Source organism: Dendronephthya gigantea, unplaced genomic scaffold (genome assembly GCF_004324835.1).
Source record: "Dendronephthya gigantea isolate DGI-Jeju-01 unplaced genomic scaffold, DenGig_1.0 000006F, whole genome shotgun sequence".
NCBI lineage: Eukaryota > Metazoa > Cnidaria > Anthozoa > Malacalcyonacea > Nephtheidae > Dendronephthya > Dendronephthya gigantea.
In genome coordinates, this window is record NW_021163016.1 from 699,386 (window position 1) to 771,474 (window position 72,089).

Below are 72,089 nucleotides of genomic sequence, written 5' to 3' on the forward strand. Positions count from 1 at the left end.
GATTAAATGTTACGAGAAATGCTTGGAGAACGACGAAAACCTGGAATCTCAGCAGGACTTGGTCGGAACTTTAGCAGAAGTTTATCAAACAAAAGCTCTGCTGGCCAAGGAGGACCAACCTGTGTACACATATTGGATGAAATTGGCTTCTGATCTGTATGCGAGATGTTTTGAAAAGATAGCAAAACCTGTTCCATTTGTTCAGTTATGTTATGGCTTGTTTCTCTGCAAGGGCGATCGCCACAGCGAAGCCATTGAATGCTTACTGAATGTTATCGAAACTCCCGAGGATACATCAATATCATTTGACGAGGAAGACAAGCCGTTATTAGATGCACATCTTGCTCGTGAAATCGAAGTTCGTAGCTCGATCAGTTTGCAACTAAAAGTATTCGCTTACTATCAATTATGTACGGCATACGTGGTGACAAACCAGATGGAGAAGGCACAGGAATCTGCTCTCGAACTGGAGAACTATGTTTCTCGCTTACAATCGTCTTCGGAGTATTCTCTTATTCTTTCTATCGTGGGGTATGCGTACAAACTGGTTGAAAACCAAGAAAAGGCTGTTAATGTGTTGGTTTCTGCCTTGGAGAAAATGCCAAGTCATCCACCATTAACTGAGGCACTTGAATACTTTTTTCTTGATCTTGATTAAAATTCCTTTTATTGCAAGACGAATCGGTTGTGGAATTTTTTCGAGTTTATATGGATCTATTGAAATACCAGGGCAAAAATTACTGTATAGTGGCCAGTCAAAAATTGGAGTGAAGAATGAAGATAATACAATAAATACGCAATTTCAACAAAGTTAAAATAATTTTTTTCGCGCTTTACGTTACCGCTACAAAACTAGTCTATAAAGAGAGACATAGTTTGGCACTTCACGTGAACTCTAATATGAAGTGCGATGTCGAACAGTGAAAGTCAAAGTCAAAAGTTGTAAGATCTGTTTGGATAGGTCTAAAAAGATGTGATCGATGACCCTTCCAGTAATGGGGTGAATTTGACATTATTTTTTCTACCACCTTATTATGAATGTAACACCTGCAGGGAAGGCAGGAAAATACCTGATAATTGAGTCGATTCCTCCATCTATTTTTATTAAACTTTTACTGCAACCATGTTATAAGTTAACTTTATTGATCGATATATATCAAATACTGCAATATCTTACAGTATACACGGAATACTTTGTGTAACATGCATATTACGTAACATTTAAACTGAAAAATTAAATGAAAATGTCTAAGTTAAAATTCCAATATGGACTTAAGGCAAAGTTACTATAATTATACATATATTAATATTTAAGAATTTTAACAATAATTTCCAAAAATAATTTTTTTGTTTGAGAATTTCCATACATTTTTGCAGCGTAATTAGACGATTATTGAACTCTGAACTGAATTATGATGAGCATATAAATAATGTGGTAAAATGTTGCAATTATTCACTATGTCAGATCTCTAGGGTCAGGCATTTATTCAACAAAGAATACATTGAAGCTATTCTAAATTCGTTAGTCTTCGGTAAGTTATATTTTAGTTCCACTGTTTGGTCAAACACAACCAAGTGAAATGTTCTAAAGTTACAACAAGTACAGAATTTTGCTGCTAGAATTGTGGGCAATAAGAAGAAATTCGAACATATAACTCCAACTTTGAAAGGTCTGAAATGCCTCCCAGTATCTGAGAAGTTGGTACTAAATGATGCGATTATGACTTACAAATGTATGAACAGTCAAGCACCGGCCTATTTGTGCTCCAAGATTGTAAACATGAGTGAGCAAACACATGCACGGATACAATACCAGATTTCAGTCGTCTGGCAAGATAAAACAACAACTCTGCAGGACAAGCACAGGCCAACGATCCTTTTTAGTTAGAGCAATAATCCATGGAATTATAGTGTTCAAAATAACATTCAAAGGGAAAATCTTTCAATTTTTAAAAAACAATTTAAGATAATTTTATTCAACAAATTTATAGACTCCTGATCTTAAATTTGGTAGAACTTATTAATATTTGTATTTTAATATGACCCATATTATTATTAATTGTTATAATCTTGTAAAATAGTAACTATAATGTTTAAGTTAGCTATCAACTTGTAATAGTTCACTGAATAGCCGCTTATGGGGAGTGGCTAATAAATACTAATAGCCTACTACTACTGCTATTGCAAAGTATCGTTATTTACGGTAATGGTGAAACGCAACTCAATTATTTGTCTCTGTTTTCGATATAAACAGCTGTATACATCCAACCTCGTCCAATCATTCTGTAATATTTTACGAGTTTTTCACTTTTTAAAGCCACTAAGTTCGATTATTTCACGTTTTTCTGGATAACTATAGAAATCTTTTGACTTGTTTGGTGCCTATAGCTCAAAAATGTTCTTAATTAAGGGTGTCCGTACAGGGTGTCTCTAAGAAAAGGAAATGAAATAAACAGACTTTTATGAAAGAGCAGTTATGTATGTAGCTTCCCAATGATACCTTTTTGCCATTAATAACGGCAAGAGATCAATTGTTTCAGACGAAAATTAGTGATTGAAATCAAACTTGCCTGATTGAAGGCAAAACGAAGCAAATGTGAATTCATTCTGACCTGTGAGCTTTAGTGCTTGTATGCGCCAATAAGATTGTCTATTCAATCCAAGTGAGAAAATGTGGTTTTCAAACAGGAATTTTTAACACACGATTATTTGGTTATTTCTACCTATTATGACCGCGTAGTAGTGTATTAGCGCGTTTACCTCGTGGTGTATCAGCTTAATACTTGCGAATGGCGTCGCGAATTTTTTTTCGTAGATAGTCGGGCACATCTTTGATGGTTGGGCAAATCTTTGACATTCATCCACCAAACGCTCATACTCTTATTAACGACAAGTACACAGAGAGAATAAACCGAAAGATAATCGAAAAATAAAAAAAGTGAATAAACTTGGAAACAAATCCTGGCAGTATTCGACACTGGCATCCTGCACAAGAACAAACCCCTTGGCCACTGAATTGCTATGCATCGATGGAAAGCCCACTAGTTTAACGTGATATTTTTTATATGGCAAGCGTCACTTCCGGTGAAATAGATCTCATTGATTAGCTGAGAAGAATTTCGAGCGGTCCATTACTTTCCCGTTATGGACCGGCACTTTTCCGTAATGAACCGGCATTACCGGCGATACATTACGAGATGAAAACAGAGAAATTCTGAATGAAGAAGGCTCAATTAAATAAATGTTCATGAGAAAATTTAATTGCTTTTGAAATTAATAAGACGTCTCCAGACAGTTTAGGTAAACTAAATAATTCAATATTTTGTTTTTGTTTTTATCAAATGCGTACAAGGCTACTAATACGAATTCATGCATTTCTTGTTTGTTTCAAGTGCAAATACATGCCTTATGCCATATAATAAACTTTTTATTAACCTCGTTTGCTCGGTCTTTACCGAGAGATATCGGACTTCGATCTTTTTGTACAAACCTCGCTCTTCGAACGAGCTCGTCAAGGCTTTTGTGTATCGCATTGCAATTCAGCAATGTAGATAATAAATTACGTTCATTGTAGATAACTTAATTAATTGATTCTTTAGGAAAGACGATTAGGTTTTAGCAAAAAAGATTTGCAAATGCTAAACGTTTGTCTAATATAATATAATATAATATAATACAAACATCTCACTGGGCAATTCATTTTAATTTAAGTGTCAACTCTCTCAACTCAAACAGTAAAATATGACATTTAAATACAAAGTCATGCTGATAAGCAACTTCCTGAACTGATATCGATAATATCGAAATTGACGTTAATTTTTTCATCATGCACCCAACTGATTTTTTCCGGTAATAACAGTGTACCTAGTGTTAAAAAATCTAAACTATTTCAAAGCTTTCATAACCACTCCACAGTAGGTATACATCATACTACGTAGTCTGTGGGAAACAATGTTCTATACAAATTCTTTTCTTCACTTTAGATGAACTATTGTACATTCAAAAGAATGAATTAATATTGAAAATTACGTTTTGTATGTTCCCATAAAATTTCCATTTCCAATTTATAAGCCTCTAAAGTACATCGGACATCGGAGTAGTGCATATATGTGTATAGTAATTATTCGCATGTTTAGATCTGCAAAAACAATTCTTTAAATCGTATATAAACGGGCAATTTTTTGTTGTTAGGTAATTTGAATATAGCACAGCTGGAAATAAATGTTATAAACTAGATGTTCAAAAGGCCAAGTTTATTTTTTATGCTATATATACGGTAGTCATTACTTTTACTTAGAGGACCAGTTCCTGCTCAATCCAACGAAGGGAAGAATTTCTGGGACCCCGTACTTAAAAAGGAGAAAGAGCGGAGAACTCTATACTGCATAATTATGGAACCTAACAAAGTCAATGGTAAGCCCTTATGAGTTTTAGTGCAGCGCTATCACTTGAAAATCGGAAAGATGACGAAGAAAAGCAGTCACTATTTAATCCATGTGTGTGCACGGATCATATATGTTCCACCAAGTAATGAAACATAGAAAAGTGAGCAGAAGAGATTTACTATCTGAAAAAGGTTAAACATGGCTAGATCGACTGTGTTTGTTTAGAGGTTGACATACACAAACACAGACAAATAGTATATTGCATGGGTAGATTTCATCCTTTTCTCTTATTCGGCTTATTTGAATATTGTAACCGTTCCTATAAGTATTTGTGTGTACAAAACCCCTTCTTGTAAATAAGATTAATTCCTCTGAAAATGTTGTGAGTATACAACGAAACGTTAACCAATATTGTTTTACATCTTGTTATCATCTGCTGTCTGAGCTAAAGTCTAGTCATGTCAAGTCTTGTCATTAGGTTTTAGCAAAAACCATCGAGTTTCGAAGTTTTGATCGTGTGAATTTTTAGCTGAGAAAATCTAATGTTATTTGCAAAAAATATTTGAAAATGCTAAACGTTTGTCTAATATCTACAAACATCTCGCTGGGCGATTCATTTCGATTAAATTGCAAGTGTCAACTCACTCAACTTAGACAGTAAATATGACATTTCAAATACAAAGTCATGCTGATAAGCAATTTCTTGAACTGATGAGATCGAAATTGACGTTAATCTTCATCGTGCACCAAATTGATTTTTCTTGTATATATATCCTAATAATAACAGTGTACATAATGTTTAAAAATTTAAATTATTTCAAAGCATTCATAACCTCTCCACAGTAGGTATGCATCATACTACGTAGTCTGTGGGAAAGAATGTTCTACACAAGTTCATATTCCTCCACTTAGGATGAACTATAACTCTGAATACAAAAGAATCAATGTTGAAAACTAGCAACCGCAGTGTTAGGTTATTTCTGGACAGTACTGTAATTTGATATCGAAAAGAACTTTGTGGAGTTTAATATTAGTACAATCTAATATGACATTTCACTACTTAATTCGAAAATCACTCGCGGGTTAATACAGCGGAAATCTTTGAATCACGAGACAACCATTTCTAGAGACACGCAGCATGTAGTCGGATTTTGTGTCGCAACAAATTTGGGAATGAACACGGCCAACCATGCAGGGGAAATAGCGGTTCACACAATAAACTAAATAAATACAGTCAGTATGGCGCAGCAAAAAGGAACTGCGGAGAACGTTAAATCTAATTTAGGTTCAAAGTGTGTGTGCAAACTGTATCATCGTTGATAGAACCGGTTTTGGTATCGTTACAAGTTACGAGGTTGAGTCTACAAATAACAAATGAAATTTACAACTTTTGAAACGACAAAAAAATCATCTTTAACTCTAGCGCCCAAGTTACGATTATAATTATGTCGCTGATCTATGACTATGTCTTTAGATTATAAGATGATTGCAGATCATATGAATTCCACTAGTTGTTTATAATCTTAACATAGCCTAAATGCATTCAAAACAGCATTCTCCGACTAAAAAAAAGTAAAATTGTTAAAGTGGAAGTCATGTTTAAAGTGAAACCTCACATGTTATTTTATCTCTGATTGCAGTCGAGGGCTAAAAGTTTTATAGTGTGTAGTGATATTTGTCATATCAAAATTCAAATTATTTCTTTTACACCGCTTTGTCTTGAACTATATCCATGATGTTCTTAGTTATCCGTCATTATTTAATTGTCTTATTGATCGCGTCGCGTAGCGACAGCGATCTATAGTTTCGGCTTGGTTTTTTTTTTATTTTCCTCTCGGGTCGACCCCCAGCGTCGCTAGCTGCGGGCGATATCACCCTAATCGGGAACCTGCGCACAGGTAAGTTGCTAGTTATATCACGTGTTGTATTCACTTTGGGCATATTTCGTTTCACCTTCGAACTCCGAAGCAGTAAAGTAGAATCAATAAAGCGATCAAAATGCTAGCAAGTGTTATCTTTATCTTTACACTCATTACACATACAACTAACTGCACACGCCGAGCAGAGTAAGCCTGCACTAAAGGATTTCAAGCAGTTTCGAAATGGGCTGTTTTGTGTTTCTTCTGCTTTCAACATGCGACTATAGTTCGGTATATTGTTCATTTTTATTATTAAGAACATTTACGACACAAAATTTGCATAGCTGGGCTGGCTACGCCGCTGTGAACGACGCGATCATATAACGCCTAGTAGGCGTCTGGTTTCTTCTTGTTTTATTTTGCACAAAGTTTATGAAATAATTTTCTGAATCAGCAGAAACGCTTTTACAGAAGAGTTTACGAAATGACACTTAAATTGCTGAAAGTCTCATTGAAATACAAACTTTCTGTCTTTGCGAATCAGAACGTTGTTGATTACCAGTGGTTATTCGCACATGCGCATAACTGACAAAATGGTTGAACGTCGATCGTCCAACGTTCACACCAGTGAACTATCTGTAATCTAAACAAACTATGAATAAACAAACTGTGAAGTATGTTATCTGACATCGCCCTGAAACTGGTGATGATTATGCCAACCAGTCTTCTCCAGAAACCCAGATTTAAATTGCGATCTAAGGAACATCCAATGTGTTTGAAACGACGTCTGGAACTGTGGGAACGTGGCGATTTTGATAATCTTATGTGTGAATGCCGAAACATTCAATCGACATTAACGTCCGGCAGGAAGACAACAGTGAAACAATTATCTAAGACATTTTCTAGTCTCATGTTACGTGGAAAGGTAAACGCGGCCTTGCGCTTACTTGACGAACAATCATATGGCGGTATCCTACCATTGTTAGACGAAGTGCTCCAAGATTTGCAAAAGAAACATTCGATCTGTTGGCAAAGAAAGTGATTCCTCCGTGATGCTAGAAGGTGATGTACCATATGTTGATCCAGTGTTACTTCAGAATATCGACGAATTTGTGATCGCCAAAGCCGCCATAAACACTAATGGTTCCGCTGGTCCGTCAGGATTGAATGCTTTGTGCTGGAGGCACGTCTTCGTTTCTCCCAACTATGGTGTTGTCGTAAAAGACCTGCGAACGTCAATTGCAACCATGGCAAAACTACTTCCGACTAAGAAGATGGAAGTTGGGTGTCTTAAGCAACAAGCCTAGAAGCGTACCTTCCGTGCGGCCTAATTCTCTCTTGATAAGAATCCTGGTGTGCGCCAAATTGGAATCGGTGAAGTTTTCCGTCGAATCATCGTAAATCCATAATATACACGATGAAGCCCCAAATTATACAAAGCGCTGGACATCTGGAACTATGTGCTGGTCAGCAAGCTGGTCGTGAGTCGGCCGTTCATGCAATCTCGGATATTTTCGTTGAAGAAGAGACGGACGCCGTTTTGCTTGTTGATGCCACCAACTCCGTTAATCGTAACGTGATTGCCATTGCGACATACGCGTTCAACTGTTTTGTGAAACCATCTTGTCTCTTCATCCAAGGCGGTAAGAAAATCTCATCATCAGAAGGGACTACTCGCCATCTCTCATCTTCTTCAAATGATCAAAGATTCGAGAACTAGTTTTGTGCGACATGTTGCCTTTGCTGATGATCTCAGTGGTGCTCTACCATGGTCCGCTGTTGGGGTACTATCCACGAGGTGATAAATATCGGCTGATAGCTAAACCACATCAACTCGAAGTAGCAAAAGAAATTTTTGCGGGAACGAAGGTTCAAGTGACAGTTGATGGTCACAATTTGGTGGATATGTTGGCTCTGAGGAGGGCAAACGCGATTATGCATGTTCGATCACTCGTGCGTGGTTGGTGTAATCAGCTTGGTATCCTGTGTTAAATTGCTAAACATGAACCTCAGGCTGCCTATGCAGCTTTTGTGTCTGGTTTTCGCCATCGGTTCACCTATCACATCAGAACAATCCCGGGCATTAAAACCGAGTTGCAAGAGGTTGACAACATCATCGGCACCAAATTCCTTCCTGCAATCACCGACGGTCGATGTTTATCCAGGGATGATCGGAAGCTTTTGACGTTACCTGTACGTTTGGGGGGTCTTGGAATGCCAGTCCTTCGTGATTTATGTGCAACTAAACACGAATACTCAGAGCGAGCATGTCAGAGCCTTATGACGAAAATTATCCGCCGTAGTGATGGAGAACGATGACAGACATCGTTGACAGACATCACATCGTTTAGGATCCAGTTTGGAACGCACGACGTCGTATATCAAGAGAGCGTGTAGCGGGATACCAGACCCAACTTGCACTCTTGCTCATAGTTAATGAATATCACCTTAGTCTACACAAGTAGCCAATCACAATTCAGAATATTTCAGACAGCGAAATTTCGACAACGAAATTTCACACATTTCTTTGCATGCAAGTTGAAATGGTCCCGTGGTAAATAACTGCAACTTTAATAAAAGTTGAATATCTCCAGCCTAATTATTTCCAGTGACTCAAGAAATGATGCCTTACACGGTGCAATTTTTCTTGCAACCTGCAATACAATTTGAGAGATGTAAATTTGGCAACTGCCGAGTTTTTTTTCTTTATTACACTCCATGGCCTTTCTTACACTTACATTTTAAAGACCTTTTACTAATTTACATCTCTTAAAAGGAGAATTTGTCAATCGGTATCGGTTCCTAAATTGCTCCTCGTCACTTGGAAAATAAATAGGACACACAGATGCGTAAACTTGGTTATTTTTGGTCTCAACTCACAGCTTACGCGACCTTTTATTGCTTGTATGATTTCATGCATGAATGATTGCTTGGGTGACTGGTCCTTCGCGCAAACTGTGAGTTGAGACAAAAAGTCACCAAGTTTACGCGTCTGCGTGGCGAGCTTATTAATTTTTTGATAAAATTTTCTGAAGTTCCCGTATTTTGTGAAAAAAAATTAAACCTTCATTCCATAAAACTAAAATTCACAAGACATTGAAAATGAGGTTTTTACAAACCCCTCTCCCGTTTTTCCAGGTTAAATTTCCTTGTGTTTAGTCTTACATTGAGCTGACGATGCTAAAGTACCCGTATTTGCACAATTCTATGCGATGTTTATAGTTGACTAAATATTTTAAAATTGTCTACTTTTTTCTGATACAACCTGTACAGGCGGTTTTAGAATTTTTACGCACATAATTTTTAGAAATATTCGAAGAGAAAAAAAATACAGGTATTTAAACATGTGTATCAGTGCATTGCTTCTTCACTAAATTACATTGCAAGTTGCAAGAAAAATTGCGCCATGGCCTTTAGTCAATCGGTATCGGTTCCTAAATTGCTATTTACTCCTCGTCATATTTTACACGCATTGGCCATGTTGGTATGATTAAGTGAAGTGGGATTTCCACTTCACTATTCTGATACGCGTATCCACACGTATAACGGAGCATTTTTCTTTGGGTCGAAGTAGTTCCACCCTACTGCTCAGGAAACAAAGAAAATGCTGCGGTACCTAATGCAACCTAATGCTGCGGTACCGCTTAAAGTTGGATGCAGCTCAAGGCAGGTATACCTCTTAGCGGGGATTTCAACTTACAGAGAAATAGTTCGGAGAGAACAGCCATGTTGAATTAATTATTTAAGTATAAGTAGAAATCCAGGTTTACACACACTTTACTCAAAATCTGAGTGTGATCTGGAAACTTTTAAGCAGAAAGTTTTGTGTCCGTTTTCTAGTTCTCACTTGGACGGCTTTAATGAGTATTCATTGATAAATCTCTACCTTGGTATATGGTTCAGATCAGATAATCAGATTAGGTTCAGATTTGAATCGGATTAGGTACCATTCCTGCCGGAGGACCGATAGTTGACAAATTTTTCTAAACTGTCCTTAGCTTGAATTTCAGATGTGTATGATTTCAATTCGAAGTGAAAATGCAAATGTGAAAATAAATATAATATAAATATATTACGAAAATCTCTACGCTATTGAACGACGTTTTGCTTATTGGGTACCATAGCTATATTGATAATAAATGTTTTTAGGCAATAGACCAAAAACGGGCTTAGCTTGTATAGTACAGAATTTAAGTTTCAAACATCTATCAATACGCGTTTTTAGAATTTTTACACATATAATTTTTAGAAATCTTTGAAGACAGAAGAAGCGTTCGAGAAGTTTCACCCAGGAGTCATACAGCTCGTTATCACATTCTCAAAAATACAGGTATTTAAACATGGACGGCTTTAATGATTATTCATTAAATTTCTATTCTACAATCAAGCGCGACTTTTCAGATTTTCCATAAATTTGAAGTGCATCGCGGCCCCCTGCACCCCCATTGTCAATGTTGAAAAAATTATGCCAATTTTTCCCTACCGTACATCCTCGCAACATTGATTTTAGGGGGAGCGCGTCATCTATGTGGTTGTCGCGTTAATTTTTGCACCTGATTGTAGGTATATAAGGTTCAGATCAGATTATCAAATTAGGTTCAGATTTGAATCAGATTAGGTACGATTCCTGCCGGAGGAGCGATAGTTGACACATTTTTCTAAAATGTTGTTCCAGGCTTGAATTTTAGATGTGTATATGATTTCAACTTGAAGTGAAAATGCAAATGTGAAAATGCAGCCCCCAGTTAGCAGCTCTGTATATTGCTATAAAAGAGAAATTTTCGCGAGATTTGAGGTGTAGCTATCAAAATATCACTTCCCTATTCCCTTTATTTGTAATCTGTCAAGTTTTTTTTTACGTCAATGACATAATTGGTGTTATCCTAATCAAGCCGCATCCCGTAATTAATAAATATATTACGAAGATCTCTAGGCTATTGAACGTGGTTTTGCCTATTCGGAACCACAGCTATATTGATAATAAATGTTTTTAAACAGTAGACCAAAAACGGGTTAAGCTTAGTACAGAATTCAAGAGTAAGCTAGATATCTAGCCCAAGTTACGATTATAATTATGTCGCCGATCTATGACTATGTCTTTAGATTATAAGATGATTGCAGATCATATGCATTCCACTAGTTGTTTATAATCTTGACATATATGCATTCAAAAAAGTATTCTCCGACTAAAAAAGTAAAATTGTTAAAGTGGAAGTCATGTCTAAAGTGAAACTTAAATGTTATTTTATCTGTGATTGCAGTCGAGGGCGAAAAGTTTTATAGTGTGCAGTGATGTTTGTCATATCAAAATTCAAATTGTACTTTCAAAAGCATTTTTTGAAGTTAAAAGCGAAGTTGTAATAGCCTTTCACAGTTGGCTATGCCTTTGCAAAACGACATACAAACATGAAAATTATATGAATAAACTGCATCCTTACGCGGAGCAAATACGATATAAACAAAGTAAACAGGTACCCTTTTAAAACACTTATAAGCTTAATTGCAGATTATGAATTATTTCTTTTCCACCGCTTTGTCTTGAACTATATCCATGATGTTCTTAGTTATCCGTCATTATTTATCTTATTTCTTCTTGTTTTATTTTGCACAAAGTTTATGAAATAATTTTCTGAATCAGCAGAAACGCTTTTACAGAAGAGTTTACGAAATGACACTTAAATTGCTGACGTTCTCATTGAAATACAAACTTTCTGTCTTAGTGAATCAGAACGTTGTTGATTACCAGTGGTTATTCGCGCATGCGCATAACTGACAAAATGGTTGAACGTCGACCGTCCAACGTTCACGCCAGTGAACTATCTGTAATCTAAACAAACTATGAATAAACAAACTGTGAAGTATGTTATCTGACATCGCCCTGAAACTGGTGATGATTATGCCAACCAGTCTTCTCCAGAAACCCGGATTTAAATCGCGATCTAAGGAACATCCAATGTGTTTGAAACGACGTCTGGAACTGTGGGAACGTGGCGATTTTGATAATCTTATGTGTGAATGCCGAAACATTCAATCGACATTAACGTCCGGCAGGAAGACAACAGTGAAACAATTATCTAAGACAGTTTCTGGTCTCATGTTACGTGGAAAGGTAAACGCGGCCTTGCGCTTACTTGACGAACAATCATATGGCGGTATCCTACCATTGTTAGACGAAGTGCTCCAAGATTTGCAAAAGAAACATTCGATCTGTTGGCAAAGAAAGTGATTCCTCCGTGATGCTAGAAGGTGATGTACCATATGTTGATCCAGTGTTACTTCAGAATATCGACGAATCTGTGATCGCCAAAGCCGCCATAAACACTAATGGTTCCGCTGGTCCGTCAGGATTGAATGCTTTGGGCTGGAGGCACGTCTTCGTTTCTCCCAACTATGGTGATGTCGTAAAAGACCTGCGAAGGTCAATTGCAACCATGGCAAAACTACTTCCGACTAAGAAGATGGAAGTTGGGTGTCTTAAGCAACAAGCCTAGAAGCGTACATTCCGTGCCGCCTAATTCTCTCTTGAATAGAATCCTGGTGTGCGCCCAATTAGAATCGGTGAAGTTTTCCGTCGAATCATCGTAAAACCATAATATACACGATGAAGCCCCAAATTATACAAAGCGCTGGACATCTGGAACTATGTGCTGGTCAGCAAGCTGGTCGTGAGTCGGCCGTTCATGCAATGTCGGATATTTTCGTTGAAGAAGAGACGGACGCCGTTTTGCTTGTTGATGCCACCAACTCCGTTAATCGTAACGTGATTGCCATTGCGACATACGCGTTCAACTGTTTTGTGAAACCATCTCGTCTCTTCATCCAAGGCGGTAAGGAAATCTCATCATCAGAAGGGACTACTCGTCATCACTCATCTTCTTCAAATGATCAAAGAATCGAGGACTAGTTTTGTGCGACATGTTGCCTTTGCTGATGATCTCAGTGGTGCTCTACCATGGTCCTCTATTGGGGTACTATCGACGAGGTGATAAATATCGGCTGATAGCTAAAGCACATCAACTCAAAGTAGCAAAATAAATTTTTGCGGGAACGAATGTTCAAGTGACAATTGATGGTCACAATTTGGTGGATATGTTGGCTCTGAGGAGGGCAAACGCGATTATGCATGTTCCATCACTCGTGCGTGGTTGGTGTAATGAGCTTGGTATCGTGTGTTAAATTGCTAAACATGAACCTCAGGCTGCCTATGCAGCTTTTGTGTCTAGTTTTCGCCATCGGTTCATCTATCACATCAGAACAATCCCGGGCATTGAAACCGAGTTGCAAGAGGTTGACAACATTATCGACACCAAATTCCTTCCTGCAATCGCCGACGGTCGATGTTTATCCAGGGATGATCGGAAGCTTTTGACGTTACCTGTACGTTTGGGGGGTCTTGGAATGCCAGTCCTTCGTGATTTATGTGCAACTAAACACGAATACTCAGAGCGAGTATGTCAGAGCCTTATGACGAAAATTATCCGCCGTAGTGATGGAGAACGATGACAGACATCGTTGACAGACATCACATCGTTTAGGATCTAGTTTGGAACGCACGACGTCGTATATCAAGAGAGCGTGTAGCGGGATACCAGACCCAACTTGCACTCTTGCTCATAGTTAATGAATATCACCTTAGTCTACACAAGTAGCCAATCACAATTCAGAATATTTCAGACAGCGAAATTTCGACAACGAAATTTCACACATTTCTTTGCATGCAAGTTGAAATGGTCCCGTGGTAAATAACTGCAACTTTAATAAAAGTTAATATCTCCAGCCTAATTATTTCCAGTGACTCAAGAAATGATGCCTTACACGGTGCAATTTTTCTTGCAACCTGCAATACAATTTGAGAGATGTAAATTTGGCAACTGCCGAGTTTTTTTTCTTTATTACACTCCATGGCCTTTCTTACACTTACATTTTAAAGACCTTTTACTAATTTACATCTCTTAAAAGGAGAATTTGTCAATCGGTATCGGTTCCTAAATTGCTCCTCGTCACTTGGAAAATAAATAGGACACACAGATGCGTAAACTTGGTTATTTTTGGTCTCAACTCACAGCTTACGCGACCTTTTATTGCTTGTATGATTTCATGCATGAATGATTGCTTGGGTGACTGGTCCTTCGCGCAAACTGTGAGTTGAGACAAAAAGTCACCAAGTTTACGCGTCTGCGTGGCGAGCTTATTAATTTTTTGATAAAATTTTCTGAAGTTCCCGTATTTTGTGAAAAAAAATTAAACCTTCATTCATAAAACTAAAATTCACAAGACATTGAAAATGAGGTTTTTACAAACCCCTCTCCCGTTTTTCCAGGTTAAATTTCCTTGTGTTTAGTCTTACATTGAGCTGACGATGCTAAAGTACCCGTATTTGCACGATTCTATGCGATGTTTATAGTTGACTAAATATTTTAAAATTGTCTACTTTTTTCTGATACAAACCTGTACAGGCGGTTTTAGAATTTTTACGCACATAATTTTTAGAAATATTCGAAGAGAAAAAAAATACAGGTATTTAAACATGTGTATCAGTGCATTGCTTCTTCACTAAATTACATTGCAAGTTGCAAGAAAAATTGCGCCATGGCCTTTAGTCAATCGGTATCGGTTCCTAAATTGCTATTTACTCCTCGTCATATTTTACACGCATTGGCCATGTTGGTATGATTAAGTGAAGTGGGATTTCCACTTCACTATTCTGATACGCGTATCCACACGTATAACGGAGCATTTTTCTTTGGGTCGAAGTAGTTCCACCCTACTGCTCAGGAAACAAAGAAAATGCTGCGGTACCTAATGCAACCTAATGCTGCGGTACCGCTTAAAGTTGGATGCAGCTCAAGGCAGGTATACCTCTTAGCGGGGATTTCAACTTACAGAGAAATAGTTCGGAGAGAACAGCCATGTTGAATTAATTATTTAAGTATAAGTAGAAATCCAGGTTTACACACACTTTACTCAAAATCTGAGTGTGATCTGGAAACTTTTAAGCAGAAAGTTTTGTGTCCGTTTTCTAGTTCTCACTTGGACGGCTTTAATGAGTATTCATTGATAAATCTCTACCTTGGTATATGGTTCAGATCAGATAATCAGATTAGGTTCAGATTTGAATCGGATTAGGTACCATTCCTGCCGGAGGACCGATAGTTGACAAATTTTTCTAAACTGTCCTTAGCTTGAATTTCAGATGTGTATGATTTCAATTCGAAGTGAAAATGCAAATGTGAAAATAAATATAATATAAATATATTACGAAAATCTCTACGCTATTGAACGACGTTTTGCTTATTGGGTACCATAGCTATATTGATAATAAATGTTTTTAGGCAATAGACCAAAAACGGGCTTAGCTTGTATAGTACAGAATTTAAGTTTCAAACATCTATCAATACGCCGTTTTTAGAATTTTTACACATATAATTTTTAGAAATCTTTGAAGACAGAAGAAGCGTTCGAGAAGTTTCACCCAGGAGTCATACAGCTCGTTATCACATTCTCAAAAATACAGGTATTTAAACATGGACGGCTTTAATGATTATTCATTAAATTTCTATTCTACAATCAAGCGCGACTTTTCAGATTTTCCATAAATTTGAAGTGCATCGCGGCCCCCTGCACCCCCATTGTCAATGTTGAAAAAATTATGCCAATTTTTCCCTACCGTACATCCTCGCAACATTGATTTTAGGGGGAGCGCGTCATCTATGTGGTTGTCGCGTTAATTTTTGCACCTGATTGTAGGTATATAAGGTTCAGATCAGATTATCAAATTAGGTTCAGATTTGAATCAGATTAGGTACGATTCCTGCCGGAGGAGCGATAGTTGACACATTTTTCTAAAATGTTGTTCCAGGCTTGAATTTTAGATGTGTATATGATTTCAACTTGAAGTGAAAATGCAAATGTGAAAATGCAGCCCCCAGTTAGCAGCTCTGTATATTGCTATAAAAGAGAAATTTTCGCGAGATTTGAGGTGTAGCTATCAAAATATCACTTCCCTATTCCCTTTATTTGTAATCTGTCAAGTTTTTTTTTACGTCAATGACATAATTGGTGTTATCCTAATCAAGCCGCATCCCGTAATTAATAAATATATTACGAAGATCTCTAGGCTATTGAACGTGGTTTTGCCTATTCGGAACCACAGCTATATTGATAATAAATGTTTTTAAACAGTAGACCAAAAACGGGTTAAGCTTAGTACAGAATTCAAGAGTAAGCTAGATATCTAGCCCAAGTTACGATTATAATTATGTCGCCGATCTATGACTATGTCTTTAGATTATAAGATGATTGCAGATCATATGCATTCCACTAGTTGTTTATAATCTTGACATATATGCATTCAAAAAAGTATTCTCCGACTAAAAAAGTAAAATTGTTAAAGTGGAAGTCATGTCTAAAGTGAAACTTAAATGTTATTTTATCTGTGATTGCAGTCGAGGGCGAAAAGTTTTATAGTGTGCAGTGATGTTTGTCATATCAAAATTCAAATTGTACTTTCAAAAGCATTTTTTGAAGTTAAAAGCGAAGTTGTAATAGCCTTTCACAGTTGGCTATGCCTTTGCAAAACGACATACAAACATGAAAATTATATGAATAAACTGCATCCTTACGCGGAGCAAATACGATATAAACAAAGTAAACAGGTACCCTTTTAAAACACTTATAAGCTTAATTGCAGATTATGAATTATTTCTTTTCCACCGCTTTGTCTTGAACTATATCCATGATGTTCTTAGTTATCCGTCATTATTTATCTTATTTCTTCTTGTTTTATTTTGCACAAAGTTTATGAAATAATTTTCTGAATCAGCAGAAACGCTTTTACAGAAGAGTTTACGAAATGACACTTAAATTGCTGACGTTCTCATTGAAATACAAACTTTCTGTCTTAGCCAATCAGAACGTTGTTGATTACCAGTGGTTATTCCCGCATGCGCATAACTGACAAAATGGTTGAACGTCGACCGTCCAACGTTCACGCCAGTGAACTATCTGTAATCTAAACAAACTATGAATAAACAAACTGTGAAGTATGTTATCTGACATCGCCCTGAAACTGGTGATGATTATGCCAACCAGTCTTCTCCAGAAACCCGGATTTAAATCGCGATCTAAGGAACATCCAATGTGTTTGAAACGACGTCTGGAACTGTGGGAACGTGGCGATTTTGATAATCTTATGTGTGAATGCCGAAACATTCAATCGACATTAACGTCCGGCAGGAAGACAACAGTGAAACAATTATCTAAGACAGTTTCTGGTCTCATGTTACGTGGAAAGGTAAACGCGGCCTTGCGCTTACTTGACGAACAATCATATGGCGGTATCCTACCATTGTTAGACGAAGTGCTCCAAGATTTGCAAAAGAAACATTCGATCTGTTGGCAAAGAAAGTGATTCCTCCGTGATGCTAGAAGGTGATGTACCATATGTTGATCCAGTGTTACTTCAGAATATCGACGAATCTGTGATCGCCAAAGCCGCCATAAACACTAATGGTTCCGCTGGTCCGTCAGGATTGAATGCTTTGGGCTGGAGGCACGTCTTCGTTTCTCCCAACTATGGTGATGTCGTAAAAGACCTGCGAAGGTCAATTGCAACCATGGCAAAACTACTTCCGACTAAGAAGATGGAAGTTGGGTGTCTTAAGCAACAAGCCTAGAAGCGTACATTCCGTGCCGCCTAATTCTCTCTTGAATAGAATCCTGGTGTGCGCCCAATTAGAATCGGTGAAGTTTTCCGTCGAATCATCGTAAAACCATAATATACACGATGAAGCCCCAAATTATACAAAGCGCTGGACATCTGGAACTATGTGCTGGTCAGCAAGCTGGTCGTGAGTCGGCCGTTCATGCAATGTCGGATATTTTCGTTGAAGAAGAGACGGACGCCGTTTTGCTTGTTGATGCCACCAACTCCGTTAATCGTAACGTGATTGCCATTGCGACATACGCGTTCAACTGTTTTGTGAAACCATCTCGTCTCTTCATCCAAGGCGGTAAGGAAATCTCATCATCAGAAGGGACTACTCGTCATCACTCATCTTCTTCAAATGATCAAAGAATCGAGGACTAGTTTTGTGCGACATGTTGCCTTTGCTGATGATCTCAGTGGTGCTCTACCATGGTCCTCTATTGGGGTACTATCGACGAGGTGATAAATATCGGCTGATAGCTAAAGCACATCAACTCAAAGTAGCAAAATAAATTTTTGCGGGAACGAATGTTCAAGTGACAATTGATGGTCACAATTTGGTGGATATGTTGGCTCTGAGGAGGGCAAACGCGATTATGCATGTTCCATCACTCGTGCGTGGTTGGTGTAATGAGCTTGGTATCGTGTGTTAAATTGCTAAACATGAACCTCAGGCTGCCTATGCAGCTTTTGTGTCTAGTTTTCGCCATCGGTTCATCTATCACATCAGAACAATCCCGGGCATTGAAACCGAGTTGCAAGAGGTTGACAACATTATCGACACCAAATTCCTTCCTGCAATCGCCGACGGTCGATGTTTATCCAGGGATGATCGGAAGCTTTTGACGTTACCTGTACGTTTGGGGGGTCTTGGAATGCCAGTCCTTCGTGATTTATGTGCAACTAAACACGAATACTCAGAGCGAGTATGTCAGAGCCTTATGACGAAAATTATCCGCCGTAGTGATGGAGAACGATGACAGACATCGTTGACAGACATCACATCGTTTAGGATCAGTTTGGAACGCACGACGTCGTATATCAAGAGAGCGTGTAGCGGGATACCAGACCCAACTTGCACTCTTGCTCATAGTTAATGAATATCACCTTAGTCTACACAAGTAGCCAATCACAATTCAGAATATTTCAGACAGCGAAATTTCGACAACGAAATTTCACACATTTCTTTGCATGCAAGTTGAAATGGTCCCGTGGTAAATAACTGCAACTTTAATAAAAGTTGAATATCTCCAGCCTAATTATTTCCAGTGACTCAAGAAATGATGCCTTACACGGTGCAATTTTTCTTGCAACCTGCAATACAATTTGAGAGATGTAAATTTGGCAACTGCCGAGTTTTTTTTCTTTATTACACTCCATGGCCTTTCTTACACTTACATTTTAAAGACCTTTTACTAATTTACATCTCTTAAAAGGAGAATTTGTCAATCGGTATCGGTTCCTAAATTGCTCCTCGTCACTTGGAAAATAAATAGGACACACAGATGCGTAAACTTGGTTATTTTTGGTCTCAACTCACAGCTTACGCGACCTTTTATTGCTTGTATGATTTCATGCATGAATGATTGCTTGGGTGACTGGTCCTTCGCGCAAACTGTGAGTTGAGACAAAAAGTCACCAAGTTTACGCGTCTGCGTGGCGAGCTTATTAATTTTTTGATAAAATTTTCTGAAGTTCCCGTATTTTGTGAAAAAAAATTAAACCTTCATTCCATAAAACTAAAATTCACAAGACATTGAAAATGAGGTTTTTACAAACCCCTCTCCCGTTTTTCCAGGTTAAATTTCCTTGTGTTTAGTCTTACATTGAGCTGACGATGCTAAAGTACCCGTATTTGCACGATTCTATGCGATGTTTATAGTTGACTAAATATTTTAAAATTGTCTACTTTTTTCTGATACAACCTGTACAGGCGGTTTTAGAATTTTTACGCACATAATTTTTAGAAATATTCGAAGAGAAAAAAAATACAGGTATTTAAACATGTGTATCAGTGCATTGCTTCTTCACTAAATTACATTGCAGTTGCAAGAAAAATTGCGCCATGGCCTTTAGTCAATAGTATCGGTTCCTAAATTGCTATTTACTCCTCGTCATATTTTACACGCATTGGCCATGTTGGTATGATTAAGTGAAGTGGGATTTCCACTTCACTATTCTGATACGCGTATCCACACGTATAACGGAGCATTTTTCTTTGGGTCGAAGTAGTTCCACCCTACTGCTCAGGAAACAAAGAAAATGCTGCGGTACCTAATGCAACCTAATGCTGCGGTACCGCTTAAAGTTGGATGCAGCTCAAGGCAGGTATACCTCTTAGCGGGGATTTCAACTTACAGAGAAATAGTTCGGAGAGAACAGCCATGTTGAATTAATTATTTAAGTATAAGTAGAAATCCAGGTTTACACACACTTTACTCAAAATCTGAGTGTGATCTGGAAACTTTTAAGCAGAAAGTTTTGTGTCCGTTTTCTAGTTCTCACTTGGACGGCTTTAATGAGTATTCATTGATAAATCTCTACCTTGGTATATGGTTCAGATCAGATAATCAGATTAGGTTCAGATTTGAATCGGATTAGGTACCATTCCTGCCGGAGGACCGATAGTTGACAAATTTTTCTAAACTGTCCTTAGCTTGAATTTCAGATGTGTATGATTTCAATTCGAAGTGAAAATGCAAATGTGAAAATAAATATAATATAAATATATTACGGAAATCTCTACGCTATTGAACGACGTTTTGCTTATTGGGTACCATAGCTATATTGATAATAAATGTTTTTAGGCAATAGACCAAAAACGGGCTTAGCTTGTATAGTACAGAATTTAAGTTTCAAACATCTATCAATACGCGTTTTTAGAATTTTTACACATATAATTTTTAGAAATCTTTGAAGACAGAAGAAGCGTTCGAGAAGTTTCACCCAGGAGTCATACAGCTCGTTATCACATTCTCAAAATACAGGTATTTAAACATGGACGGCTTTAATGATTATTCATTAAATTTCTATTCTACAATCAAGCGCGACTTTTCAGATTTTCCATAAATTTGAAGTGCATCGCGGCCCCCTGCACCCCCATTGTCAATGTTGAAAAAATTATGCCAATTTTTCCCTACCGTACATCCTCGCAACATTGATTTTAGGGGGAGCGCGTCATCTATGTGGTTGTCGCGTTAATTTTTGCACCTGATTGTAGGTATATAAGGTTCAGATCAGATTATCAATTAGGTTCAGATTTGAATCAGATTAGGTACGATTCCTGCCGGAGGAGCGATAGTTGACACATTTTTCTAAAATGTTGTTCCAGGCTTGAATTTTAAATGTGTATATGATTTCAACTTGAAGTGAAAATGCAAATGTGAAAATGCAGCCCCCAGTTAGCGGCTCTGTATATTGCTATAAAAGAGAAATTTTCGCGAGATTTGAGGTGTAGCTATCAAAATATCACTTCCCTATTCCCTTTATTTGTAATCTGTCAAGTTTTTTTTTACGTCAATGACATAATTGGTGTTATCCTAATCAAGCCGCATCCCGTAATTAATAAATATATTACGAAGATCTCTAGGCTATTGAACGTGGTTTTGCCTATTCGGAACCACAGCTATATTGATAATAAATTTTTAAACAGTAGACCAAAAACGGGTTAAGCTTAGTACAGAATTCAAGAGTAAGCTAGATATCTAGCCCAAGTTACGATTATAATTATGTCGCCGATCTATGACTATGTCTTTAGATTATAAGATGATTGCAGATCATATGCATTCCACTAGTTGTTTATAATCTTGACATATATGCATTCAAAAAAGTATTCTCCGACTAAAAAAGTAAAATTGTTAAAGTGGAAGTCATGTCTAAAGTGAAACTTAAATGTTATTTTATCTGTGATTGCAGTCGAGGGCGAAAAGTTTTATAGTGTGCAGTGATGTTTGTCATATCAAAATTCAAATTGTACTTTCAAAAGCATTTTTTGAAGTTAAAAGCGAAGTTGTAATAGCCTTTCACAGTTGGCTATGCCTTTGCAAAACGACATACAAACATGAAAATTATATGAATAAACTGCATCCTTACGCGGAGCAAATACGATATAAACAAAGTAAACAGGTACCCTTTTAAAACACTTAAAGCTTAATTGCAGATTATGAATTATTTCTTTTCCACCGCTTTGTCTTGAACTATATCCATGATGTTCTTAGTTATCCGTCATTATTTATCTTATTTCTTCTTGTTTTATTTTGCACAAAGTTTATGAAATAATTTTCTGAATCAGCAGAAACGCTTTTACAGAAGAGTTTACGAAATGACACTTAAATTGCTGACGTTCTCATTGAAATACAAACTTTCTGTCTTAGCCAATCAGAACGTTGTTGATTACCAGTGGTTATTCGCGCATGCGCATAACTGACAAAATGGTTGAACGTCGACCGTCCAACGTTCACGCCAGTGAACTATCTGTAATCTAAACAAACTATGAATAAACAAACTGTGAAGTATGTTATCTGACATCGCCCTGAAACTGGTGATGATTATGCCAACCAGTCTTCTCCAGAAACCCGGATTTAAATCGCGATCTAAGGAACATCCAATGTGTTTGAAACGACGTCTGGAACTGTGGGAACGTGGCGATTTTGATAATCTTATGTGTGAATGCCGAAACATTCAATCGACATTAACGTCCGGCAGGAAGACAACAGTGAAACAATTATCTAAGACATTTTCTGGTCTCATGTTACGTGGAAAGGTAAACGCGGCCTTGCGCTTACTTGACGAACAATCATATGGCGGTATCCTACCATTGTTAGACGAAGTGCTCAGGGATTTGCAAAAGAAACATTCGATCTGTTGGCAAAGAAAGTGATTGCTTCGTGATGCTAGAAGGTGATGTACCATATGTTGATCCAGTGTTACTTCAGAATATCGACGAATCTGTGATCGCCAAAGCCGCCATAAACACTAATGGTTCCGCTGGTCCGTCAGGATTGAATGCTTTGGGCTGGAGGCACGTCTTCGTTTCTCCCAACTATGGTGTTGTCGTAAAAGACCTGCGAAGGTCAATTGCAACCATGGCAAAACTACTTCCGACTAAGAAGATGGAAGTTGGGTGTCTTAAGGAACAAGCCTAGAAGCGTACATTCCGTGCCGCCTAATTCTCTCTTGAATAGAATCCTGGTGTGCGCCCAATTAGAATCGGTGAAGTTTTCCGTCGAATCATCGTAAATCCATAATATACACGATGAAGCCCCAAATTATACAAAGCGCTGGACATCTGGAACTATGTGCTGGTCAGCAAGCTGGTCGTGAGTCGGCCGTTCATGGAATGCTGGATATTTTCGTTGAAAAAGAGACGGAGGCCGTTTTGCTTGTTGATGCCACGAACTCCGTTAATCGTAACGTGATTGCCATTGCGACATACGCGTTCAACTGTTTTGTGAAACCATCTCGTCTCTTCATCCAAGGCGGTAAGGAAATCTCATCATCAGAAGGGACTACTCGTCATCACTCATCTTCTTCAAATGATCAAAGAATCGAGGACTAGTTTTGTGCGACATGTTGCCTTTGCTGATGATCTCAGTGGTGCTCTACCATGGTCCTCTATTGGGGTACTATCGACGAGGTGATAAATATCGGCTGATAGCTAAAGCACATCAACTCAAAGTAGCAAAATAAATTTTTGCGGGAACGAATGTTCAAGTGACAATTGATGGTCACAATTTGGTGGATATGTTGGCTCTGAGGAGGGTAAACGCGATTATGCATGTTCGATCACTCGTGCGTGGTTGGTGTAATGAGCTTGGTATCCTGTGTTAAATTGCTAAGCATGAACCTCAGGCTGCCTATGCAGCTTTTGTGTCTAGTTTTCGCCATCGATTTACCTATTACATCAGAACAATCCCGGGTATTGAAACCGAGTTGGAAGAGGTTGACAACATTATCGACACCAAATTCCTTCCTGCAATCACCGACGTTCGATGTTTATCCAGGGATGATCGGAAGCTTTTGACGTTGCCTGTACGTTTGGGGGGTCTTGGAATGCCAGTCCTTCGTGATTTATGTGCAACTAAACACGAATAATCAGAGCGAGTATGTCAGAGCCTTATGACGAAAATTATCCGCTGTAGTGATGGAGAACGATGACAGACATCGTTGACAGACATCATATCGTTTAGGATCCAGTTTGGAACGCACCACGTCGTATATCAAGAGAGCGTGTAGCGGGATACCAGACCGAACTGGAAGATCTGCGATCTAGGATGACGGAGGTTCTTCCAAATGACATCGCTTGGTTGAAAGGCTCGTCGATCTGGTTGACTGCTGTACCGCTTGACGATGTAGGGTATGTGTTAAGTAAGCGTGAGTTCTTCGATGCCATCCACCTCCGTAATCGTTGGCAATTGAAGCGGTTACCGTCACATTGCGCCAGCGGGGAATATATTTACGCGCTGTCATGTTTGAAAGGTGGATTCATGCATCGTCGTCATGATGAGATACGTGATCTCCTGGCAGCCACCGTTGACGAGGTTGCTTATGATGTATCCATTGAACCAGCGCTCGTTCCAACGACTTGTAACCCATTTTGTGGGTTACAAATTGTAACCCATTTTGCCTTCAAAATCTACCCAAAGTGGTCTCACATTCCTCTTTAGCATACGCATGTGTGTCTAATTTCGCACGCCCCTCATTTACATCCACAACGTGCTCTCTCCATACATATCATTTTGCAAGCGCCTAATTTACATCCCCAAAGTAGCCTCCAAGTCCCGATTTGCATGGTCACGACATCAAAATTAATCATGTCAACGGGAGTTCCACCTCCAAACGTTTGGTAGCATGGTTACTTTAGCATGATCTGACAAATGAAAAAAGCTTTTGGGGACAGATATACGGTAAGACAACTTAAATTGATGTCGTGACCATGCAAATCGGGTACAGTGTAAACAGGATCTGACTTGTTGTGCTCAACCGTGCGAAATCCCTTCATTCAAATTTCTTAAGCACCAATTTACTGATGCTAAAATGACTCATTCATTTAAACTAATATACGGTGCTGATTTAAAAAAGGGAAAACTTTAGCCAGATATGAGATTATGGCTAACATTATAATAAAGTTCATACAGAAGAAATTAAATTTGAAAAAATCAGCAGAAGAAACCCAGATCGCTTAGTTGGTGGATCTGCGTAAATGTGGCAAAAGAAGAGGGAAAACAAAATTAAGCTTTGGCAAGCAGTTGGCGAAGCATATGATGTGCTAAAGTACCGCAAACCCACAAAACAGAATTTGATCAAATATTGGCGATGCCATACTTGCAATTGATGACCGTATATTCTATGCAGAAAGGAACTAATTTAGCAAAATGTTTAGAGTATTTCTTAGACTATATTTTTTGTATTTGTGAAATGAAATATTCCCTGTAGGAATAGTCGGTTTTTAAAAAAAAAATTTATACCATATTAAAATTATAAAATACTTGTTGGCTGGTAGATCTCAATGAACGACGCAAGAGCAGAAGAAATTTGTGAATTAATAATATTAAATGTAAGAATGAAAAATTGTCGTATCTTTTAAATTTTATGACATATTAAAATACTTGTAAATGCATCCTACTGTACACATGTTCAATGATCCTTATGCACGTGATGGAAAATCTCCATCCCACATGATCTATGATCCCTGTTCACATGGTCGTTGTTCATTGGTCATGAACATTCACATGGGCATTGTCATTGTTCACATGGTCATTGTCCACGTGAATCATGACTTCTTTGTTCACATGATAAATGACCCATGCCCACGTGCAACCTCATGGTCTTTGTCCACGTGAATCGTAATTTTTATTCACGTGAACCTTTTGTGTGGGCACCCTTTCATGTCTATACGGGGGGGGGGGTGGGTTATCTACTATTGGGTAACATAGCTATTTGATAATAAATGTTTTTAGGCGGCAATACATCAAAAACGGGCTTAGCTTATATAGTACAGAAATAAGTTTCATACATCTGTCTAAACGTCTTTTTAGAATTTTTACACACATAATTTTAGAAATGCCGAAAGAGAAAAGAATCGGTATCGTTCGAAAAGATTGGAAATCGCGATCGTTGGAAATCGTTAATCGCCCGGCTCCTTGTGTCAGTGAAGTAGCTCGTTGTCACAGTTTGGAACGTATCACAAATACAGGTAATTAAACATGGACGGCTTTAATGATTATTCATTGAATATCTGTGCAAAAATGATAAGAATTTTCAGATTTTTCATCAAATTTGAAGTTCATCGCGGCCCCCCTGCCCCCCCCCCATTGTCAATGTTGAAAAAATTATGCCAATTTTTCCCTACCGTACATCCTCGCAACATTGATTCGGAAGGTTTAGATAGATCAGATTATCAAATTAGGTTCAGATTTGAATTAGATTAGTATGATTCCTGCCGGAGGAGCGATAGTTGACACATTTTTCTAAACTGTTGTTCCTGGCTTGAATTCCAGGTGTGTATGATTTCAACTTGAAGTGAAAATGCAAATGTGAAAATGCAGCCTCCAGTTAGCGGCTCTGTATATTGCTATAAAAAAGAAATTTTCGCGAGATTTGAGGTGTAGCTATCAAAATATCACTTCCCTATTCCCTTTATTTGTAATCTGTCAAGTTGTTTTTTTTACGTCAATGACATAATTGGTGTTATCCTAATCAAGGCGCATCCCGTAATTAATAAATTATTACAAAGAACTCTAGGCTATTGAACGTGGTTTTGCCTATTCGGAACCATACTATATTGATAATAAATGTACACACATAATTTTTAGAAATGGTCAGAAAGAGAGGAGTCATTCGAGAACGTCCAGTCTCTAATCAAAGTTATCCAGTTTGTTATGATACTTTCGAATATTTCGCGAGTGCAGGTATCTAAACATGTGCATCAGTGCATTGCTTCTTCACTAAATTGCATTGCATGTTACAAGAAAAATTGCACCATGGCCTTTAGTCAATCGGTATCGGTCCTAAGTTGCTCCTCGTGATATTTTCCACGTATTGGCCATGTTGGTATGATTAAGTAAAGCGAGATTTCCACTTTACAATTCTGACACGCGCATCGACACGTAGCGGAGCATTTTTCTTTGTGTCGAAGTAGTACCACACTACTGCCCAGGAAACAAAGAAAATGCTGCGGTATCTGCCGATACGAGTATCAAAATAGTGAAGTGGAGATCCAACTTAAAGTTGAATGCAGCTCAAGGGAGGTATTTCTACTTACAGAGAAATAGTTCGGAGAGAACTGTCATGTTGAATTAATTTAAGTGTAAGAAGACTCTTTACTCAAAATCTGAGTGTGATCTGTAAACTGTCAAGCAGAAAGTTTTGTCCGTTTTCTAGTTCTAACTTGGACGGCTTTAATGATTATTCATTAAATCTCTACTCTAGGTATAAGGTTCCCATCAGATTACCAAATTAGGTTCAGATTTGAATCAGATTAGGTTCGATACCTTCCAGAGGACTGATACTTGACACATTTTTCTAAACTGTTTCTAGCTTGAATTTCATGCAGATGTGTATGATTTCAACTCGAAGTGAAAATGCAAATGTGAAAATGCAGCCCTCAAATAGCACCTTACATATTGCTATAAAAAAGCAATTTTCACGAGATCGAAGGTGTAGCTATCACACTATCAGTTCCCTATCCCCTTTATTTATAATCGGCCAAGTTCTTTATTTTTCATTCAATGACATAATTGGTGTTATCCAAATCAAGCCCCATCCTAATTAATAAATATATTACGAAAATCTCTAGGCTATTGAACGAGGTATTGCCTATTGGGAACCATAGCTATATTGATAATAAATTATAATGAGTTCAGAGTCGGGGCAAAAACACATTTATGCCCGCAAACATAAACTATATTTCTATTATATTAACTTTAAAGGGCAATTTTTGTGTAAAAAATTATGCAATAGTAAACACTTCAATTATTCTTCTGATTGGCTTAGATCATCGGGCTGAAATATAATATATTTGAGCCGCAAATTTATCATTTTAGCCCGCAAAATGTACCGCAATGCCCGCCAAAGTTAATATAACAAATGTTTTTAGGCAATAAGACAAATCTGCCACAAATACAGGTATTTAAACATGTGCATCAGTGCATTGCTTCTTCACAAAATGTAAATATTTTAAATCGCGTATATATTCGAGGATTGGTTGGCTGTAAAACAAAGTCCGCTAAAACATTTGGTATATATGATTGGCTGACTTTGGTTATCAGCAATACTGATTTTTTCATATTTATAAATAAATGTATGTTCTTACTGCATCTGTCTCTTATAAACACTAGCTATCGTGTAAATTTATTGGTTTTGCAGCTGTCAAAAGTAAACCCTTTGAACCCAAGGTAGTACGATCCTCAGATTGCCATCAACTTGAACGTTTCAAGAAAGCCGGTAAGCAATAATATCAAATTTTGAACTCAAATGCATGAAAAATTGCTATATCTTTTTCTCTTTCGTACCTGCTTAGAAAAATGTCGATTGCATTCCTTCAAAGAGGAAGTTGATCGAGAAACGGAGGAAAGATACATTGACATTACCCAAGCAATATATTTAGACGATGATGCAGCTTTAAATGAACTTGTGGGTAGGTAGAAGTCACTAACCTATACAATAATCCCCAGGGGTGGATCCAACACTAGTGCACTAATTTGCATTACAAAACAAAATGGCTATTTTCAGCAGTTTCTTGTGTCATGCAAATTAGTGCACTAGTGCTGGATCCACCCCTGATAATCCCTGAATGAAGTGCTTCATGCATGGAAATTGCAGCATGCATACCGCGATCCCAAGTATGTCAATTGTGTTATTCTCCCTCCTACTAGTACTTGTGATGAAAATAATTCCAATATTTTTTCATATTTCATTAAAAAGATATATTTTTTTCTTTTTTACCGTTTAAAAAATTGATGACAAACGTTGCGAATGGCCTAATAACTGACCACATCCAAAAACGGCACATTCACTATAGTACTATCTGCCAAACCAATTTGATTAACCTGAGCTAGAAACATAATTCGCACATTTTAAGTATATTATCACCGTTTGGTTTAAAAAAGTTAATATTTTGTGACTGAAATATTAATTTGAAATTTTCTTACTACCTGCAAATGGACGCATTTCGCCGATTCCCAAGTTCACTCCTCGTTTATCATGCAGCGAATATCGTTTGAATCCTTTCAAATATGGAAGTCCGTCGAGGCATAATAATATCATTTACATTTTTAACAAGTCTCCCGAAGTCTTTAAGTCGATTTTAACTGTTTAACCATCGACTGTACGTAAACCCCCAACTTTGTCCAAATACGCGGCGCCATTGTGTCATCCGGTGTCGGTTAATTGTTAACAATTCCGCATTGTTATTTTTACATTCAAGGCCTATTAATGTCAGCATTAACAAATATGACCTTTATAAAGGACTTGAAATTAAAAACAAGAATAAAATACAAGAAACACAGCATTTTACCACTCTGTAAAATTTGCACACGTACGAGTCTTTCAAACTAATCCGTAGATTTCGCACGAGGAATGTTGTCTGCCATTATATGTCCACACTATGCAATTTTCCTTGCAACTTGCAATGCAATTATAATTTTGAGGGATGTTAATAATTTATATGTAAAGAGTATTCGAAATGGTAAGAAAACGTTAACAGATCGTAGGAAATTCTCGTGTTTGACAAATTAATTTAGATGCTTCTGCAGTAGAATTGCATTGCAAGTTGCAAGGAAAGTTGCATATATAACAGCGCCTTATAGCTGTTTAAATTATAAAACTGTTTTTGAAATGATATTTTTCATTTGGATGGTCTTGAAAATATACGAAAAATTGACTTGTAAAATTGATTAAAAGAGAATGTAAAAGATGACTTCGAATAGAAAAACTTTGATTCAAATGGATGGAGTGTTTTTGAACAGGCCGGTAAATGGGTATATATATATATATATATAATTATATATATATATATATATATATATATATATATATATAAATGTGTAGGTTGATAACACAAGTAGCTGTATATAAAAAAAGTTTGTCTTGGAAGCAATGAAGATCAGACAAAGGATATCAAACAACACTAAATCTAATCATTTTGCACAAACGTTTTCGCTTTATTGAAAGCTCCTCAGGTGCTGAATACTTTGTATTATCTATCGAGCTCTTTCTTCACAAGCGGGCGGACTTACTCAGCCGGCGGACGGTCATGCAACCTGTGCCTGGAGGAAAAATGGCAATTCCTGAATCCTCGAAGGAGAACACATTAAACAAAAGAAGTGAACTTTTCGCAAAATGTAGACATAAAAACAGATTCAGCGCAAAAAACTTCAAACGCGCGCGCAATTTTTGAATTGTATCAGCGCAAGCACGTCAAAAACGTCATCACACAAACTTTAAGTGCTGTAGAGTAATCATTCGCCTGATGATCGTTTCAGAAGAAACGTGAAACACTGAGTGTAGCGAACAATATATTCAAAATTTTGTAATATTTCATTGATTTTATTTTAATCGCTCTATTAAAGTGCCTATGAAATGAAATTTTTTATTTCATATTCGTGAAGTGTTTAGTGTACAAACGACTACGTTGAAGTCGCAAGCTCTACAAATGATTTAAAGAAAAGTTATTGGGGTTTAAACTTGCAGATTTGGCCAAAAAATGTGGTTCACTTTCTGCGCGGTCAAATGGCGTCAAATTACTTCCGATGACGTAAAGAACAGGGCACACACAATAACATAAGCTCTTACGTTTATTCAAAATACACGAAATCTCGACTTTTCGAACAGTCTTATCGCATATTATAGAACTTTAAATAACGAAGAGTCTCGCTCGAAACGTCAAATTGAACCTTCGTACAACTTCAATATGACGAAGCGGTTTAGTTTAACTTTTATATAGGCTTGCGTGAATCGCAACATATGACAAGATTACACTACGCGTTAAGCGCATTTTATGATAAACAACTAAGGGAAAGGTTTTTATACATTAGAATATAAGCCGTAGATATGGAGGAAACATCTCCTTTATGTGCAAATGAAAAAGGAGAAATTCTTGTTGTGTTGCTGGAAGGCCAAATAAGAAATCGTGCACAAATAGTGGCGACACACGAGGTATTAGCATGCATTGTTTTTTTAAAGATCCGTCTGTACGAAAACAGCGGGTCCAATTTGTTCGAATACATCGGTCTGACTTCGACCCGGAAAAATATTCGTCAAGAATATGGTTGTGCTCGGCGCATTTTGACGAGAGTTGCTTCTCCAAACGTTTTGCGAGCAATTTACAAGGCTTCGATAGCAGTAACACCAAGCGCTTTTTGACTCGAGGTTCAAACATGGACCGATGTAGCCAAATATCCATCTTGCCAACCACCTATAACCAACAGCACGGATATACCTATATAAAGTCCATTGCTTTTGTGAAGTTTCTCACTTTAAATTACAGAAGTTCAAACTCTTAAGTATTTTATTTACCACCAAACTGAAAAAAGCCTACATGCAAGGAATCTACTTTATCCTCTTGGTCATATCTAGCCTCTATAGAATAACCGGTGTAAAGTCATCGATCGATATCAACTTCTTCGGATTTTCCCTTTGTTAATATCAACCATTATATCGTTTCCCTGAGGAGCTAATGGTTCGCCTTCATATGGCATGTATTGAGAATCGCATACATACTCACTTCAATCGTTTGCATCCGAATTAGCAACAGAATTATTACTGCTATTCGACTACATCGTCCTATATTGTTTGTTTATAATTTGCGTTATTTGCGTTGTGTCAATTTTATGTGCCCTGCGCTTTACGTCACATCCGTCTGATTTGTTCCCAGTCTCCGAACCATATTTTTATTGCGAAATCGATACAAAAACGTACAAAAACTCATGTTTGTATTTCGATATATATATATATATATATATATATATATATATATATATATATATATATATATATATATATATATATTTATTCAATTACATAATTCTTAAAAAATTGGCATCGCTACTCTGTTACTCGATTTTCTAAGAATTATGTAAATGAATAAATATATATTGCTCTATTTGCTTGCAGTATTGAGCACTCTCTTATCTCATACGAAGAATTTCTTAATAATTGTTTATATATTGTTTATATATATATATATATATATATATATATATATATATATATAAGCGATTATTAAGAAATTCTTTGTATGAAATAAATGAGTGCTCAATACTGCAAGCTAGTAGAGCGAAATTTATTTATCCTTTACATAGTTCTTAAAATTGGCATCGCTATACTCTGAGTTTCATGCGAAAGTTTGAATCTTCACGCGACTAATATTTAGTTCGTTACAACTGTCCATAAACGTGGTTTGTTTATTATGCATGCATTTTTATACAAGGATTCGAATGGTGGTATTTCTGTGTCCATAGTCAATTCTCGCAAAGATATAGCCATGCATATATATACAAAGTCGCAGGGATGTTAATTGTTGCGATCAACATCCGGTATGATATTTTGAAAATGCCTATTACCTTGTTTCAAAAGACAACAACTCAATATAACTCAAATGTAAACAAACGAAATTTGGCATTCATTATTTTAACATTTCCTATATAGCATAACTATACTGAGCATAACAGACATGTTTTTGTCCACATAACGCTATCACGGACATATAATGGCCAGTTAAACTCGTAGACAGTTTTCAGTCTATGCGCTCGCACAAAAGGTCATGGAAAGATCCGTTGGAAATACAAACGAAAACACTCTTAAAAGATATCCTTAGATAAGTAAGATTTATTCTACTTTAATGTTTAGGCTATAATTTAAAAAAATATTCGCTTTTATAGTGGTCTTCCGCGGCTTATTTACTTTGTCGTCTTTGTGTGTATTTTTGTCACTCATAATTTAGTCCATATAATAAACAGAACATTACACGTCTCGTGTCAAAAATATTATCTCACTCGTTCGCTGCACTCACTCGTGAGATATTGTTTTTGCCACTCGAACATACAATCCATATCTACTCGCCACCGTGTAATATCCTATAATAATTATATATTTTAGTTTTTCGCATATTTTAGTATGTCATTCAGCCTTAAAAGGGTTGCTTTCTACTTTCGCGCGGAAAATTGTAAATACTTCAAAATTTTTACTATTTAACACATAGGTCAACAAATGCACACTAAATTTCACTTTTTCATTTAGACCCAGCGTTAAGTAGCAAAGAGATTCAACTTCGTATCCTTGAAGCGATCGAGTTAAACAGTTTGATGTGCTTGAAGGTACTTTGTGAAGCATACAAAAAAAATCAAGATACCTCCAGTAAAAAAAAGGGAGAACTGTTCCATCGCCGGTGCGGTCTTTTTTTCTGGCCAACAGACGAGCGTCCTAAAGTGACAGCATTACACGTCCTTGCTAGCAGGGTTAAGTCAGCGAAGGCGTTGGATGTTTTAGTTAAGCGACCAGAATTTTTCCAAGATTTCTCAGACATGCAAGACAGTCATGGATCAACGCCGCTTCTGCTGGCAATCAAATGCAACAATATGAACGTCGTAAAACGACTGCTTACAACAAAACCTGACGTAAACAAAAAAAATCGAGATGATGAGACGCCCATTCTTATTGCAGCTTTAGAAGATAACGCTGATGCAATTCGAGAATTTATAAATACGTGTATGTGTTTACGACTTTTTACGGTTGATAAGTTAACAAGACCAAATTTTTCACCGAATTCAGCCGGCACAGCTTTAAAATGTGATTCTTTTGTTGTAAACACAACTTTAAAATTCTCAAATATATTTCACTAGAAATCTGAATGTGTCATTTGCAAACTCCGTTTTAATAATGAAAAAGAGAAAATCAAATCAAAATGTTCGCGTGCCAAAAACCAGCCGGCGCTTTTAATACATAAAACTTCGGAAGTTGTACGACACGTCTGATGATATATTTCACGGTTATTGAATAATTAAAATTATTATTTATTTAAAGGAATTCACTGTCTGTGATTGGCAAATAGCCATGTGTGAAATCGTCATATCCAACGTGTGACGTCATAACGTGTGATACGACTTTTTTTAGTGTGATAAATAGTCGTATCCCACGTTTGACGTGACATGAATGGCGAAGACATAAACACAATGGCTTCCTCAAGTGAAAGGTTCCGCAACTTTGAAGAATACATGTTCGTTCTTTTAAATAAATAATAAAACATTTATTGAATTCGGTTTTCACATGATATGAAGAATTATCATGTCTCAGTTTGTCATTATCAACCTCAGCCTTCGGCTTCGGTTGATAATGACAAACTTCGGCTTGATAATTTTTCATATCATGTTCAACCTCATTCAATAATTGCTAATAGTTCACCATAGCACTGGCTATAAATGATAACTTAACTTCTAGAGTAAGGTAAGAATCTTGTCGTATTTTTGCCATTTTTTTCACAAAAATATGAGAATAAAATTTAAAAATATACGGCAGTTGCGAGTTGCTTTCATTTTCAAAAAAATATTCCCATACTTCTTTTCTCACATATACCACCCCATTTATTTTCACATAAACTATCATGTTACCATCCCTATGTTTACTTAATTCCGTTTAACCGAGGCGAGGGGTTTCTGCATGCATGTATTTCTGGTAATTTACGTACCTCGCTGTAGGATAAACTATTTAAGCTCAGACTTGGTGAGATATCAAACCTCGGAGTCGGACACCATGCAAGTCCTCGGTTCGATAGTTAGTATTCTTCTCTGTATATATATATTGACTAAGCACTGTTATTTTACGATAGTTAACCTTAATAAATTTTAAAAGTCACGGTTGAAAAATAGATTTACAAAGCTGAAAGTATGAAAATGTCTTTTTTAGATAATGGGCTTAAGGAAAAAACAAATCTTATAAAAATTATGAAGGATATCGATGGTAAAGGTCATTCAATCCTTTACCCTGCCTCTCAAAGTGGAACCCACAAGGTACTAAATCTTATTTTGGAACATGATGATTGGTGGCAGGTCTTTTTGAAACAAGAGAAGAAAAAAAAAGAGGATTGGCATACTTTCATTTGTAACATAAGTGCAAGCGGGTGCATAAATCTACTTCAGAAAGATGAGATTAAAAATGAACTTCTCGAGGCTCACCACCAAGAAACGGGAAAAAGTGATGTTGCTATTGTTACCCCGCTTATGAGGTATGCATTTAAAGTGTCCTTGACACAAAATGCGATTTTTACACAGCGGAAAGTACTCAGGTATCTGAGTATTTCGCTGAAAGAATTTTTCGATTTTCATTAAAACGTCGACATTTTAGAACCACTGATTTTAGATTGTAAATATTTTGGTAATAAGGGAACTGCAACGAGAGTAACTTTTGACGTCACACAAGTGGCTGGCTTTTGAGTGCTTTGAGAGTTTCTATCGAAGTTTCTATACTCTAATAACTGATTTGTTAGTGTTAATTGTTGAGAGTTTTATACACATGGCGTAGGAATCCTGTGTGCGCATTTTAAAAGATATCGTAGCTAAGAATATAGAAAAATAACTATATATTTCCATATCATAGTTTATGTCAAGATAATGCCCGTACGTAAATAACACGAATATGGGTGTTCGGTAACGCATTTTAAATTCGCGTCTTGGTCGCATACAAGTGATTGCGTTTAACAGTAGCGTAGCCAGCCTGTCGATTTGTCCCGCTATGCTAATATTTTGGTGTTCACTGACTGTGAAAACAATAGATTTCTGAAGACATGAATAATAAATTATAATAACTCGAAATTTACATAGCGGGACAAAATCGTCAGGCTGGCTACGCCACGATTGCGTACATTTATCTATCCCGCAGAGGTATAAGCAAATCCTGATATCAGTGTCATCAAACAAATAGCTAGTATAATAATTGTATCCTGCGGTCGAAAAGACTTGAAATACTGTGCATTCAAAACAGCATACAACCGCGTAGGAAATACACCGTGAATTTGGAGCGACTCACTTGCCTGATGGCACGTAAATCGCTAGTTCGGTAGTTCCAGTGTTCTGTTCCGACGGCCAAATGTAAACAGTTCTAAAATGTTTTCATTTTTATGCATGAAATCGAAAAATGTTTGATCTGATTAAATTGTCAGGCTGGCTACGCTATTGGTCAAACGGCTCCTTGGATATCTAAGACAAATAAAGATGGACTAGAGTTAGTGTCTTTAACACGAGAAATGTAAGCAGTTTTTACATGAGCGCGGGCCTTGCATTGCATAGACCCAGCCGGATATTACCTTTATTTTCAAATTGTAAGCTGCACCTCGTTGGATCAATCTACACCGGCGAGTTTGGTTTAAATAATTTAGATAGCCAATGCGTAAATCACACAGTTACAGTCTACTTGTCTCTTCTAAATTTTTTAGGGCTGCCGAAGCAAATCAAGAAGAAGTCGTTAAACTAATTTTGTCAATTTTGCAGTCATCTGGTAATGATGCCCTTGCCGTTTGTGACAGTAAGGGTAGGAATGTTTTCCATTATGCTGTGGGGAATCCAAATGTTCTCCGTTATCTCTTTGAGGTAAGATTCCAATTTAACTACATATAGTAACGTGACGTTAATTATGCAACGCTTTAACGCAATTCATTATACATTATAGTAGTAAAAGCAATTTGATTGGCTAATAGTTGACAGATAAATCGCGCAATCACGCAAAATTCAGTTATCTGCTAGGAGATAACTGAGTTATCTACAAGTGAGCCTGCGGTGGTTAACAAGCGGCCATGACAACCATAATTTATTATGATTATGCCTATTATGAACATTATGATCATATAATCATCATGGTTTCCATGGCAACCGTCATTTATTAGGAATATTATGCTAATTATGATCATTATGATCATAATGATCATCATGGTTTCCATGGCAACCATAATTAATTACGCTAATTTTTATCATGATCATCATAATGATCATCATGGTTGCCATGGCAATTCATTTGAATGTATTTATGTATTAAAAAGACGCCTGTTCTGGCGTGAACTCCGGCGCACGTGCCAGTCTTCAATATAGAGCTTCTGAACATAAACAATACAATTCATATTCGCATTTAGATGCCTTGCGAACCTAAATGTTCGATCGCGAAATTCAGAAGCACATCGTACTTTAGAAAGTATAGAACTGCATTTGTTCACAAATGTAAATAAACCGCATGATACATTCGCTTTGTCTTACACTTTGCCTTTGGAATTCGCGCTTATATAGTTATATTAAATCTTCAATCCTGTGCAAACTACGACGTGTCAACGCGCCCATACACGACCACATCATCTTGTTAAACGGCGAAATAGCAGCGATATTATTAAAATAGGACCAGAATCTACATGTATTAAATATATTCTTACCCCAATTCAATCTAGACTTAATCGAACAGCATGAAAAGAACGGTTTATTTGTTTCTCTTGGAGGAGTTGCCGTATCATGCGAGCGAAATCGAATCGGGCATCGGAAAAATAAAATCGGGAAAATTAGCCAAAGCTATGCGCCACAACTCTTGGGAGATAAGACTGGGACGTAGTTAAATTCGGTCGCATACACATTTCAAACACTAGAATAATTCGCGCCATTTCAGACTTGCGACGACAAAAAAAGAAAAATTCGGGGCGAATTTTTTTCCGCCGCTGGCGCCGGAGTAATAATTGATGTATTTTTGGATGTTGCTATTAAATAAGGTTTTTCATTCGTTAATACTATGGTTATACTATTCTTCAAATGTATAATAAACAATTATTGAATTCGGTTTTTCTGATATGCTGAGTTATCAAGGTCTCGGTAAGCGTTATTTCGATAACGCTTACCTCGACGTTGATAACTATGCATATCACAAAAACCTTATCGAATAATTGTTTATTATTGACAGTGAACCATCGTCAGAAGAATACATCATAACGTGATAGAGAACAGCGAATATTGTTTCTGCCTAAACATACGATGTATTTTGTACTATTATAGTATATAAATAATTAAAATGACTAAGATTTTTGTTATATCTGAAACTTAACTAATTTCGCTCGGATACTTGGAATCACAATCGGAGATTGTGCCGACAGAACACAGCGGAATCCAAAGTTTTCCAAATTCTATGTCATGGACCCAACACCGCAAAAAAACGTCTGCGCATGCGCCAAATTACCAAACTATGCGGGTAATCTGAATGTCAACTTTTAAAACAAAACATGCCCATTACTTGATAAAAAATATAAGTTAATTTTAAATTAAGTCGAGCATATTACTTTGAAACAAAACCTAGCAAAATGTAAAATTCATTGGCGAACTTTTCGTTGCATTGTTCATAACATCTTGAGAGCAATTAAACTTATTTACAAGGAAAGGTTCTATATACGGGGCTGGTAAAAATAATAAATATTCTGTCTAAAGATGGCTTTGTAATAAAGTCGAAAATTTAGAGTCTCAATCTGTGTCTTGTTTGAATCATATTTTGATTCCAAAGATGTCTTGTTTATTTGGAATTTGCTTTTTACTTAGCTGATAGGGTCTATAAAACGCCTGCCGAAAACGCGTGACGTTGACTTCAATATTATGACTATATATATTTTGTAGCAAAGTGAAAGAAATATTAGCTATCGACGCAGAGCCTTTGAGCCATACAATAATGTAAACTTTAATATTATTACATAGGAAGAAAAAAAATCGACATGACGTCACTTAACTCACACTAACTTTTATTATTTCAAATATTTATTGGGCTTCCTATGATAGTTATAGCCAATTAAGATGTGACATGCATATATTTCTATAGTTACTATGATAAATAAAAATATTTCATGTGATCCAAAGTTTCTAACATCGTAATGCTGAACACCATTCCCACCAATTAAAAAATTCAAAACTATTTTATTAAGCTTAGCACTTTCTTTCTTGGTTTTTGCCCTAGATAAGCAAAGATAAGAAAGCTATTAATCATATGGACAATTCAGGGAAGACTCCAATGAAGCTCGCTGCTGTTAAAAAACTGACTGAGGTATGTAATTTCTCTTATCCATGGCTATATAAATAGTGCACTAGGTCTTGCTAGGGACGGATCCTGACTGACTACTACTGATCCTGCGACTAATGCGAATGCATCAGTCAAAATTTCACAAGCACAAAAAATTAAATACGAAATTTGGCTGGGTACGCTACTAAGATTGGTGGCTACTACTGCAGTTGTTGGGCATTTTAGTACCCTAATAATCATTTTCACGGAAGCATCTGCCCTTTGCTACCATGCATCATAATAGGACCATGCACTCACCATTTTATTTTACTTGCATGAATACGTCCTCTTCGCATTAAAACTATAATATTATTGGAAATGTGTTCTCCCGTGGATCTGCACGCCCGCATGTTTGCTAAGATAAAATTAGAGTGCCCTATTTCTCCTTTATCCAAAAAACGCTCTAATCGAGTGTAACATCTCAAGGAGGAATTTCGTTTTAAACTAATAATTTTATCAAAATTTCTGATTGGTCTAAAACGAAATTTCCCCGTGTTGTGTAACATGAAAATTCTGTTATTACTAATTTATGTAAAGTCATTTCGTAATCAATAAAAAGTTTCAGTGGTTAGAATACTGAAAAACAAGCTTTTAATGTAGTCGATAGTGTTTCATAAAAAGTGCATTAGTAAAATTACCTGCTCTGCTGATTCTATAAACAAACAATATTGATCACATTTCTATTTTGAAATAGAGTTTCGAACTACTTTCGGAATACGCTAAAAGTGAAGAAGACATGTTTGCTGCCCATCTCATTCACCATGTGGAGATCGAGGTAAGTATTCTACAGTACAACTGCTATATGCTAATATTATACCTCAAATTCAAATTGTCAAATCAAAAAACATTATATGTACCACGTGACGAGGAGATTTTTCGCGGTATCGCATCCCAGTCCCCTATTTCCGAGCTAGGGGTGTGACATTAAATTTATTAGACTGTGATATTAGATTTATCTCACGCGACGTCTCGCGAGGACTACACGCGCACACTGAAAGTAATGGCGGGAATAGTGTTGTGGTTTGTTTGAAATAAAGAAATTAACGATTCTGACGAGAAAATTAACCATATTCTCCACGAAAGACATACAGAAAACACAAAAATGTTGACTAATGTTAAAATACGCTATACGGTAATTTTTTACGCCTTCTTCGAGTACTTTTACTGATTTATAGAATATAGAATAATTCCCCGGCTAACCTTTGTACTTTATATGTTTGCCTCTTCTACAAGGCACAAACTCACAATACTTTTTCGGTGTAATGATATTTCAGTCATGATATTTCCTTCGGGCGAAGCCCTCTGAGAATATCATTACTTCAGGAAATATTTCGCCGAATCCCTCTTACTCCAGGTCTATAAATGATAAATGCCTTTCACTTTCATCTCCTCAAAATATATATATAATACACCATATATGGCCCAAATGGAAGTACAAGAAAATGGACTAAATCAGTACTGTAGATAATAAAAATTATCAAAATGTTTTCTTCAAATTCTATGCAGGCTAAAATTTCATTTAAGTTAGTAAACTAAAACTTTAAAAGTCTAACAGCATTCCTTTACATTCAACCAATCAGATACTGATAATTTAATCGAACACAATATTATTTTATTATATGTGTATAGAGATTTATGCACAGCAGAATGATGAAATATAAATCGTATTTCACTGTGTAAATAAATTTCATGCAATTTGATTGGACGTACGATGTTTTTCACGTGTGAAAAAATGCCATACACGGCTTTTGATTGGACGTACGATATTCTTCACACGTGAAAAATTGTCGTATGTCATTTTGGCGGCAATTTGTTTACATTTTCTTTCAAGATGGCGTCGAAATATAGGAGTGAGATTCAAAACATAATGCTCATATTCAAGATATTTTTACATTCAGCAGATCTCAAATCTTTCGGAAAGAATATCTAACTTCTATTGAACAAAATTGCAAAGAAACTGAAATATGTTTATTTACGGGAGAAGTTTACGGGAGATGTTTATCGGGAGATGTTTATTTACGGGTCACGAGAAGATCCAAGATGGCGATGAGTAGTGGTCTGCTAGATTTCCAGAGAAAAATTGTTTATTTTGGCTTCTTATTCATTGTGGTTGTTCAATTTATACGCCCAACATTGAATATTGTGCCTAGTAAGCCTTTAAACAAGGTTGAGTTACTGCAAGTTAGTGTCTACTATAAGTTTAATAAGGCTGAGTTACTACAAGTTGCTGTGGAGCTGTCGAAACCTGTAATACCTAATGGTACGTTTAGAGTTACAAAATGTACTAACTTGATCTCGTTAACGCTGGACAAGAAGCTACTTCGAGCTATTGGATTGGTGAAGCAGGTATGCCTTGTCAATTTGCTCTTGTTGTGCAATGATATTGCTTTGAACCCCGGGCCTGATGAAAGAACTTGTGCTGCTTGTCTTAAGAATTTTAAGAACAAGCAATCTCAACTTCAATGCTGTGAGTGCGGTTGTGCTTTTCATATTAAATGCGTTGGTTCCGAGTTTGAATTTACTAAAACTTGTCAATTATGCTATGTACCATCATTACAAGATACAACCGGAGATGATAACAGCAGTTCCGATTTTATTGTGAATATGAGAAACGTTGTAGAGATGCGTGGATTGAAATGTATTCATCAAAATATTAGAAGTTTAACCCGGAAAATAGATGAAGCTCGCTCTATCGTGTCTCAACTAAATCTGGGATTCAGGTTATTTCCTTTACAGAATCACATTTGACAAGTGCTATCTCAAACGCTGAAATTGATATATCTGGGTATAATATTCATAGAAGAGATCTTGGCTCAAAGGGAGGCGGTATCGTTGTTTATACGAGATCAGATTTGCCTGTTTTACGTAGAGCAGATTTAGAACTTGATAGTATTGAGAGTGTATGGCTGGAAGTAACTTTGCCCAAATCACGTGGATTCTTGATAGGGACATACTATAAAGCTCCAGACTCTTCCAACTATCATAATGCTAGTTTTATGAGTTACTTTACGGACACTCTTGAAATCATAACCTCTCAGGGATTTGAAATAGTGTTACTGGGGGATTATAACTTGGATTTTTCAACCAGGAGACCGGACCAAAGGGAGTGTAAGCAAATTAAGTCACTTTTCAAGGCTTTGAATTTTACACAACTGATTCAATCTCCCACTCGAATCACACAAATCTCGTCGACTATTCTGGATTTAATTGTCACGAATAGTCCACAGAACATTAGGGTCTCTGGTACTTTGACGTCTCATCTCAGTGATCATGAACTTGTGTATTGTGTACGTAAACTTAATTGGCTTCGTTTACCGTCACAAGTAAAAACCTTTAGAAATTATGCGAACTATGATCCTTCTAATTTCTGTAATGCGCTTAGAGACATCGATTGGGATTTTATTATGGCATCTACAGATGGTTCTCTGGGAATTGTTGATAGTTTATGGGAAAATTTCAAGCAAGCTTTTATCACGGTTGCAAATAAGCATGCACCTAAGATAATTAAGAAAGTGCGTGGGTTGAATTGTCCATGGATGAATAGCGAAATAAAAAAGTGTATGCGGGAACGTGATTTTTATCTAAAAAGGGCAAGGCGATCTAACAAAGGTGAAGATTGGGCTTCGTATCGAGTTTGGCAAAATCGCGTTACTGCGTTGATACGTCGTTCAAAAAGTAAATATAGTTGTAAGCTAATTGAGGATAACAATGGGGATCCAAAAACGTTCTGGAAAACTGTTAAAAAAATCTTTCCTAGTGGAAAGAAAAATGTTCAAACTCGCAATGTTCAAATTAACGGAAATATGTCCACTGATGAAAAGAGCATCGCGAATGGTTTTAATCATTTTTTTGTGGGGTCAGTAAAGCGATTAACAGAACTATTTGGGAGAAATTCTAATTTAAATACGAATGCGAGGCTCCATCTTAAATCTAGCCCTCTGGGTAGTTTCCACTTTGCGAGCATTTCAGAGACGTTTGTTTATAACCAGCTTAAAAAACTGAAAACTAGTAAGGCAGTTGGTTTGGATGAACTTCCTGCAAGACTACTTAAGGATTCAGCAGACGTGATCTCTAAACATCTGACAACCATCTTTAATGTTTCTCTAAGCGAAGGTCAAGTTCCACAGGAATGGAAGAGTGCAAAGGTAATCCCAATATTTAAAGGAGGCAAGGCAGAGGAGATGGATAACTACCGCCCGATTTCAGTTCTGCCGGTGGTGTCGAAAGTTCTGGAGCGTGCAGTTCACACCCAATTATTCGGTTTTCTTCATGAAATGAAGATCCTCAGTCCATATCAGTGCGGTTTCCGTAAAGGCCATTCGACAGAATCAGCAGTAATTTCTTTTACTGATAATATCCGTAGGAATATGGACCAAGGAATGTTGACGGGCGCAGTATTCATAGATCTGAGAAAGGCGTTCGACACCATCAATCATGAGCTACTTTTAAGAAAGCTGCGCTCATACGAAATCAAGGATAAGGAACTGGAATGGTTTAAGGACTATTTAAATAACAGAAAGCAAGTTGTAGGTTTTCAATCTAAGATGTCCGAATCCTTGGATCTTTCATGTGGAGTGCCTCAGGGTTCGATTCTGGGACCGCTATTGTTTGTGTTGTTTATAAATGATCTTCCGGATGTGTTGTTACAATGCAAAATTCTATTGTACGCTGATGATGCTGTAATTTTTTTTCAACACAAGGAAGCAATACATCTACAGAATGTTCTTAATAACGAACTTGCTGCTGTAAATAATTGGACCGAAAAGAATATTCTCTTCTTAAATAAAAAGAAAACGGAAGTAGTGGTTTTTGGAACGAGACCAAAAATTTCCCAAATAAGTCGGTTCTGTATCTATATCGGCAGTCATGAATTAACGAGAGTGACTGAGTTTAAATATCTTGGAATTATATTGGATGATTCATTAACATGGAGTGCGCATGTTAAAAATCTCGTTGGTAAATGTGGTAAAAAAGTGGGGATGCTGGGTCGACTGCGAAAGGACCTTACAACGCATGCAGCTGAGACCTTATATAAATCTCTTATAATGCCTGTTCTGGAGTATTGTGACAGTGCCTGGGAATGTTGTAATAAAGCCGATGTTGACAAGTTGGAACGTTTGCAGAGAAGAGCTGCAAGAATTGTGGTAAAGTGTGATTCAAGTGAGAACGCTTTGAGTATATTAAAGTGGGACACTTTAGAGTCTCGAAGGAAAAAGCATGTATTAAAGCTAGTGAAGAAATATATTAATGGTAATGTTCCACAGTTTCTCTGTGATTATTTTAAGTTTAATAGAGACGTTATTACAAGGAGAACACGCCAAAGTGACCTTCTTAGAGTTCCGGCGGTTAGGATAGAAGCTGCCAAAAGATCATTTTATTATGATGGAGCCGTCATATACAATAGTTTTTTAAATGAATAATGTATAACAACGGCTTGTGCATATGGACACGAATTTTATATATATATTTAACGATTAAATATATATATTTAACGATTAGCTAAGTATTAATCATTGTAATAATTTGTAGTTTTATTCTTTTATTGTACATATGAATGAACATACCAGGGCTCCCAATGATAACAGTGTTCCTTGGGACACTGAAGGGATTACCCTGGGGGTAAATAAAGGTTTCATAGTCATAGTCATGCATAAAGTTTCGATTTTGTTGTTCGCTGTGTTTTTGTATATTAAAAGCGTGTCGTTGTCAAATTGATCTCTATACACATTTAATAAACAAATTACTTCATGGTTGGCTCGTTTGTACGATTTTTATTATGCACTCGTTGCGAAGGATCGCAAACTCACTCGTTCGCTACGCTCACTCGTTCGTATTGCGATCCTTTACAACTCATGCATAAAAATCGTACGCACTCGCCAACCATGAAGTAATGTCTATATTCCATATCGATGTCGTGCAAATCCTTGATATTTTATAATTCACTTAATTGCATCATCATCATCATCATTATCATAATCAGAATGTGTATTTCGTATAATAGAACTCCTGACGTTTTTGCCCATTTCGTCCGTCATCTTGAATTTCTCTATATGGGGTCATGGTTTAATTGCGCTAGATATATAACCTCAGCAATCAAGGTCTATTATGCTATGGTCGCAAGCACGACTACACTTTAACTACACTACTAAAACTTTATACTTACGCTTAAATTAACGAAACAGGTTGTCAAAGCTCATGCAAGATGCAGCTGATCAGTACTGAGTAGAGGAATGCGATTTCAACTAAGAGTCATATTCAGTGGCGTAGCCAGCCTGTCGATTTTGTCCCGCTATGTAAATTTCGAGTTATTATAATTATTCTTGCCTTTAGAAATCTATTGTTCTCACAGTCAGTGAACGCTAAAATATTAACATAGCGGGACAAATCGACAGGCTGGCTACGCTACTAGTCATATTTGTTTAGTTATAGTATTTACTTTTTAGGGAAGCTTTGTAGATAGTTTGTGTTTGGCGCGAAATTATTGTAAAATAATCTTTTCATTTCTTGTTCGATTTCCGTAACTTCCTGTTGACCTGAAGATCCCCCCATTTTGACTCCCAAAATAAGATAGACAGTCAGATAATGGCTGTAACCACCTTGTTATTATAGTATACGCATCTTTTCGCATAACTTTGCTACACGTTCCTCAATATCGAAATAGATTCTTGAGAAAGTTCTGAACAGCTGGAAAGACAGGAAAGCTGTATCGCGTCTGCTGAATGGTGATCATGACGAACATCAGCCGTTCTTGGAGGCCGCTAAACGCGGTAACGTCAAACTGATGAAGTTCTTATTGAAACAAGGAGCAGATCATTTGCAAAGAACGTAAGTGTAGATTAGTTTTCTTGTGCACCTCCGGAAATATTTAACCTAGATTTTCTGAATGCTGTAAAAAATTTTAGTTTCCAAAAGCGTTTTATGAACTATGCAAAATGAAATGTGGAAAAATAACGATAAAAAGCTGAAAGATATATGACTGCCAAGGAAGCCTGAAATAATTCATATGAGGAACAAGGAATCGTTCATAATTATAATCTGTGTAGGCCTATATATGTTTTATAAAGGTATAGGTGTCCTTTCATTCATAAAAATAAGTTCATTTCGTATTTGCTGTAAAGATGCAGTTTATTTGGTACAAATTAATACGAGCTTGGTATGTTGTTTGCAAAGACATAATCGACTATGAAAGGCTATTACACATTTACGCCGTCGCTTCAACTTAAAAAGAGTTTTTGTGGATAGCATGTGCATGCGCCGCTAACCACTATGTAGTTGAAAAGTGTTTGTGGATGCATGAATGGGTTTGTCTGTCCTCGGCCATCGTCGGACATACGAAAGATGCCGAGCATACTCACGCGTTCGTCACAACTTTCGGAAACATTCGTGAGTTGTTTATTGTGAATTCAAGCAATTCAGCATTCAGCGTTTATTGTGAATTCAAGCAATTCACCCAATTCAGGCATTAGGGAATAGGAGAACCAGGGAGCAGGGGAACGGGGGGACATGGGAACCAGGGAACGGGGGAATAGGCGAACGGTTAAACTATGGACTCATTGAACATCATCTAAACTAAGAGTAATAATGTTGAACCTAAAGGAACAATTGTTAGTATATATTATTCACATCATAGGCGTGTATACAGTATTATCGCTCTCTGCATCTGGTATCCTAATTACAAATATATTTATTGTGATAATTTTGCATAATGCCATAGTTCCTCCATCCCCCTGCGTCCAGGTTTTCCTGTTCCGCGGTTCCTCTGATTTCCGGTTCCCCTGTTCACCGGGTCCCCTGTTTCCCTGTTCCTGGTTCCCTAATTTAAAGATAGCCATTGTGAATTCAAGCTTTCAATTTCGTTCCAAAGTACTTGCAAATTTTATTTCGTTCAAAGGTTCCTAGGCTAAGGTAAGACATATTTTACAGTGACAGTGTTTGTTTATTTCAATGGCTCATGACTGCTATTGCAGCCTGCATCATAAGTAATAGTATAATTTCGAGTGCGATTACGGATTAACAAGCACGAGTGAGTTTCTAAAGGCTGCAAAATAAGGCTAGTCAGAAGGACGAGCGTTATTTGCAGTCTTTAAAAACTCAGAAGTGCATGTTTATCTGTAATTGCACGAGAATTTATATTATTACGTATTAATGATATGCAAGAAAATCTTCGAGAATATATTTGTAACAGGATTTTGCACTGTTGTTACAGAATTTTGCATTGTTGTCACAGAAATTTGCACTGTTACACATTTTTGCAATACAGTTTGGGATTAATTGCACTGAAATCAACCAACCAGGGTCGAGAAACATTTCCTTGTATATCATTAAGAGTTTAACGAAACACCATTTTGACGAAATAACATTTTGACTATTTTGGACTTTTGTAGTTTCTATTTTTTGAAGTTTGGATTTTTTACATTTAAGCCTGGGTCTCATAATTATGTCCCTGACGGTCGACGATGTCTATTGTCGGTGATCACTCATGAGTGAAATGCTTTGTTATTTGAGTAAATTTTCTTCGTCACCGGCTACATGTAAACCATACATTGCCGACTTTCGGTGAAGCGAATTTAGCACGTGAATGTCTGTGCTGCGTGTGAACTAGAATTAGAAAAATGATCATACATTTCTACTTCAACATATTTCAATATTTCTAATTTTATAAACAAAAAATTATGCAAATGATGTTTTGTGGTGTACCACCTTAATGCAGCCGAGAAATGAGTGATCTTTACTCTGCATTAATAAAAAAGATGGAATGTTGACATGATGTAGTTTTTATCAGTTGTTTATATAGCTATAGCTGATTCTTTTTAAAGCCGTTAATATTTTCTGTACATATGCAGGCCAACTTGCGTCATATTTTCAAACATTCATTTGCATTCAGTTTATTCCTTTTTGTCAGCTAGTCATGTGCATGGTGTTATAGTCTGTATGTGTATGCGAAGGAATTTACATAATATGCATTGCTTTTAACAGTTCAACTGATAAAACCGCGATTCACTGTGCCGCACAATCTGGAAAGCTTGATGCTGTGAAATACTTGATAAGTCAAAAAAATTTCCAGGAAATGATAGATTTTACAGATGAAGTGAACGTTACTGCTGCTGGTTATGCCACACAGGCTGGTCATTCTGATGTTCTCAGATATCTCTTGGACGAGAATGCGCAAATGAAAGGAGACAAAAAGACAGGCAGGCTCAACATCCTGGACTCCGCGTACGGTTATTTTAAAACTGGCAGGAAATCTATGAAAGAAATAATCAAATTTTGCACAAAGGATAAAGGGTCGAAAATGCTTCAGGAGGTAAAAATGTACAGGCTATATTTTAGGTTGCACTGTGTTTAGGTCCCTTTTAGGCTAAGAAATAGGTTTGTTTGTGCATGGGAATGAATTGGAGATGTACGGTCTTTTCATTATATTGTCTTTTCAGTATAGTTGCAGGAATATAATGTAGTGTAGTTTGTTATAAGCAGAAGATATACGCAAATAAACTGATGGATGAGATCTAGACAAAAGCGAGAACAAGCATGCAGATTATAAATATTTAAAATTCGAAGTTAAGGACTCTTTTTCAAGGCCAAGCAGACAAGGGTACGGGGTCACAGGGGCTCCAATCCCCAAGAAAAAAGTGCCACAGAAGTAATGCAAATTAATGTATTTGTGTCATGATAACTTAAGTGGTTTTACAGTATAAGTGCCTTAACTATATTATAACTATGTCACTTTTCGAGGAATATAGCACTATAAGCGGGGTTAGGGACGTACTCCTCCAGGAAAACTAGCAAGCTCGGTAGATAACTGAACAATTAGAGATGCTCTTTTTCAGTTGTTCGAAGACTCGCATTTCGGTGCGGATAATATTATGGCGAAGCTGATCGAGGAAACACCCGAAGTCGCCATCATGATATTTGATTTTTGTGTTTCTCAAGAAGAAATCTATGATTATCGTTCGTATTGTGAGACAGAAATGAAGACAAAAGTCGTCTATTTGCTCTTTCCATTCAAACGAAAGAACGGTAAGTGTTAGGTGGTTCATGTGTCCATTTGCAAAAAAATTTCACAGAATTACGTATAAACGTTAATCTGGTTTCTATATTTCAGATGGTGAGAAGGCTGCTGGAAAACTTGCAGCTGTTGAAAGCATGGTGAACAACAAAAGAGATAATTGCCTTGGACATCCACTGGTGACATGTTTTTTAAACGAGAAATTGAAGTTTAGAATACGAAAATGGCTATATTTGAATTTTCTTGTTTATCTCATTTTCCTGGGTGCGTTAACAACATATGGCGCAATTCAAAGTCAAGGTAATGAGGGAATTATCCTTATAAAGATACTTTCGAATATGGTCGTGATAATATAGGAGTTATTTGACGTAGCGAATAATAAGTTTATTGCTTGCGTGCATTATTATTAGTTTATTTGTAGATAACGTTATAGCTATATAGGGTAGCGCACGCGTAGAACAATGGAGGGAAACTCGTTTGTAAACTTGCCTATCTAGATTTGAGTACAGGGAAACTTTGTTACGTTTTGGAGAACGTGCTCTCCTGATTTATTCCTAGCGGAATTAGAAAGTTCAAGGCTATTCGCACTTTGCTACAGTTAAGTAATATTCCCTTCACGTGCATTGAGCATGTTTCACGTGCACAGTAAGCATACCTATATAAAGCGATCCGAAAAGTTCAAGGTCATTTTATACCTGCTTTCGTCGAAGCAATTGCGAAAGTCTTTTTGTTTGACAGTAAATTTTGGGCAGTTGACTTCTGGACTTATTCTTCTAGCTTATGAGTCGCCTTATTTCACCGTTCTGGTGATGCCTAGGCTCCTCCTTATCCGGATATCTGCCGGAACGCCATTCCTCGCGATCTTTTCACCTGCCTAACACTATTATATAATCCTCACACTATCTTGTCCCCTTAACGCAAAATTACTTCAAACCCATTAACACAGCACGGAATGCATAAAATTCCTATTCGCTGGCAAATATCTTATTTATAGTATACTCAATGTACTCTTATCTAGAAACTCACGATCTCAAATCACCAGGAATGATTACACTATCAGTAATTATTTCACTTATATGTCTTCTTCATATTTGTAAAGAATTGTTTCAGGTATGTATCCAGAATTGCGTAAGGTTCGTGATAATGTTATTTGTAATTGTGCGAAAATATAATTAATATAAATTTACGATGGGTTTCCCGCCACAGACCTGAACCCTGGCTCACTTACGTGATGTACGTGAAAAAAATCAAAAGTCAACAAAAACATGAATCGATTACTTTCAAAAAATCCAGATATTGGTCTTTCTTCTCAAAAAATCCCTTTATAATGTTCAACTGAGAAGTGTGTAAAATATAAAAAAAAATAGTCCGAACAGTTCGTGTCCGGCTACCCGAGTACGTCACACTTATAGGAGAAGGGTGTAAGTCTAAGTTATGACGACAAATTGGGCGAGGATTATTATACTTTTGTGTTGTTATTTGTAGATTTTCTCACTGAATGTATTTTTAGTTAATATTCTTTTTATTAAACCACTTTTCATTACAATCATGAAAAGTTTTGTTTGTGCATTTTTAATATTACGTGTTGAACAAACAACTTAATGGCTATAACGCTTTAATTATTATACTCTCAGTTGAGATACCGGGTATTATCGCTATCGGACGAACGTCTCCGCCTGCGACGAGCCTCAATTCCATTCAAATATATATCAAACTTGTCACTGTCTACAACCAAAGTACGTGAGTGCGTAAAGTCTAAGTGGGGAATAATATGTAACACCAATTCCAGATTTATTCGTTATTTGGAATGTTTGAGTGATTTCAACCGTGTCCATGATGCTAACCGTATTAAAAGGCGTAGTTGCCTAGATTTAGGGTGAAGGAAATGAATATTTTACATTAACTTCACAAAAAATAACAACTTCAAATCAAACTTTTTCTGTAAACGCAGATAAACAATTTGCAACAATATGACATGCCGTTATTTTAAGCCGTAGTAAACATGTACAGTTATTGTACAGTAATTGACATTAGAGGGCGCTGCCATGCTTAATTTTGCTCCCTATAGCTGGAAACGATTTTATATTTGAGGCTTATAGGGATGTCTGCAGTTCGCATGGGCAGCATGAATGGAAAATTCGAATGTCAGACTCCATAGTTTGGTTATTTGAAGAAAGAGCATAATAAAATTAGTAATATTTCAAATTGTGAAAGCGAAGTGTTGTAAAATGCCGGCGGAAAATATGTTCGCAAATTTATATAATTTTTCAGTGCACACGGATGTTGTTACAAGTTTTTGACCGAAAATGGTAACATTTCCTGCACGCAATACAAAAGTATACAAACATTTTACATTCAACATTTTGTAACAAAACATTGCATTTTCACTATGCTCATTTCTTGCCTAAAATAATAACATTAAGGTCCTCTGTTTTGTATAGATGAAGCTGACGAAGATGCATTATTTTCGCAATTTCGAAAATTGGATTGAATTGACATTGTATATTTGCACTGTAATCTATGTGATGCCTGTAGGAAGTACGAAGTCATATGGACAGGTTGCAGCTGGAGCCGTCTCTGTGTTTCTTGCTTGGATCAACTTCTCCTTGTTTATGAAAAGATTTTCATTATTTGGGATCTACATCATCATGGCTAAAAGAGTTTTTCTTACCGTCTGCAAGGTTTGTGACCTGCACGATTTTGCTAACGTAAACGGTATCCTCTCAATCCTGTCATCATTCATGTGAATCACAAAGAAAAAAACAACGACCGCAACAACAAAGTCCAAAAAAATTCAAATGAAGTTCACGGCTAAAATAGTAAATCCTGATCCCAGCTCAGGTTTCCCATTCGTGAGGAAAGGAGTGATGACGATCGTCTGTCCCTTAAAAACATCAACAAAGCATGCAAACAATACCGTAGTAGTCTTGGGGAGGAATGGGTAATACCTGATAGACTGCGGCAAAATCTGATGCTGATAAAAATCTGATTTGCTTGCCCTAGTTTTGATAAAACGGTAAAAAGGGTATTTTTCGAACGAAAACTTCGAAAAAACATAATTTCTTTACTAGCTACTGCTTTTTTTTTGTTTTAAAAACAGGTGGGAAATATGTGTGCGTTATAGTCGGTAAATTATGGGTATATTGGTCTGTGCTATGGTAAATCTTATCTTGCATAAAATTCTTATCTATATACAGGTATTACCATTGGTGCTTTTAGTCGTCTTTGCGTTTTCGTTATCCTTTCTGCTCCTCATGTCTGAAGATCAAGGTTTTCGCAGCATTGGTTTGTCAATTTTGACCACGTTTGTCATGATGTCTGGCGAAATAGATTACCGAGACACTTTTCTGGCTGGTGGAAAACTTCACGCTTTGCAGAAAATATTACTCTTTCTGTTTATAATCATGATTTCGATCGCTATCATGAATTTACTCACTGGTCTTGCAGTTGGCGATACAAATGAGATAATAAGACGATCAAAAGAAGAAAAAATACATCATAAGGTAATACTTACTTTCACACATGACACGGGGACAAGACAACAACCTGAGTATTACAGACATCTAATATGCTGTTGGAGAAATGGCTGGTTGGAAAGATAGATCCCGTAGTTTGAGGGCTGAAAAATATATCCCGTGTGTATATATTAGCAATAGCTATCGTCATTCGTCATGCCCAGGGACGCCAGAACAGGGGGCAATCATGCAACCAGTAGCGTAGCCAGCCTGACGATTTGTCCCGCTATGCTAATATTTTTGGTGTTCATTGACTGTGAAAACAAATAAAATTCTAAAGAAATGAATTATTATAATAACTCGAAATTTACATAGCGGGACAAAATCGTCAGGCTGGCTACGCCACTGCATGCAACAGGAGCTATAGGCGTGCAAGGACGCATAAAGGATTACATTGTATTTCTTAAGAGTTAAGTAGAAGTGCCACCACGAGCATCGAGAATCACACAATCAACGACGTCATGCGTCCAGTGGCGTAGCCAGCCCGACAATTTAGTCATGCTATGCTAATATTTTGGTGTTCAATGACTGTGAAAACAATGAATTTCTAAAGAAATGAATAATGATAATAACATAAAATTTGCATAGCATGACTATATCGTCAGACTGCATGGCTACGCCACTGCATGCGTCCCTGGTCTCTTCCTGAATTTAGTTGTTAATAACTGATCCGGGGAATTTAACATAGATTATCGAGGTCTACGAATGTACAAAATGCATGCCAGTAATATATTGATACGGGATCCGTAGATTTTCAATTAACTCGGTAGTACTGCATGGATACGATAAATGTACGACAGAAAACAATCGTGGGGTATTACATTTTTAACGCACTTCATGCGTTCGTTCATCCCTTGCAATGATCGATTAAATGCGTTTGTTGAATCTTAAACTAGGCGGAGCTTGTCCTAGCACTGGAAAAGAATTTCCACCAGTTTCCATACTTCTCAGCACAGTGTGATTCAAAAGACAAAATCACAATAGAATATTCTGATGAAAAGATGTCAAGTTCTTGGATTTTACAGCAATGGCGAAAGGTAAACGCTCTTTTTATTTATCTATTTGTTTATTAATTTATTTTGCTTCGCGAAATCAACTTAATGTGTCTACTAAACGCAAATACAGTTCTTGACTAATTTTACAGTGAAAAAGTTAAACACCTTTATTCAAAATTATATATATGTTATTTACCGACTGCGAGGTCCGGATAGAACAATAAAATAAAGTCAAAAGTTTTCGAATAAATGTTTAGAAAAACAAAACAAAACAAGTGCGAGTAAGTACATGCACGTCAGATAAACTTTTACGATTAAAAACATGCGTGAATAGAGTAAAAGTACAAAATTGCCTGTTAAAATTGCCTTTCTCTGGACCCTGCCCACTGTTTGCTGACTTCTTGATAATTTGAACCGCCAATTCGCTACGTTGTGATGATCGAATTATTTATCTAGAGGTATTTCTATCCTACACTCGGCCAATTGATTGTGTTCAAATGCGTATATATATTGGCTTCGTATGGTTAAACTGCCCGATGAGATGTTCTATACAGAGATTGCGGGAAAAATCCGGACGGTACAGGAAAATTCATATCAGGGACCTGTTGTATAGAAACGTAATTAGCGCTAACTGCAGTTAAAAAGTAGTTAAATATAGTGATTAACTTTTAAATACGCGCTTCTTATTGGATAACGTTCCTATGCAGTTAATGCATACATATAGTTAACTCTACCTATATAGATAACGTACCTATATAGTTAACTCTAATCACTATTTTATACAACTATAACCCCAGGAATGCAAAAGACATGCAATAATTACCTTAATTTCAACAAAAATTTTCAAACACGACATTTCAGTACTTTCTGAATCGAAATATTTGTATGAATATGAACATTTTTATAAGTTTGTTGAGACAACATGCGGCGAAAACTCTGAGTAATATGATGTTAAATTTAGCAGATTGCAGAAATACTCAAGGTAAGAATTCGGTCTCCATAGCGTTTCTAAACAGCTGCTCATTCGATCTAGATTTCGGTAAATAGTGCTCGCAGTCTTGGTAAAAGTGACGGTTTTATGTCTTATACTTTAACTAATGTATTTTATATTATTAATAGTAAAACTCGAAGACCATAATGTTTGGATGAAATGGAAATTAGTGCAGAAGCTACAGCCATTTTGTCACCCAATCGTTAAACTTCTCGCAAACTTTACTAAACTGTGTCTCAAACTTTACTAGCTAACTCATTTTATATTTTAGGCCTACAAGTCAAACTGCATGAATTTCTCGCCACCCAAATTGACTTTTAAAGACGTTATTCACTGTGTCGTAAAAGAACCGTTTTCCCGACAAATATTTTGTGCCGCGGGTGTGAAAAACGCCAATAGAAAAATTCACCAAGTGTCTATACTTTTCTTTAAACACCTTGTATTTAACAGTTATTCTGCTCACTCTCGTCGTATATGGCCGATAGCCAACTCGGCGCGTAAACTGTTTTATTACGTATATACACAAACTTTTTCGCCCTTTCGGTGCATTTTGGTGTGCTATTATCAACTAAAGCTTAGATTTCTATTTCACTCAACTCCCCAAATCTTTCAGCCATTTTGTTTACTTTCTCTACTAGACAGATATGAGCTAATATCTGTCTAGTAGCCAACCAATGAAATTGCAGCATACCTCATATCTGGCGCTTGTGTATATAAGAATGTTATATATGATTCTTCTGTTTGTAAAAGATCAGTATAATTTTGCACAGGGCTTTGCAATAGAAATTTACTTGTGACAGAGGCTAAAGAAAAATCAGAATATTGATGATTCTATACCTTATATAGGTTTTCGGCGGTGACGAAATTGAGGAACGATTGAAAACTATAGCAAAAAAAAAAAAAATGACTATAGAAAGGAATTCGATGAGTTCAAGGAAGAAATGAAGATATTGGGGGAGGAAATGTTCAGTAGAGCGACTGAGAAAATAAGGAAAGAATTTCAGAAAACAAATGGGACAATACAAGGTGGATTTCAGAGAATGGAGGCAATTATTCCACAAGAAACTTTTGTCTGATTTGTGCGTTAACGTCTGATTTGTGCGTCAACACGAAAGACGTGCATGAATTACCAGGCCCATAATATTCCATACACAAGTGTAGTGTTCCATATTTAACATTGACAACCTAACGACACTAGGGATGCACAAATCGTGATTGTTGGAAATTTTAATGCGTTGGACTACCCCCGGCTTTACCTCCTTGTCGCGAACGCATGATTACCTATATTTGTATTAAAGGTAACTTAATATTTGATACTTTCCGTTGAGTTTTGCATGCTAACTAAAAACATAAACACTTTGGTAGTTTATTCGTGAAAGTTTACCAGAGGAGTAGCTAGGGCGAGGTCTGGATGTCTTCCCGTCCTCTCAAGGAAGCTGATCTTGGATGCAGTCCACAATGAATATAAGAAATTAAGATAAATTTACATCCGGACTATTTCCACGCTGAAAATGACCTGTTCATGATAGTAACGTGAAAATGGGAACGAGCGTTCCACAAGAACTTTGTCTAGAGCCTCTTGGCTGACTTGCTCCCATAAAACCCTGGCTACCCCTCTGAGGTTAACGTATTGTATTAGAACAGTAGAACCACAAATCGTGTATACTCGCCACATTATCGCGTATCTTAACCTGTACTCTGCATGCACGCATGTAGCTATATATCCGTATATACTCCTTTGAAGGCACATTTCATACGTAATAACTAATATCTATACATCATGATAGTCGACTGGCTATTATAAGTATCCCCGTAATATACTGTTATGAACATTTATACCATGAGCACGTGTCGTATATGAGCTAATAATAAAAGTAAGGAAACGTATTAAATTGTTATCATGCACATATTCGATTCTTCCTGTAGTATTGACTGCTCTCGCTACTTACCATAAATGACCTGAAAAGCAGTCAGTAGCTTAACCAATCGGATTGCACGATTGCACATTCTTTCAACGTTCATTTATTCATAATTTCGTTTAAAATTTGTGCGTCAGTCAATACAAGACCCATGTCGTGATCCAAATAAGCTTTTTCCTTGCTTTTTTATGAAATCTTCTCTTCATGCATTTACTAATTAACAAGTTAAACAATGAATATTGATCCTATAATTTCTCACACAAACCCTATATTTTATCCAATTTGGAGTCATAACTTTTTAACTATGGCAATAAGAATTTACTGTTGTCGTGCTGTAACCGCACATTTTGTGTCAGCTAAGAAGGCGACATGTTAGAAAAAATGTTTTTGTCTTAGGTCACTCACCTTAATTGAGACCATACTCTCGGTTTTATGAGGGATATGTAAATATTTGTCACCGATAATTTAGTTTCTCCATGCTTGTTCGAGCAAGTTTGTCTATGGTTGTAGATTTCTATTGTAAGCCATTTACAAGGTTTGCTCGTTTAATTTTTATCAAGCATTTTCGTGCAGATGTTTTAACAGCCCATTAGGTTTGTTTAATAACACGTCAGGCCGGTCTTCACGACCATGAAAGACAAGAATCTTGATGTTGTTGCTCGCGAGAAATGGACGTTCCTCATGAGACCACCCCAAGTCTTCAAAATCGGAACGAAGAAAACATCTTTTGCAAACTTCGGCGACATCTGCAAAATGTAAGTATAGAGTATAGGCACGTGGTTAAGAATTAAGGAAGTTTATAAAAATTTTTGTGTGTTTGTTTATTATGCATCGTATTTTCTTCTAGTTTGCACAGACAGCCGAAACACTTGCTTGCATATTTGCTCGCTGAATTGGGAACGAGGTCAGTGTTCATTATTCAGGTGACACTCGCACTGGGTAAATTTCTAGTATTATTTGAACAAAGCATTCGTGTTGTTGTTGGGCAAAATTTATGCCAGTTTTTAATGTCTCTTTGACTTCCAAGCATTTGTACGCAGTTCTTGTGAACTAGGTGAAGGATGTATTCTGTACCAGAATATGAAATATTGTTGCGGAAAACATTTCTTTCGTAATGTTTCTCTTCATGTGTTTCTGTTAGGGTAGGTTTTCATGCTCTAGACGAAATTTTTGCTTGATTTTTTTTTCAATTGTGAGCTAATTTAACCAAGATTTCAATTTTTGAATTTTCAATTGAAACCCAGAAAAATTGTCAATTATCACCAGTTAGGTTAACGGGTTACGTTAAGTAAGACAATGCAAAAAAAGATATCAGGCAAGGTTTTCAAAATAGTAGAAATGACTTTTTAAGTTACTGCTGCGCCACTAACCATTTATAGTGACGACAGATTCGTTTAGTTTATTGTACCAGGATTATCACACATGATAAACCAACCTCAAAATATCACACGACATAAAAATTAAATTTTGCCAAAGCACCGATACTCTTCCTGAGAGTTTTTCTAATAGGAAGTAGACTTTGTGGTAGAGGACTTTGATGCGATTCAAATCATTCAATGAACAGGGATGTTTTGCTTTCTCCAGTTTAACTTTAGTTTACTAATTTTAGTTAACTAAAGTTTAGTGCGCTTACCTAGTGCTGTAGTGAAGTGGGAGGGTGAGCCTATGTTAAACGCTACAAACTTGTATAAAATTTAAAATTTTCATAATTGGTATTTCAAAAACGCGTGCTTTAGAAGTGGCTCCAGGTTTTTAATAGCATTGCCCCGCCCCGTGGCCATCGAAGAGTCTCCTCCCCCCTTTGTTGACATTCCAAGACCACCATTGGGCGTACAACTATCACGACCTAGTCAAACAAGATCGTCACAGAACACTGTACTTGTTTAATTTTACTTGTACAACAGTACAAGCTCAAATGGCTATGAGTGACGAAGTGGAGTTCCTGATTGCGAGTTTGGCACCGCATTATATTCTGCCTGTGGGTTTGTTTGTTCGCATCAATACGTTTCCTTAATCGCCTAGTAAAAATTCCTTGCACATGCTTGGAATGCTTGGAATTTTTTCCTAATTATTACTATAAATCTTGTTGTACGTTTGCCAAATTCCTTTTTTAAAGGAACGTTCTTTTTTCAATTTCAATCTCAAACTCTGATAATTGCGTGTATCTCTGCTTTTATGCACCCAAGAAGGAAAAAAATACCACCATTCGATTCAGCGTAAGCAATTATACTTACAGGTCTTAAATATATTACTCAACAAGAGTATTCGCAGCGATTTATGACGTTTGAAAGACAAACGAAATTGAATTGTTGACAAATCGCTCAAAATTATTATGCTATACTTTACTAGTAATAGTAAGTTTGGTCTTTGATATCTTTCATATCGTTGGTCTCTTTTAATTTTCGTCCTTAAATAAGTGGATCGGTCTTACATTACGATTTATTTTATAGTACTTTGAGCCAAATATATTCTATTTCGAAGGTTTTAAAGTATAGTTTCAATAAGCGAACTTTATGACAAATCGCTCAAAATTATTAAACAAATTAAAAATGCGGTACGCTTAATCCTTGACTTCTGGGGCCGGTTGTATGAAAGCCGGATAGCGCTATCCGCCGGATAGTGATTATTCAACCGTTCTAAAAATGCTCGAAAAGCGATAAAATTTCATTTTTGGAACCAACAATTATTAAAGAGGATACTAGATTTAGGAATACTAAGATTTAATCAAAGTTATAGCAAACAACGGGCGATTTTAAAGCGATTGAGAAAAGCACTATCCCGTGGATAGCGCTATCCGGCTTTCATACAACCGGCCCCTGTATCGTTGCTTTTCTAGTTTCCGGCTCTACACCAGTTTATTCGTCTCACGTTTCTCTTCATTTTGACAGTATTTTTAGATAGCATTTTTAGCCTAAATATTTTATTTCTGAAGATTTTAAAACGGCGCAATTTTGACCTTAATGTACCAACCAACCAGGCTGCGGCCGACAGGAGAATGTAAGTTGGTGATGTCGTTAGAAATGAGCGGACGTTTTATTTCTAGGCGAGCATTGCGGGCACCGCATTTTAGTACTGTGTCTGGTTTACTGTTGAAATCGCCTTTCCTAAATTGCAGGTTGTAAATCTTGGTGTAAATTGCTTCAAGGCCATCTGTAATATGATATTGCGAGCCTTGTATTCTAAATAGGAAGTCGGGGTCTTCGAGGTAAATAACTATTTAGTAAATTGATTTGAAAATTAGGTGTTGTAACTGTTGTTTTATTTTTAGGTATTAACATTTGCCTGGTAGTCATTTTTACCACACATTAAAAGCCAATCTGCTTCAAAGCAGCTAGATCATTTACGCGTAAAAATCGTACCTCTTTATCCTGTATCACAGTACGTACGTAATGTATACATACCAGCCTGTCATGATGTCATCGAAGTGTATTTGTAGATCAATATAATATCAAGTTTTAAACTCGTAACATGATGGAATTACTGCAAACTAATTTATTTTATATATTGTGATATCACCATCAAAATTAAATTAAAGAGTATCCTAACAATTTGTTTGTAGGCTTGTTAATATAATTCTACTTCCTTAATTATTTCATTTGTCAAACATTAGGCATTGACATTGTGCAACACCATTGTTTGCCAGCATGGTTGTTTCAACTTTCAACAGGGTTCAAATTAGCTGAAAATTAGTGATTTTATTTGCCTAACCGAACTGCTTTGGTATTTTTGCTGTGGCTGTTAACAATAGCCTTAAAGACTGATTCTGGATTGGTAAACATGAAATGGCCTAGCTATTATTTGTAGAATAATTATTAACACTTCAATGTATTGCATCAGCAGTTTAACAGAAGTGCATAATTATACATAAGGTATAGTTATAATTATAAATCAGGCATAATGCTCAATGAAGATAAATATCAGAGGTTTCATGCATGGTTGATGCAATGCGGATCAAGCCATATGAACCCTCTGGCCGGTAAGAATATACAAGCGTTTTGTGGTTGTGTGACCATGCCTTGATTGTTATTTATACTATACAAACAAACTAGTGTATGTGTGTCAACCTAGAGGAACTTCCTCCTGGCTTTTTATATTTGGTATTCTATTAACAGGCAATAGTATGAATGTCAACTTCTCTTTCCTTAGATTCCTTTATGTGATTAACATAAACTAAGGTTGATCCAAGAAGACCCTAAAACAACATGAGTTGTGGGCCTTACCTAGCTGTTTTGGACCATGGTAAATTGTATTTCTGTAATTGTCATGTGCTAGCAACAATTTATATTAATCAGTTTGTAGGTACACCACATATTTATTCCTACAAGGTTTTCAGGAATCATGCTCATAGGGTGTAATATAATATTAAATTATTAAATATGTGATTTTTTTTAAAAATTCATAGAATTTGAGAAGACTTTGCATTTGTTGTGTGGTGACAAATACTATTTACAAGCTTCAGAAAAAGGTATTACCATATCTGTTTTATTAGGTTTATTCAGTGCTATGGCAGATTGATCTGTACTCCACACTTTATCAGTGTGACCATATATGCACCTTTTTTTAACCAAAGCTGCTGGATCAAATCTAGTTAGATTGGTATAAATATAGTAGTTTTTAAATCAGGTAATAAAAAAATGGTAATAAAAATTACCTGATCTGGTTACTCAGGGGCCAGTTGTATAAAAGACTAGTTAATGTTTAACTGTAGTTGAGGACAGAATTGGCCAATTAGAGTCAAGTATTTCCAAGTTAACTAGGATTTAACTACTAATTAATGAGTAATACTTTGAATTTCAAAATTCTGTGATTAAGTTTAGTTATAAGAACTATATTGTTCTGACGTAAATTTCAGACCAAAATAAAGTATATTTCAAGAGATATTACGCGCGACCAAGATTCGCCTATAACCAGCAGGCCTGACTACAAGTACAAGTACTCAAATATACTCTTTTCATCTCTGACCTAGGAAGAAAGAATCATATTATACCAGTTATTTTTACTGCTTTTAGGTTTCAGAGATTTGATTGGACGCATCCAAGAAGATGAAAGCGAATGTTGTGTTAGCACTATTACACAGGTAAAACTTTATTGTTTTACGGGTATGAATCAAACAAGAAAAGGAAGAATTCTTAACTGTTTTCGCAACAAGGTCTCCTTACGCGACCCAGCAAAGCTTCAGAAGACCTAACTGATTTGAAGTAGTCTCCGATAGTAGAGTCTCCTAAGTAGAATCCGATTTTGTCCTGCGCGATGCATTTTGGTCGCAGATGTTTTTCTATCATAATGCACTTCGGTCAAATATTTTAGCTTATCAATAGGGAGTCGCAATGTTATGGCTCCTCGGTATTTTATTCGATGTCGCATTGTGATACATTTAAATTGACGCGCATACTATGCCAATGTATCAGTCAAAATTAGCAATAATACCGATGTATGGTATAGTCGACCGGGTTAACTGACTGGTCCTTGAAACAGACTGACATACTAAAAAGGTAGTGAAGGTCGGATATACCGAGATATTGTATATTCCACTTTGCTAAGCCTAAGGTCGAAAATACCGAAATATGGTATATTCGACCATGGTAGGGTCGAGTATACCGGAATGTATGGTATATCCGATCTTGGTAGGGTTCAATATACCTGGAGTATGGTAGCTATATTCGACTTTAGCAAGGTTGAATATATCGAAATATGGCCCTCCAGAGGTACTGCAGTATAGTTCAAAATACTGGGGTAACTGGTCTATGGAAAGGTATAATTGAAACAGACTGACACGATAAAGAGTTAGTGAATGTCGAATATACCGGGATGCGGTAGAATTGAGTTATGGGCGCTAAAATTACTTTTGGCGAAATATCAAGAGTTTTCGAACGAGTTTCTTTATAATTGCTGCCAATGACTTGTGTGTAGTGAAAATTTTTTTTGCGACAAACGAAAATGGAAACACCGAGGGTGAATTGCGGCCTTTACGTTTGACTAATCTTTAGCGATCTTACGTGAAACCCACAAAGACACAAGATTTTGCTTTTGACATTCACTTTACTGTACTTATAGTATACAACTATTTTATGCAAGTACACTTCTTATTGATATATAATTATGTAGAATACGTAGCCAGTGTATGTCTCTTCATTTTATATTTTGCGTTGCAACACCAGCGAGTCTTTGTGGTTACTTAAGTTTGGGACAGTTAGACATCGGGAAACGCATCTTTGGGCACGCTGTTGTCTCGCAAATCGGACCTTTCAGTTTCAGGGTTCAAATCGGGTTGGAACAATGTGCATGCACTTGAGCACGTGCTCTTTCTTTCAGGCATAGCTGTGGGCGCAAGGCATCGGCGTAAAAATCTCAGCAGTGAAAATAATTTTCACAATGCGGTATGTTTCGTGACTCACGTAGCAGCGCGTCGTAAATTTGGTGCAGCCTATAAGCTCGCTGTAGTATATTTTTGATTATTATTTCGATTATTTACTTCGTCTTCAGCCAAGTATCAGAATTCTTACTGCTTCAAAACTCTTCTCGCCATTTTCCTTTTTGAATTGTTTCTTCATCTCAAGCATGCATGCATGTACATATAATTTTCATTGATGAAAATGAAAACCATGGTACGAATTTTTAGGCCGATTCCCATCAACTTTTGGCAATTGCCAAACGGGCTTTGGAGAAAGGGAAGTTGGATATCGCCGAGAAGTCTCTGACCCTGGCCATAAAAACGGAAAAGTTAACTTCCAACGACAAAAACCCAGAACCTTACATCCTTCTAGCTGAAATACACGAGAAGAAAGCGGACGAGAAAAGTCTGCCGTTACTTGAAAGACAACGGTTTTTACTCCAAGCTACAGCGTTGTACAATTTCGTCCTCAATTGCCTTAAAACGACTGTTGTTGAACAGGAACAATCGAGTAAAACAACGAAGACTGTTTTCCGTAAGCTTCACGATATTCAGGACCGTATGGTGTTATTGGCAGGAGGAAAAGCTATCGACTGCAGTTTTGATGTATACAGTAAAAGAGATGAACTAAAACAGCTACGCGGAAAAATAATGAGCCGTTTAGCCGACATTGATCGGGAGAATTCATCGAAGGAAAATGCTGTCATGAGTGAACTAGAGTATCGCGACATTTTCGTAAAACAGAGTGCGGAAGTGAAAGAGTTGTGTGAGATGATCACGTTGGGGTTCAAGGATTTCTTTGCTGGGATCATTGAAGAGTGCTTAAAAGTTTTGGGAGAGCCACCTTGTTACTATGAGGTCATTGTTCTCGGATCTTCCGCTCGAGGTGAAATGACGCCATTTTCTGATCTCGAATGGGCGATACTCGTTAGCTCTGACGAGGACCATTGTAAAGTCTTCTTTCGTAATCTTACAAATCTTGTACATTTCAAGGTAAGAAATCCGGCGAAACTAGAATGAATAGACCTTTCTCGTCATGACTTCAAATGCGAAAAGCCTAATATTACCTGAAGTTTTATTCGCTCGTTAGTTTGGCGCGAAGCCAGTGACACTTCATGTAACATCAGGTTTTTTGTGTTTGACGCATTATAAGAAAGATCTAGCGACCAGGGAAAGGAGGGAATTTACAATATTGTCAAGACTATGCAGTTTAAGAATATGTAAACAGCAGTGTACCTCTGTTGTTTCATACTTTCTTTAATACAGTGGTATTCGTGTAAAATATATACATATTTTTAAAATATGTTCATTCAGGCAGTAATGATGAATTCGCGTATTTCGTTTAAACAGATCATCAACCTCGGAGAAACAATTTTGCCAAGTATGGATATCAAAGCGTTGAAAACGGATTGGTTTTTCGACGACATAACACCAAGGGGGTTGTCTTTCGATGCCTTCCTACCTCAAGCATGCAAAACACCTTTGGGCAATATGAAAGACTTCGAGTTGATTCACAGTCCTAAGAGAATGGCCGAATTTCAAAACGACGTTTGGTACGAGAGGAGTATGAGCTTGGCAGGGATTTTGATGACAGTTTCACCCCTCGAAGACAGTAAACACGATTTGATTGACAAGTACAGAAAAGAAATAGAGGACATCTTGAATTTACCTTGTGATAAGCATGAACACGATGATGAAAGACCTTCAACACGTGAAGCGTGTCGAGGATTCAATGCTCTTCACATGGATTTATTTCGTTATGGAGACGCTGCGATGACTGGCTACAATGAGTTCGACGAAGGAAAACTGTACGACGTTAAGAAAGAGATTTATCGGTTAACTGATCGCGTAATTTCGGGATTGGCGAAGTGTTTTCATGTACAAGCGAATGGGGCATTCGATATTATTGATGAATTGCTTGAAAAAGGTTTGATCTCCCCGGACGCTCGGGATAATTTAGCAAGTGCTTCAGCAATTGCATTGAAGCTTCGAATAAGTACGTATCTTAAAGCTGGGAAACAAGGCGAGGAGCTGAGAGCGAAGCCCACCGATGAATCAGATGAAACAATACATGGTTTTCACATGCCACAAAATGAAGAACTTTTTCATTTTTTCTACGTCGCTATTCCACTGTACGAAGAATTGTGTCGCGTTTTCTCGCACAAGAAAGACTTTAAAGAATTATCTCAAGACGTGTTTTTTGATTGCAGCAGCGAAGTCAAAGGCAACATCTACTCCCGTGTTTTAGACTACTTTAAAGCAGTCGAGTGTTATGATCTGGCTTTGAAAACCGATCCAGATAATGTAAATATGGAAATTCGACAAATCAGGTTGATGCTTATCATAAACGAGCACACAGAGTCGATACGAAACAAGGTAGATGGTTTACTTGAAAAGATTTTCGATGATTCTTGCCCCAAAGAAAGCGAAGTCTCACCAAACGATGCACAACTTGACCGTTTTCTTACTTCGATAGAAGAAACCGTGCTCCGCCAGCTGTTGGAAATTTTAATATTTTTGTCGGCTTTTGAGTCTTCGAGTTGGTATTTCAAATTGGCTGAAAAGCTTTTAAGTCGTTGCATGGCCATCGAAAATATGGAGCATTCACATTTGCTTATGGCCGACTATGCCTTTTCACATTTTTATGCTCATACGATTTTGAGTTCGACCATCGATTCGGCCGTTACCATACTATCTGCGATGATAGACAACGAAGGTATTAGTACAAAAAGTATTTTTTGCTTAAACAAGCTTGCAGAAATTTTCACAATGAAAGGGAATTACAACAAATCATACAATTGTCTACAACGTTGTCTGACTATGGAACGGACATTATATGGGACTAGTCCTAATTTGAATGTTATGAAAACCTTGTATCAACTTGGTATGCTTTCTGTGCAATTATTCATGTTTAAGGAAGGGGAGTTTTACTTGCAGCAATTGCTGCAACAATTCGATTCATTTGGCGGTTTAAGGCCACGACTCATGTATAAACATGCCTACCTACTACTAGCAATATTATATTCAAGTATGGATCGTCGCGAAGAAGCGATAACTCATCTTGAGAAGGCCTTGGAATTAGCAACTGATCGAAATCATGGCATAGAGCAAAACTTTGATTGCATTATCCACTGCGAGATGGCAAAACTATGGCACTCTTTGAAAAACGAGGAACAAATTAAAAAGTCTGTTCAAAATGCGAGGGAGTATCTGTCACGAATCACATCGATCGAATCAAGGATGACCATGTCATGCTACGTTGCTATGACTTTTCACGAGGTTGGAATGAATGACGAAAGCATATCATTGTTGAATGAAGAAATACATCATGCCGATATTCAGGCCTATGCAGGCAGAAAAGCCCCATGCTTAGTAACTCTTGGCCGAATATCTAACCACAATAATCGGACTGTAGAGGCTGAAAAATACTATCTTGATGCACTAGAAAACTTCCCGATCACACCAGATGAGAATTCTGTTGATGGTGTACTTGAATGCCTTCTGGAAGTATCCGACGTATTGGTTGGAAATGGAAAACCGTTGGAAGGACGAAAAAGGTTGGAGGATGCGCAGCGTCATCTTTCAACCATGAATGACAAGCATAAGAAGTGTAAAATGTTAAGGGAGGTCGGAGAGCGATGGGAGAGATTCGGTGAAATCCACTTAGCTTTAAACTGTTGTAACGAAGCACTACGTTTGTGCAAAGAAAACACAATGTCCCTCACAAATATCCCATTTACAGAATTTTCGTTGGAAGTGAAGCTTGGGGATTTATGTGCGAAGGGAAATGTTGGAAAGAATGATAAAGAGTACGAATCTTTTGTGACGAAAGAACAACGTGTCGCAGCCCAACGTAAACACTACGAGAGCGCTGGCTCATTGCTACAGCAGTATTCCACACGAGGGAACTACGACACGCTGCTTATTGAGCTTTTTCTTTTACTCGCTGGCAAATACGCGACCATTGACGTTGAAGAGATGGAAAAGCATCTATTGCAAGCTTTGCAAATAAGTGACGTGTTCGATAAGTCCGTGATTGGCAGCGATATCGTCAGTTTAATATTGTTCGGCTGTTCTATTGTTATTTTCTAAAAGGTGAATATACGTCTGGGTTCGATATCCTAGAACGTTCCATACGAATTGAGATGGAGGAACATATGACAGACCCTTTTCATCCACATATTTGTTGTCGACTTGTATTTTTCTCCTTTTTACTTTTTCTGAATTCCTCAACCAGTAAAGATACCAGTGAGCTTCTTCTCGAGTTGTTTCAGAGTGGGTCGAACGACGATGGATTTGCGAGGAGTTCTGTGACGGTCAAAGCCAATGCCGCTCATTGTTTTACATTTCTCTCTTTAATATTCTGGTGTTATCGTGACCACGAGAGAGCCCAGATGCTTAACGGAATTGCACTTGAGCTGTTCGAGGAAATACAGGATCAAGGAATTCCTGGAAATAGATCGTCCAGTCAGGTCGTGTGTAACAAAATGAGAAAGGTTTTAGAACAGCCCAATAACAAGCATGCTGTTGTTGAATTGTTACAATCTCTGCCAGTAAGTATTACTGATGAAAGCGACATGTATGCATTCCTTGACGAACATAGTACACGGGGTAAAGTAAAGAATATTCTTGATTCGATTGTGCCGCAGTATTTGCATGGAAGCGGCGTTGACATGTTGTCCTTCTTACCTCGGTTCATATCACTGTATGATCAATACTCACCCCACATCGACGTAGCTGAGGCCACCAAACCTGTTTCAATGGAAGTTTTAAGACAGTTCTGTAGAAATGTTTATGGCGAAAACCCGGTTACATCTGGTGAAGCGCTAACCCTGAATGATATGGTGGAAATACTCCCTTCGGCCAAGAACCTTGTTTCTTCGATGTTTTCGAACAGCGGAACGTCGTTTATGGATCAAGTGAAAGAAAAAGTCGCTGAAACAGGTTATGGAGCTGTTACTGACAACAGCGCAGAGGATCTTTTGGCCAATGCCTTCAACGTAGCTTCCAGCTTGTTAACGGGCGGAGGAGGCAATGGTAGCGTATTAAATTCTTTGCTCTCTCGTGTTGAACTGAAGAATAACGACAGTGAAACTACACCTGTACCGACGCAGCGAAAAATCGGTATCAGTTCTGTTCAAGATGATTGTTCGTCTCGTGATTTCGTCCATGCATCGGGATATGCAAAGAATTCTGCTAAAAATGATGAACTAGGCAACGATGTCCGAGTTTCCGAAACCGTTAAACGGGATAAGGACTCCGTGGCTGCTTTAATGGGTAAGGAAACTGCTAGTGTCGATCTCGTTAAAGAAGGCAAGAACAGAAATGGAGGAAATGTTGATGGTAACTCGGCAAATAGGTCTGACATTGACTCACTGCACCCAGCATCATTTATAGACATTTACAAATATATGGTAGGACAAGTTCTTGATAAGGAAATCTTTGAAGATGGCGATGCCTCGCCGCACTCCGCGAGCCCGTTAATTGAACGTTTCAAAACAGCGACAGCTAAGCTTTTTGAAAATAATTCCGATTTAGATTCTGGTAATGGCGACAAAGGTAATGGTCCTTCAACATCGGTCGAACCAAAAGAAAACAAAGACATTGACATTGAACATGCATATGCTTGTTCTTCTTCTCAAATGCCTCAAGTGGCAGTTCACGGTGAAGCAGCGATTAATGGTTCTTGTCAAGGACAGCAACGTCCACTTTCTACGCAGTTATCGCCAGATTTAATTGGTGATTTCAAATCTGTCGAGACCCATACAAAAATTTTGAAAGATTTGCAACAAAAATACGAAGCTATGCGCACGATGCTTCCTGTGATTCAGAAGTTAACAGATTCAGCCAACGAGTTTTTGCAGAAAGGCGAGCTCCAAAAATACATGGAAACAAACGACAAGATTTCTACCTTAGTCAAGTCGTTCGTCAAGCTTGTTCCGCCTGATACAGTGATTGAAAAGCTTCTGTCGAACGCAGAGGAAGAAATGAAAAAATGCAAAACGAAATCTTTACGTAGCAGGTTGAATTTTGCTGCTCAATTTCCAAAAAATGATAGACAAAATGGATGGTTTTCGAAAATCAACGGTGACTGTTATCTGTTGGAAGGAGACTACAGGCTCGCTGCTATTAACTACACCCGAGCTTCCGACTATTATTCAAGTTACGGATTGCAAGACCCCGGTGGTATTTTGGCATATTTGGAAACGCTTGTTGGGCTGATCAAATCTCATATTCTGTGCCAAAAGTTGGAAGATGCTTGGCAAGTCTGCCAAAGTGGCATAGTCACGCTAACACAACTGGAACCTGATAAAATCCCACCTCTCCAAACAATGCAGTTTCACCACCTAAGTGCAAAATGCCTTCTTTTTTTAAAGGAAACTGACGATGACCTGAACACAGCAGCCTCTTTTTGTCAGCAAGGGCTTGCTGCCGGCAAGGTAGCCGATGATGCATCAAACTACACTGATATAACAGAAAGTCTTGGGAAAAATGGTGAGGTTTTCTTGCAAAGGTGTGAAACTCAGCTACTGCTCGCTAGTGTTCTGCAACGGTTGGATAAGAATAAAGAAGCAGAAGCCATCCTAACTGACATGCAGAGTTTCCTCTTGGACGTTGCTGTTGGCTTTGAAACGTATACAGAAGCCACCTGGGAGGGAGGTAACTTGGAGTTCTTCAAAATCTCCTGCCGTTTGTATGCTTTGATTGGTCGTACGTTTGTTTTGAATAAACAAACTAATTCTTCCATTAGCTGGTTGGCGAAATCACTCTCAGCCTTTGTAACCTCAAAACGGATGGATATAGCAGCTCTTCATGAAGAATTAATACCGTTACTCGATGCCATCGCCACGACAGAAGCAGTTGCATCGCCTGATGATGATTCATTTCAACGGGCCATCGATATGTGTAAACGAGAAATTCTTAAACAGCACGGTGATGTCGTTACGGTTTACGGGTTTATGGTTTCGTTGGCACTTTTATACATGGAGATCGAACGTTCAAGGGAAGCAATTGTCGTTTATGAGACTGCTTTAACAGCCGCTGAATGTATGTCTGATTCTGTTGCAGACCAACGGAGGCGAGCATTTATGGAATTACATCTTGGTCATGCGCACAGGGTACATGCTAATAACAACACCGGCGAAGAAAGGAGTCGGGAAAGGGATTTGGCAAGAAAGTATTACGAAACCGGTGAAAACATGGATTTTCATTCCTCATCGTTGTGTAAGAAGCTAAGTCTTGCTTGCTGGCTATTGAAAGAAAATGAGTTTATAGAAGCCATTGGGTTGCTTTACCCGTTGCTGGAAATCCATGATAAGTTAGCGAGTGTTCCTGTAGTTTTAGGATTTTCTTCAAGATTCTTTTATGGTCCAGCGATAAAAGGCTATATCGAGGAACATGGCGAATGCATGACAACATTTGCAAGTTTGGTGTGCAGCGTGGCTGTGTTTGTTTATGCTGAGTTAGGATTGACAAGTGACGCGATTACGACTTGTGAAAACCTATCAACTCAACGCGATCTGAATGGTATTTTAGGAGTCCAACCCTCAGTGAATTCCTATCTTCTTGCTGCCTGTCATCGGAAATTGTCGTTTCTCATAGATGATGGAAAACTGGAGGATCGTGACTTTCCGCTATCGCCATTGAATCTAGCCAAGCTTTATTATGAAGCGGGACATTACGAAGGTGCTCTAAAATATTGTTCTGATATCTTGAAGTCAGTTGAATCCCCCGTTAGCGAACTGGAATCGACCGAGAAGAATGCCTTAAAACTGGATTGCATGCATATTGTTGGAAATACATTAATTCAAACAGGCAATCACGACAACTGTGCTTCGTATTTTGTCTTATTCTTGGAGATACTTCACGAACAAAAACAAATTTTAGATTTAGAATTTGAGAAACAATGTGCTGTACTTGAAGAATATTCATTTGCAGACCGCTCTTACGTTATGCGTTCGTTAGGAAAGTTGTGTGCGAGACGTGGACGTTATGACTGCGCGATTAAATGTTACGAGAAATGCTTGGAGAACGACGAAAGCCTGGAATCTCAGCAGGACTTGGTCGGAACTTTAGCAGAACTTTATCAAACAAAAGCTCTGCTGGCCAAAGAGGACCAACCTGTGTACACATATTGGATGAAATTGGCTTCTGATCTGTATGCGAGATGTTTTGAAAAGATAGCAAAACCTGTTCCATTTGTTCAGTCATCTTATGGCTTGTTTCTCTGCAAGGGCAATCGCCACAGCGAAGCCATTGAATATTACTGAATGTTATCGAGACTCCCGAGGATACATCAATATCATTTAACGAGGAAGACAAGCCGTTATTAGATGCACATCTTGCTCGTGAAATCGAAGTTCGTAGCTCGATCAGTTTGCCACTAAAAGTATTCGCTTACTATCAATTATGTACGGCATACGTGGTAACAAATCAGATGGAGAAGGCACAGGAATCTGCTCTCGAACTGGAGAACTATGTTTCTCGCTTACAATCGTCTTCAGAGTATTCTCTTACTCTTTCTATCGTGGGGTATGCGTACAAACTGGTTGGAAACCAAGAAAAGGCTGTTAATGTGTTGTTTTCTGCCTTGGAGAAAATGCCGAGTCATCCACCGTTAACTGAGGCACTTGAATACTTTTTTCTGGACCTTGATTGAAATCCAAGAAATCTAAGACGAATCGGTTGTGGTGGGATTTTTTTGGAGTTTTTTTTCTTGATCTTTTGAAATGCCATATTATATCAGACACTCAATACCCAATTTCAACGAGATTGACAACAATACTGTTTTCGACTAGTATATACCTCACAACAAACTTGTCCAATCACCGAACTTGTTTTATATACCACATGACCACAGTATTTTTTAGCGGATACCAAGCCTCGGAGAACATCCTGGGTTACTCAACTCGTACCCTGTCTGTCATCTAATTTTGGTAGCAAAAATTTGCAAGTCAACAGGAAGGGATGGAGTCGAACAAGAGATAAAAAGATTATGACGAGGGTCGGTAAAATGTACTAGTTATAGACCTTTTAGGTCAGGGTATTTGTCCAAAAATTTCCTCATTTCCCATTTCCCAAAAAGCTATAGAGAAAAGACGTCGTTTGTCAGTCAAAAACGTAAATTGTATAATCAATGCAGCCTGATGCATTGGACAGTTACAGCTTAACAGGTGATCTGGCCTTCATCACTTACCCTCATTGGCCAAAAAAGTCCGTGAGTTAAGGATGAATGCGAAGTCGAACAGCGAAAGTCGAAAGTTG